This window comes from Chenopodium quinoa, unplaced genomic scaffold (assembly GCF_001683475.1).
Source record: "Chenopodium quinoa cultivar QQ74 unplaced genomic scaffold, ASM168347v1, whole genome shotgun sequence".
NCBI classification, from domain to species: domain Eukaryota; kingdom Viridiplantae; phylum Streptophyta; class Magnoliopsida; order Caryophyllales; family Amaranthaceae; genus Chenopodium; species Chenopodium quinoa.
In genome coordinates this window covers 850,225-919,301 of record NW_018743074.1, presented here as the reverse complement: position 1 = coordinate 919,301, position 69,077 = coordinate 850,225, and the positions used below count along the sequence as shown (strand labels likewise).

The 69,077-nt window shown below is 34.2% G+C and overlaps 12 protein-coding genes and 1 non-coding gene across 14 annotated transcripts in view; 4 read left to right on the top strand and 9 right to left on the bottom strand.

Annotated features, from left to right (window-relative positions):
* Positions 1–2,370, top strand: part of LOC110731595 (U11/U12 small nuclear ribonucleoprotein 59 kDa protein-like) — a 6,471-nt gene extending 4,101 nt beyond the window's left edge. The window contains exons 7-9 of one of the 2 annotated variants that reach the window (XR_002513321.1): positions 164–204; positions 781–1,190; positions 1,316–2,370. Coding sequence is in view for 1 of the 2 variants with exons in the window: in XM_021911465.1 (XP_021767157.1) it covers positions 164–204; positions 781–859 (120 nt within the window). In the remaining variant the exon portion in view is untranslated. Of the gene's footprint in view, positions 1–163; positions 205–780 lie in introns of both variants that reach the window. The other variant, XM_021911465.1, reaches the window with a different exon arrangement.
* Positions 2,371–3,846: 1,476 nt separating this feature from the next.
* Positions 3,847–12,767, top strand: LOC110731594 (golgin candidate 4-like). Its single transcript, XM_021911464.1, has 15 exons — positions 3,847–4,781; positions 4,948–5,046; positions 7,371–7,499; positions 7,961–8,140; positions 8,455–8,593; positions 8,670–8,734; positions 9,492–9,656; positions 9,779–9,856; positions 9,954–10,100; positions 10,459–10,755; positions 10,854–10,919; positions 11,407–11,609; positions 11,752–11,806; positions 11,923–12,105; positions 12,194–12,767. The coding sequence occupies exons 1-15, from the start codon at positions 4,572–4,574 to the stop codon at positions 12,503–12,505; spliced, it is 2,328 nt and encodes a 775-aa protein (XP_021767156.1). The 5' UTR covers positions 3,847–4,571; the 3' UTR covers positions 12,506–12,767.
* A 2,076-nt stretch (positions 12,768–14,843) lies between these two features.
* LOC110731596 (reticulon-like protein B4) lies at positions 14,844–16,809 on the bottom strand. Its single transcript, XM_021911466.1, has 5 exons — positions 16,476–16,809; positions 15,953–16,133; positions 15,702–15,846; positions 15,519–15,588; positions 14,844–15,411 (listed from the first exon to the last, which is right to left on the bottom strand). The coding sequence occupies exons 1-5, from the start codon at positions 16,807–16,809 to the stop codon at positions 15,242–15,244; spliced, it is 900 nt and encodes a 299-aa protein (XP_021767158.1). The 3' UTR covers positions 14,844–15,241.
* Positions 16,810–28,688: 11,879 nt separating this feature from the next.
* On the bottom strand, positions 28,689–30,078 carry LOC110731593 (RING-H2 finger protein ATL67-like). Its single transcript, XM_021911462.1, has one exon. The coding sequence runs from the start codon at positions 29,803–29,805 to the stop codon at positions 29,179–29,181; it is 627 nt and encodes a 208-aa protein (XP_021767154.1). The 5' UTR covers positions 29,806–30,078; the 3' UTR covers positions 28,689–29,178.
* A 2,510-nt stretch (positions 30,079–32,588) lies between these two features.
* Positions 32,589–34,400, bottom strand: LOC110731455. The gene has a single exon (XM_021911310.1). It carries the CDS (start codon positions 33,368–33,370, stop codon positions 32,735–32,737), a length of 636 nt encoding a protein of 211 aa, XP_021767002.1. The 5' UTR covers positions 33,371–34,400; the 3' UTR covers positions 32,589–32,734.
* On the bottom strand, positions 33,708–33,780 carry TRNAA-AGC. The gene has a single exon. It is a non-coding gene; the product is annotated as a tRNA-Ala (tRNA).
* Positions 34,401–35,070: 670 nt separating the features above from the next.
* On the bottom strand, positions 35,071–37,788 carry LOC110731591 (desiccation protectant protein Lea14 homolog). The gene is made up of 2 exons (XM_021911460.1): positions 37,369–37,788; positions 35,071–35,642 (listed from the first exon to the last, which is right to left on the bottom strand). Exons 1-2 carry the CDS (start codon positions 37,572–37,574, stop codon positions 35,357–35,359), a joined length of 492 nt encoding a protein of 163 aa, XP_021767152.1. The 5' UTR covers positions 37,575–37,788; the 3' UTR covers positions 35,071–35,356.
* A 124-nt stretch (positions 37,789–37,912) lies between these two features.
* Positions 37,913–39,635, bottom strand: LOC110731592 (late embryogenesis abundant protein Lea14-A-like). Its single transcript, XM_021911461.1, has 2 exons — positions 39,257–39,635; positions 37,913–38,380 (listed from the first exon to the last, which is right to left on the bottom strand). The coding sequence occupies exons 1-2, from the start codon at positions 39,460–39,462 to the stop codon at positions 38,107–38,109; spliced, it is 480 nt and encodes a 159-aa protein (XP_021767153.1). The 5' UTR covers positions 39,463–39,635; the 3' UTR covers positions 37,913–38,106.
* Positions 39,636–42,060: 2,425 nt separating this feature from the next.
* LOC110731590 (probable WRKY transcription factor 56) lies at positions 42,061–43,926 on the bottom strand. The gene is made up of 2 exons (XM_021911459.1): positions 42,608–43,926; positions 42,061–42,336 (listed from the first exon to the last, which is right to left on the bottom strand). Exons 1-2 carry the CDS (start codon positions 43,126–43,128, stop codon positions 42,156–42,158), a joined length of 702 nt encoding a protein of 233 aa, XP_021767151.1. The 5' UTR covers positions 43,129–43,926; the 3' UTR covers positions 42,061–42,155.
* A 73-nt stretch (positions 43,927–43,999) lies between these two features.
* On the bottom strand, positions 44,000–49,006 carry LOC110731589 (proline iminopeptidase-like). The gene is made up of 10 exons (XM_021911458.1): positions 48,404–49,006; positions 47,071–47,207; positions 46,798–46,971; positions 46,378–46,614; positions 46,165–46,271; positions 45,975–46,047; positions 45,768–45,836; positions 45,552–45,659; positions 44,776–44,901; positions 44,000–44,486 (listed from the first exon to the last, which is right to left on the bottom strand). Exons 1-10 carry the CDS (start codon positions 48,720–48,722, stop codon positions 44,292–44,294), a joined length of 1,545 nt encoding a protein of 514 aa, XP_021767150.1. The 5' UTR covers positions 48,723–49,006; the 3' UTR covers positions 44,000–44,291.
* Positions 49,007–50,765: 1,759 nt separating this feature from the next.
* Positions 50,766–55,516, top strand: LOC110731588 (3-methyl-2-oxobutanoate hydroxymethyltransferase 1, mitochondrial-like). Its single transcript, XM_021911457.1, has 5 exons — positions 50,766–51,396; positions 52,305–52,511; positions 52,595–52,741; positions 54,789–54,842; positions 54,949–55,516. The coding sequence occupies exons 1-5, from the start codon at positions 50,989–50,991 to the stop codon at positions 55,105–55,107; spliced, it is 975 nt and encodes a 324-aa protein (XP_021767149.1). The 5' UTR covers positions 50,766–50,988; the 3' UTR covers positions 55,108–55,516.
* A 918-nt stretch (positions 55,517–56,434) lies between these two features.
* LOC110731587 (pentatricopeptide repeat-containing protein At3g61520, mitochondrial-like) lies at positions 56,435–59,571 on the top strand. Its single transcript, XM_021911456.1, has one exon. The coding sequence runs from the start codon at positions 56,751–56,753 to the stop codon at positions 59,022–59,024; it is 2,274 nt and encodes a 757-aa protein (XP_021767148.1). The 5' UTR covers positions 56,435–56,750; the 3' UTR covers positions 59,025–59,571.
* A 913-nt stretch (positions 59,572–60,484) lies between these two features.
* Positions 60,485–62,986, bottom strand: LOC110731586 (WRKY transcription factor 22-like). The gene is made up of 3 exons (XM_021911454.1): positions 62,244–62,986; positions 62,022–62,132; positions 60,485–61,553 (listed from the first exon to the last, which is right to left on the bottom strand). Exons 1-3 carry the CDS (start codon positions 62,849–62,851, stop codon positions 61,082–61,084), a joined length of 1,191 nt encoding a protein of 396 aa, XP_021767146.1. The 5' UTR covers positions 62,852–62,986; the 3' UTR covers positions 60,485–61,081.
* Positions 62,987–69,077: the final 6,091 nt, after the last annotated feature.

The window sequence follows — 69,077 nt, the reverse complement described above, 5'->3', positions numbered from 1 at the left end:
TTATTCTTGCTTTTCTTACTTTAACACAACTGATTTTTTTTTTTTTTCTTTATTTTGTGTTCTTTATTTGGTAGCACACTAGCACAACTGTGGACCAAAAACTATACAAATAAGTACAGAGTTTGTGTTTTGACATATTTTTCCTCTATAACTTTTTTTGCAGGTTCGGAGAACATGGGATGCATACATAAGGCCTGGGGGAAGGTGAGAATTGTTCTGCACCTTACACTTGTGGTCCTTTTGCTCTAACTTTGTGGATTAAATTTTGTTTAAAAAGAGTTGATATAGTATGATTTGTGAATGATAGGAATAGCGCAAACCAGAGAAAATTAAAGCTGTTCTAAAACCTTTTAGACTTCTAATATATTTATAACCATTTGGGAAAGATCATAGAATACAGTTAGGATCTTAAATAATTGGAGACATTGTTGATTAAATCTACTAAAAAGAACCCATGGTTCAACTATCCTTAGTTCTTGATTTAGCTGCATCACCTATATCGAAATCGAACCAAACCCAATGCTGCCCCTTTTCCAAGTGATTGGTTGCACTTACTGCATTGTGTGTTTCTTGATCATCCTCACAATCAATCAATCAATCAAAGCCTTAATCCCATAAGTGGGGTCCGCCAATGGGTTTTCCCGCTGCCAGTCCCGAGCCTGGATAAAGGAGGAGGGTTTCGGTAGGCCAGTGACTGCCAGTGTAAAACTTTGTCACATCACATGACATGAGCAAAACTTGATCATCCTCACAATGACTAATGTTTTTTATGTGTTTCAGTCGTATTCCAAGTCACTGGGTTCAACCACCCCCTCCAGCAGACGAAGTATGGGGATCGTATCTTGTGCAGCGTAGATGACACTTCAATAACATTAATTGGTTTCCCCGCAACTTTATAGAGGAACTGCTGAAATTCAGTTGTGTGCATCCTTAATGAACAGCAAAGTGTGTTCTTGTGGCTGCTAGACTCTGTTAGGCAAAGATAATTCAGCTGTGCACATCCTTAATGAACAGCAAGGTGTTGTGACAGATATCAACCAACAACGATGGCAAAGCAAGAAATATCTTGATTCTTGTGAGAAAAGGAGATGCTCTCAAGCACATCACCTCGCTTCTGCTTCCATCCATGGCAAGTGCATGCTCCACAGCCCTCAAAGGATTTGAATTCTTGTTTATTCTATTTTGTCAAGGTGCTCATCCTAGTTGATCCACTGCCAAATTTGTTCTAACATTAGGTCTTATTCCATGAAAATTTAGAGAAACTTTTATCAGCCAGATCTGTTTCTTATCTTCTCATTATCTGGATTGTTTTCAGCTTCAATTGATCCAGGATTGTTTCAGACTTTCAGTTCTTGAGGAATATATGGCACAATGTTTGTAATTTATGTATCTGATCACACTTGGAAGTTCAGATGATGGTTTGCTTCACAGCACAAACTCATAAATAGCTTACACAATTACGAGTAGCCTAATGGATGCACAAGTTCTCGATCAGCTCCTGCGCTTCTAGGCCTCCTTGCCCGGTTGCCCCGATGATAATGTAAATGTTTAATTGCCCTTTCTAAGCAAATTTCTACACTATTATGAAGAGTGCACGTTTGTCCTTTGTTCACCGTCCGTATGATGACTTAGAATTCCAACACATTTTAAATTTACAACCGTTTGGGTATCTAGCTCAGTCACTCAGCTTACTCCAGCCTCTGTAAAATGTTCATCAAGTTACTCCACGAACAAAAAAATGTCCACATTTGATACTGTTTGTACGTCATCCTAATTTTTTTCTTTTAGTATTGTCAATTTGTCTCAAATTTTTCTTGAATGTGTTATATGCCAGGCGAGCTCTTCTCCCGCAATCTCATACTCATTGCAAAATTATTTTTGTAAATTCTGGTTTAAAAAGAGAGCCATGCGAAACTGGTAATTGGAAAATTTAGCCGAGGGTTCGAGATGATCCAAATATTAAGCACTTGGGCATCTTATATTTCGGCATTTCATGTGCGAAGGTTATAATTTGTGTTAAAGAGGTCTCAATTTTCATAGAGTTTCTCACCTCCCTGCTGGGACCTTCGCCATTATCGTTATCAAAACAAATTATTTCATTAAAAAAGAAGTTAAAATGATGATTAAATTGAGTGACCTCAGAGATCTTGGTGGATAAAAGATCATCAAATGAAATTCCCGTAGAAATCCCATCAAGAGTAGCAAATATTATCATACATCACCGGCCACCCAAATTACCAATTCGAAATTCAGAAGAACATAAAATAAATTTGCAATATTTTTTCGTAAAAGAGCATAATGTATCAGGAAAGATGTTATAATCAATTAATTCACAGAAAAATCTGTGAAAAAATCTCAGTGGGAATCCGTCTTTAAGAGTCATCATTTAACATTATGCATTCAAATTCAATTTATACTACAAAATATTTAATAGAAATGTACCTACCTTGTCACCGAAAAATCCTATGCCATCAAAAAAAATTGAATGGAAGAAAAATCGGAGCTAAAGGAAGCCCAGTATACATACATAGTAAATATACTGGGTTTTTTAATTTAGCCTATTGATAGATTCATCAAACCACATATTATAGATCGACGAACTTGCAAACGTAGGCATATCATTAATTAATAATAAAAAAAAAACATGTGTGAAAAAAATGAGACGGAACCGAAACAAAAGAAAAAGTCGGAACCGGCAATCTGTTTTCGAGAAGTTTTCGAAGGTAAACTTGGATGAAGATTGCAATTTACTTAGCAAACCCTCCTATAGGTCCTTCGTTGCAAATTAATTTCAAAATTCAAAAATAAAATTGAAAAAAGAAGAATAAAAATTGAGAGTTGAAGAAAATGAGAGAGATGCTCAGGGAATACGAACCATAGATTAGATGAGATATCATGTAAAACTAACAAGAGATTATCAAATGATTTTGTAATCTTTCTCGTCACCGCATCTTCTCATCAGATTGATTGTTGACTGAGAGTGAAAAAGAGATGAGCTACTGAGAGAGCGGCGTGTAGAAACCCTAGCGTAGTTGAAGAAGACGATTGTAGATTGGGAGGATTGGTGAGTTTGGGAGAAGGTGGTGGATGTAATATATAGTGCGGACTGCTGATAGGGAGTTCAGGTCAGATTACCCTTGGGCTTGGCCCATTTGTTTCTTCATCCAAATTTGCTTATTCACATGCTTCGGGCTTTGGATCAATATAATCAGACTTTAGTAGTAGTTATCTTCTTTAATCTTCTTTAACTAAATAAAAGCCTCTCTCAAAAAAAAAAAAAAAAAAAAAAAAAAGTTTGAAGTAGCAAACAAAATTTCCCTCAAAAAAAGTACAGAGTAGCAAACAAAATTATTTTTGAGTGATAAGTTTTTTGAAACCTGGTTTTAGGTTATGTTGGTTATACAATTTGGTTGTTTTGTTATTTACAATTGTTTATACTGCTACTTTTTTGGTTGTGGCAAGAATAATATTGTTGATGGAAAACCATGTTACCCTGCTTTCCTTCATTTCCTCAATTTTTTAAATTACGTAAATAAGTACGAATATTATGAATAAAAATAAATTTCATAAACAAAAGCATGTAAACAATGCTTCCTACGGCACCAACAACAACTTTCCTTCCCACGATCACTCACCAACCTCAACCTTGGATAGACCCTAAATTCCCCAACGATGTTAACAAAACCTAATAAATCATTAAATGTCAAATACAATTCGTTCACAAAACTTCACCTACAATGTGTTGCTCCCTTGATCAATGAAATGCCCAACAACAAATAGTTTTAACAATGATGAAATGCTTGCTTATACTAATTGAGATGTGCATACCCTCGTGTTTTTTTTGGTGAAGGAGAGGGGCAAGCCCCAAAAACAGACAAACAAAAACCAAACAAAGCACACCTAGAAACAAAACAAAGGACAAAAACAAAAACAACTAGACTACTCTCTTGACACTTATCTAGGCTAAGTCACTTCATTAAGATCCTCTAATAAAATAGCATGAGAATCCGTTGAGCTCGCCTCAATAAGCTCGAAACTTTAATCGAAAAAACACTCTCGAATATAATCAAGGTATTAGTCGTCTCAACAAGCTCGAAACTTTAATCGAAAAAACATACTCTCGAATATAATCAAGGTATTAGACCACTAGTTTCTATAGATTCATAAACTATTATTTATAAAAAATACAATTAGCAAATTGAGAAAAAAAAAGAAAAAAAAAATGAAATTTCCAATTTTTCACGTGTGCATTCCACTTGGTTAACAATTGTGACCCATGGCTTACAACGTAAGGAAAATCCGCAAAGCGAAGACCGTATCCACGTATATCAACAACACAAAAACGTGGTTTCTTAGTTGTTACCCGCATTACATTAAAACATCAAATTACTATTACTCAGTACCTTTCTCCTCCTACCAGGCTTCCACCACCAAGCCTCAACTTCTTCTCCCAGATCTATCGTTCTCTCTCCTCACTCCTTCACACCAATATTCAAACTTCCGAAATTTTCCTGCAATTTTCAAACACATTTCCATTTCAACTTCATTGATTCTTCCATTGAAGTCGAATTATGTGGAGTTCGATTGCTAATTTGAAAGAAAACCTAAATAAAATTGCTCTTGATGTCCACGATGATGACGACGATGAAGATGAACTTTCGATCCATGCTTACGATTCTCCTTACTCTGATCGAAGGCGTTCTCACAGTCTTGCTCATTCCAAATCGCCTTCTTATTCTCCGAATTTGTCAAATGGAAATGATTCTCCTTACGTTTCTGAGGTACTTGAGTTTTGTTCTTCACTTTTGTTTTCGATTGTTTGAGCTTAGTACTTAAATTTGATGTAATTTGATCATAATTTTAAGTTTTTTGAGTTGATGACTTTAATTTTTGCTGAATTTTAGTGTTATGTTTTGAATTTTGGTTATTTTGATAATGTGCATGTAGATTGAGCGGTATAAATCGGAGATTAAGAAGCTTAGGGATTCCGAGGCAGAAATTAAGGCACTATCAGTTAATTATGCAGCTTTGCTGAAAGAAAAAGAGGTCAGTTTCTTACTTGCTGAATTCAGGATCGTCAATTGCACTCACCAAATGTTGTTCTTTAATTGTCCTTTTTAATCCAAGTCCATGTCTGAATTCCAAATCTAAATGCATCTCGTGTATTTGATTTCGGCCAATATTCTCCACAGCGGACAATACAAGAGAACTAGTGTTGATGATAGAGGTTGAATATGTTCACTTGTAAGTGACTTAGCTTTAGTTGATGGATGGAACAGCGAGATTGTAGGTTTTGAACGGTTGATGATATTGAATTCACTCAGAGTGTTTCTTATTTTGTGCTAGTTATAAAGCTCTATGTTAAGAATTTCGTAATAACTGAGTAGCAGATGTTGAGTTGATGACTGGCATATATCTGGTTCTTTTTTCTGCATCATAATCAATATATGATAAATATTCAGTAGAATGTTATCCAAGAGGAAGGATATTGGTTTCGCACTTTAGTGTTTCAGAGTGGATCCTGTAAGCTTCTAATTTTGTATGTCTTGCCTAAATGGACCATCCAAATTACTATGTAACAAACAATTGCAATGTCTACCTAATATCTTTCATTCTTGCTGCTCTGTTAATGTTAACTAGCATTTTGGCCAAGAAGGAGTGACCATTGAAATACACCCATAAATGGTATTAAGTTAGGTGATACATTAAATACGTGAATTAGGTAATTAGGTAAAAATAAAGGGAGAAAGGGAAAGGGGGACACATTGCACTTGTGGTATGTGTTATTATAGACGAGGTATAGACGATGTGTTTACAATTTTCATTAAGCATACAATTAACTTTTTCATTCATACACTGATACACCACTCGATTTGGGTCATACACCCATTAGGATATTTGCTTTGGTATGGAAGGGTTATTTGGGAATAAGATGCAAGTCACCTAAACTACAATAATTGTTAATTGCAAGATAAGTTTTTTGCAGAATAATGACCGATGTTATGAGCTACAACTATTAGATATGCTAGATGCTCTATGTTTGGGGCTCTCGAAAATGGCTTAGAGTGTGCTGTGCTCAAAGGCACACAATTATTGGCATTGTATGGAATGATCCCTTACATTGAATTTTCTCACTTTTCAAAAAGGCTTTAGGCAATTGGTGCTTAATTTTGTTATTAATAGTAGTTATGCCTGGAGTTATTCTGAGTTCCTGACATGTGAAGATTGCTCCAGGTCAGCTTTTGATAGAATAAAACCTTTTTTTTTTTTTTAACTGGTTTTTGCTGTAAATTAGTGAAATAGGATCCACTAACTAAAGGTTATCTTCCACCAAAAACAAAAAAAAAAAAAAAGAAAAAAAAAACCTAAAGGTTATCTGTTAGGGTTAGGAATTTTTCATGAGTGAATATCTGATGAAACTCTGTATGTCGGGCTAGTAGTTTTGTGCTTATATAAGGATTTTTGAGTGAGAAGCTCTGTTAGTGTTGTCCATGACATATCTGACAGTTTTAAATTCAGCTAGTCTTTTTGTGCAGTTTAGAGAAGTCAACCTTTCAAAGACAAGTGGTGATTGGTGGCTCGTATGAAAACACGAGAAGTTATATTTCTTCATCATCTACTTGTGAAACCAGGCTGTCTGAACACCATATATCTAGCAACCTCAAATGTATGATAGACTGAGCTTTAGAACTAGTAAACTTTTAATTCTATATAAATAATAAGCCAGTCTAGACCTGTAAATCATAACCTTCTAGAATGATCCTTTTCTCTATTGTAGATAGTCACATGGAAAAGAGGAGGTTTTTTGGTTGCTTTTTCTTATGGATTGTTTGGAGATTAATAAACTCTTGGGAGCATCCTTACATAAGGCCCTCTGGAAATTCTCAAAAATTGGTGCTTGAATGTTTAAAGTTCTTCATGCATTTGCAAATTTTTTTGGTGCATCACTATTCTGTGTAAGAGTTGATGGAGCTAGATAGACACTGGATATGTTGTCAGATAGTTTTTGAATTTTCAGTTATTCTTTTATCAACATGATCACAATTGTTGTCTTTTTATACTAGACTACTCAAGAACCTCTTCCTTACAATTCTACCTATGACCTATGTATCTGCTGATAGCTCTACTCTGTGTGAAAGTGGCTGACAAAGATTGTACTGTAGAGTCAGAATAGCTGAACCACATAATTCCAGAATAATGCTATGGTGAATTTTTAGGCTCATTTTACTTTCTGGTTGTCATGACTTTGTTTGCCTTTACCTTTCTGCTTATTTAGGTGATATTCCCTTGTGCGGAAATATTTTTGTGTTTGCTGTGTTATCTCTTTGTCCTTATGAGCTTTTAATTGAATTTTTTAACTGAATTGACAGGATCATATAGTCAGACTGTATCAAGAAAATGGCTCGTTAAAACAAAATCTGGAAGTAACAAATGCTGCCCTGAGTACCGCCCGTAATGAAGCCTCGAGAGCATCAACAAGTAGTATGGATGTGCAGAAGGTACTGTTTGAAACATTCTTCATCGTATAAGGGTTGAATGTCTGAAGTATTCTTTATCAAATCTCCATGACTTACCTAAGAAATATTGTAAAACTAATATTGTAATCATTCTTGGATAGGAGAATCTTTTTTTAATTTGTTCTATTTGAATGGTTCTCTTTCTTCGGCTCTGCATTAGTTGCCGACCATCTTTTGCTCGTGTCCTTTCCCACCTTCTATCTTTTCTACATTGGAGGTTGGGTAGTGTGTATCTTATTAAATCATCATTTAACTCTTTAAGATTACCGTACAGAATGGTATTGTTTCTGTGTCACTGAAGTTGGTGTTATATGTCTTTCTGATATTCCATTTTGTCTATGTATAGCTTGCCCTTTTTTAAAAAAAATATTTAATATATGGCAATTTTTAGTATTCTCTTGTTATCTTTTGTAGTCATTGTACCAACTTTTTGTTTGATGTAGGGAAGTGGAGAGCAATCTCCTAGCCGGCAGAACAAGCATGGAACCTCTGCTAGAAATCGTTCTAGTGGGAATCAGTGGCAAAATGGTGTTGTTTCTAAACAGGATGGGATCAGCAATGGTTTTTTACATACAAATCAAGCTGATTCGGATTCCAAATATTCAGATTCCCGTCGTGAAAAGGTAATGCACATTCTGTTCTGCATTGTTCTTAAAATTTTTACTCATGCACAAACCGCCTTTTAAAAATGCACAAGCTAACACACAATGGGTATTGGAAGAGTGGATGAAAACAAGTTGAAACTACACTGTTTTCTGTCCTCAATTCTTTTTGTTGTTTCTGCCTTTTATTTCTTGTTAATTGACATTATCATAGAGAATATGGCACATTTTTAATGTGATTGCTGATCTTGGTTATTGCTATATGTTCTTTGGAGATTTTCTCAGTTATTGCTTGTACTTGGAAATAGCTTTAACAAAAAATAAATGACTTCTAGGAGCTTGCAGATATGTTAGAAGAGAAAAACAGACTTCTAGCTGCAATGCAGAAGGATCACGAGTTACAGGTGAAAAAATTGGAAGCAGAATTGGAAAAAGATCGTGCAGAATTGGCGAATACAAAAGTCAAATTGCAAGGTTTCTTTCGCATGTACAATCTCCTTCCTTCTCCCCTGTTGCTTAATTTGCATTAATCATTCGATGCTGTTTTCAGACGAAGTAAAGACGAGTGGTTCATTAACAGAGAAGCTCAAGTTGTTGAAATCGGGACATAATGAAGTAAGTAATGAATTCTATTTTGACTCAAATTCAAGGAAAAAATTATATTGTTTCTGTTTCTCTAAAGATAGACATGAATAGTTCTGCTGGATTAATTCCATCTTTTACGGGTGTAGCTTTAAATTTGAGCGTTATTGTGAATTACATGTTGACATGACATTGGTGCCTATTATTTTGTTTTCACTTTTGCGTCTTGCTGCTATTGATGGATCCATCTATTCTCGTGTGTGCATTCTCTTTCTTAATGGGATGATGGTGTGGAGGATCCTTTCATTGAATGTATACTGAAGTGTTGATCTGATAATCTTTAGAAATTTTTTTAATATCCTATTTCTAGAAATTTAGATTGAAAGCGAGACATGTTGGAAACAAAATTTTACTTTTCCCTTTCTTCACACTCCAAGTCTCCCCTCTGTTAACTTAATCAAAACACTGTTCTTATAGATCTTTGCTCTGTTTTATCATGACAATATCCTTTTGACATCATTCCATACATGGACTAGAATACTCTGTACATAAATAAACTCGTAAGTTCTGATAACATAAACTATGTTGCTTTGTGGCTCAATTTTTATATATATGGTAGTCACTAGTCAGAGTGGATTTTAAAATCATTTTATGCGGAAAGGTTTTAGATATTATCAAATGGCTGCATTAGTCTCTTGGCTTAATGTACCCATCTGACTTTTTATCTTGGCTACATGTACTGAAGTATATTTAAAATAACTATTGTGGAATTAATGTATGTGAATTGCAGACATCATTTGAGGTAAATAAGCTGCGTCAAGAGGTGGACGAAAAAGAATCGGAAATTAAACGATTACAAATGGAACTTCGTAGAAGACAGAGTGAAGGAGCAAATGATACAGACGACCTGAGAAGAACAATATCAAGCCTGGAGAAGGAAAATGTCGAGCTAAAGGTTGGTCATCTTTTTCCTTTTGTTGTTTGCATTTTCTCAACAGATTAAATGATAAGTAGTGAAGTACTACTTCGTATTATGTTAGTAGAAGTGTAGGAACTAAATTCTCAGATTAATTCTAGGCAGAGAAGAAAAAACTTGAATCCACACTTAGTGATACTACTGGAGCAGGGAAGCTGCAATATAGCAATTTTATTGAGGTAATGTATATGTTATGCTGATGTTATTTCTTGAAAACCATGTAGGTCTTCACTGTCAATGCTATTCCAGTTTAACTAATACATAGTCTACATGTAGGATGGACATGCATTTACGAGCTTCCCTGGTGAAGCTGAATTAGAGCATTCCTTAAAACAGATTGAGAAAGAACTTGAAGAAACACGTCGAGGAAGGGATAAAGCCAAACAAGAGCTTGCTCGCCTAAAGCAACACTTATTGGATAAGGTTGTGTGCTTCATAATCTTTACCTCTTAATATGAATTTGTTTGTTAGCAGTACATAAACCAATTTTGTGGCTGAATTAGCTCAACATTTCTTTTCTATGGACTTTGTCTCTTTTCATTCATCATATTTCATCAAGTCAGAATAAATTGTATAGTTTACATGTTCTATTAAATTTTTGTTTAAGCGTAATTGTGCTATGTTGTTTTAAAATCAGAACAAGACTTTTAGTTGGGTGTAAAAAATGGATGTTGGTGAAGTTTATAGAACTGGTAACTTGTGAATGTGTGCAACAGACCCCTTCAATTATCTGGCATTATGTCGCCAATATTCAAGCTATTTGTGTGCTACCTCCCTTTAGGAATTGGAAGAATCAGAAAAGATGGATGAGGATAGTAAAATTATTGAGGAGCTTCGACGGCATGTTGAATACCAAAAAGTAACAATCTCAAATTTGGAAAGAACTTTGGGGCAAGCTCGTGCAAGTCAGGAGGAGATCAAGATGATGAATGATCATGAACTACAACAGTCAAAGGAAATAATTGAGGACTTGAAGAAGAAGCTTGGTAGCTTCATGGGTGTCATTGATGCCAAAAATACAGAAATTTTGAACTTGCAAACTGCTCTTGGACAATACTATGCTGAAATTGAAGCAAAGGTCTTAACTTGGTCCCAAATCTTCTTTCTGTTATATGTGCTTCAGAATGCATTGTTTGCAGACCTTTCATGCCCAAATTGTGAAACTTTTATTTACAGGAGCGTTTGGAAGGTGACCTATCGCTATCCAGAGAGGAGTGTTCAAAGCTTTCACAACTTCTGCAGGTCTGTGCGCCATCCCATATTAACAGCCTTAAGTCTGTACTTTCTTTGGCGTCTTTCACGTGTAACAGTACCATGCAGAGAGCTCTAAATATGTGTTATATTTATCAACTTGTAGTGTGCATGTAGTTCAGTAGTTGATTTTCAAAACCTGATGCATTGTTGACTTCTTGTTGAAACCTGAAAATTCTTTGTGCCATAGCGCTTTCAAAGAAAGCCAAGATTCGCTTGTTGTGGACCACGTGTGAATTTTCATCTCACATATTCAAATTTCCAGTTGAAATACTAGTAAAATTAAACGTGCCAATCTATCTATCATTTGATTGCATATGGAGGAATTCCAAAGGGGGGAAAGTTTCAGATTTGTTGTACTTGCTCTCTCTATAACTTGTCAATAAATTTTCATAATTAATTCTTAGTAGCTCAGTAAAGAGAGTAGAAATGTTTCTGTGACTTTGTTTCAGAAAATAACATGCCATATATACTGCAGGAATCACAACAGCAAGTTGAAGCATCAAACAAGGAGAAGGAAGAAATTTTAGCCAAGCTTGCCCAAGCAGACAAATCAGTAGCAGAATGGAAGAATAGGGTAAATAAGCTTGAGGAGGACAATGCAAAACTCCGTCGTGCGCTAGAGCAAAGCATGACAAGGCTCAATAGGATGTCAGTGGATTCTGATTTTCTTGTCGACAGGTTTGCATTTTGGAACCGTGGACTACTTTTTTGTGCAGTATTTCATACCTGATGCTTCATCTTTCTGCTGTTGTGTAAAAGAACTGTTGGATGTGGCAACAATCTTCTTAGGGTCAACTAGTGTTTTTTGTGATATTTTCAGGCGCATTGTCATCAAGTTGCTTGTGACATACTTCCAGAGAAACCACAGCAAAGAGGTACATAGTTATTTTACCACCTCAATCTTTATTGTTGCCATGTATTGCGGATCATTTATGTGAATTAAAATTCTCATTTTGAATGTTAATAGTGGTAAACCATTGAAACTGGGCAGGTACTTGATCTAATGGTTCGCATGCTGGGATTTTCAGACGAGGATAAGCAGCGAATAGGCGCTGCTCAGCAAGGTGGAAAAGGTGTAGTTCGTGGTGTTTTGGGTTTGCCTGGCCGCTTTGTTGGTGGCTTTATGGGTGGAGGTTCTGCAGGGACACCTGCAAATATGGCTTCAGAAAATCAGGTAATTGACTAGTTGATTCTTAATTAAGTTCTTTTGACTCAGACCTGGAGCTTTTTCTTAGCATCTTGCCATATGTTTTTACCTTCAGTCTTTTGCGGATCTATGGGTTGATTATCTTCTTAAACAATCTGAAGAGAGAGAAAAGAGAGAGTCCGCAGAATCCACTGAAGTATCAAAGGGAGATGTTAGTGGTAGCAGTTCAAGCACCCCAACTGCTCCTCCAGCTTTGCCTGACCGAAGAGCAATTTCTAGTGGACGTCCTCCTATCTTTTCTACCACAAATCCATCTATTGATACATCAAGATCGTCACATTCCTATCAGAGCTCTAAACCTTATGACCTTCCTGCTGCTGAGTTTTCCACAGTTCCTCTTACACCCTCAGGCAAGCAGTTCTCATAGTTTGAGGCTCTTACTTGAATACAGTTATACAAAGGTCGTGTAATTAGCCAAAGGTAGAAGTTTTTGTTTTCTTATATTTGTGGTTTTGTTCTTGTAATGTTTTATTCATTTATATATTGATTCAATTGCAAATATGATCCTCAATATTCCATTTAGATGATAGAGCGAAACATCAAATTGTTACTTGTCATAGAATTTTATTTATTACCCCAATAAGTCGTATTGAACGGTTATCCCATGTATACAATCTGCATTCTCAGACTAGTACATTCTCCAAAAATTACCGATTTAGTTTGATAAAGCATAGCATGTAAAAAGTAAAAACTTCGTTCAATTTGGGATGATTTTCAGTGTCCAATCTTGTTTATTGCCATTGAACCATCTATGCGTTGTGTACATCATCCTTTCGGGATATATTCAATTACCTGAGAATCAAAGCCTACTTGTCATCTAATAGTCTGTTGAAATCTATAATTGTGATGATAGTTAACATGTCAAGTTAGTGGCGACACAATGTACATTCGGATAGTACAAGGACATGGCGATAAATTGGATATAAACAATTGAGAAAAATTTGGTATTGACAAGACAAGGTGTTAGAATCCAACTCCTTTTGATGTATTAGATTCCATTTAAGTGCTTTCCTAGAGTTTAGGTTATGTTTTCTTAGCTTGAGATCCCATTATTGTGTTACTGTCAGATCAGTGTTCACTAGGGAATCTCCTTGTATGTCATTTAAAGCTCTTTAGAGGGCGAATGAGTAATGAAATCTTAAAACCTTCTACCAAGTGTTGCCTGGCTTTTATGCTTGTTTGTTGTTAGACCTTTATAGATATTGTGTCTTACTTGCATATTAGCTCCCCTCCAACCCAACTTGATGCGCTAAGGACTCGTGGTTCGGACCCGCTTGTGCCCGCTTTGAGGTATCGGCCGTCACAAGCCCCGACCACCCGCACTCCGTCGCCCAGATAGACGTGAGTGCTCCTGAGATTCTATTGCCCGCTTGTGTTGCTCTGATACCAACTGTCACTGGATAAGATTCCAGAAGATAGCCGCACCAACGGCGCATCCGAAACTTGAGATAGTTTAGGGTTTTCTAATTTTGATTGTAACTTTTGTAAGTCGACGAGGTCGTCGACAGCTTAAGTAGGGGAGGATGTTAGAATCCAACTCCTTTTGATGTATTAGATTCCATTTAAGTGCTTTCCTAGAGTTTAGGTTATGTTTTCTTAGCTTGAGATCCCATTATTGTGTTACTGTCAGATCAGTGTTCACTAGGGAATCTCCTTGTATGTCATTTAAAGCTCTTTAGAGGGCGAATGAGTAATGAAATCTTAAAACCTTCTACCAAGTGTTGCCTGGCTTTTATGCTTGTTTGTTGTTAGACCTTTATAGATATTGTGTCTTACTTGCATATTAGCTCCCCTCCAACCCAACTTGATGCGCTAAGGACTCGTGGTTCGGACCCGCTTGTGCCCGCTTTGAGGTATCGGCCGTCACAAGCCCCGACCACCCGCACTCCGTCGCCCAGATAGACGTGAGTGCTCCTGAGATTCTATTGCCCGCTTGTGTTGCTTTGTGCTCACAAGCCCCTCTTCCGCTCAAGGCTAGCGTTCTTGCCGCCAAAAGGTTAGAGCGCGCTGCACGTTTCGGGGTCCAAACTCCCGGACCGTGACACAAGGACATACCCTCCGCCCCTAACGAATTGTCGTATTCCTATCACAATTATCCTTCAGAAATAACTCGGTTTCTACATTCTCTTAAATTATTTTCACAATCTTTCCCTTCCACATGAAATTATGCAAGTAACAAAATGGGGCAATTTTTTATGGACGGATTGATCAATGATAAATGAGGATGAAAGAAAAGGTTAGCCAACCATGATCAATAATAGTATCCTTAATCAAGATAGACGCAAGGTCATAAGTAGATAAACTGAACAAGTGATAATACATGAACATTAGCTAGCTTAGCTAAGAAGCTAACACATGCTGTAAAAGTTCAACCCCCAAGTGGGCAAGGGGCTCTGAGACATTGAGAGACTCAAAATACGAGGGTGAATCTGGAATTTACCTGTAAAGCTTCCTCGATTCCTGCAGTCATCAACAATAGACTGATGGAACCAGATGGAACCCTCTTTTATAAGGCTGTAAAACATTGCCAAAATGTAAAGGGGAGATAATTAAAAGTTAAGCCATTAAATTTGCTACAAGACCACCTAATCAAGTCCCTAGAGTCTATGGACAGATAAAACGGCAGCACTTTAGGGTTTAAATAAAAAAAAAATCCAAAGAAATAACCAAGCAGATTAAAATGTGATCAACAAAGGGAAAACAAATCAAAATAAGCAGGTACCAAAATCTATTGTACTGTATATAATTAGCATGGCACAAGGATAACAGATCAATGTATTGTGACTAATACATCACAACTAAACTCTAGCAAATACTATTACCTATCAAAGCCAAGAGAACCATGTCCACGAATAAACAAGATTAGGTAGCTCTACTGTGCCATAAATGTCAATAAACAAGAACAAAGCAACGCCCACAAAGCTTACAAAAACTGGCAACTCCAATCTAAACCCAGCAATACCAATTTTTAGGCACCGAAAGTCAAATGCAAATAGCCAAAATGAAAATGCCAAAGGTAGAGTAGCACAACGAACGACCTTTGGATAAGTCAAGAGTTAGGAAACCTAACACTTGTTTGTGGATTAAGGCTTGTGTAACATCTCTAATCCGCCTTCTTGTTTTTCAAAGGTCCCATTGGAATCTTGCTAATGTACCTCTCATTCACCACACCATAATGCTTCTTGGCCTCACCCATTGCTCTCTCGGCGAATGCATCAACATGGTCCTCGTATTTCTCGTACAGAACAGGGATAGTATGCAACAATACAAAATCTGTAGCAATACACAGATGACAATGGTTAATGTCACATTAGTTAAAAAACAATCACAAAATAACCTTAGAATTCAAGAGCAATGAATAACACAATATGATCACTTACTGATATAAAAGAGGGTCAAGAAATCACAGCTTTTGCCAACAATTGACAATATCCACAATCCTGCAATGACCTGCAAACAACAAATGATATAACCATTAATCAAATTATGACCAGATACACCTAGCTTATTCAATACACAAGGTTAGTGATTCATCAACATAAAACAAGGAAAGTGATTCATACAGCAAGGAACTGCTTCACATCTTTTCCAGTAGCAACATCGTGCAACAGCTTAAGTCCTCGTCTCAACTCAGACACAAAAGCGCTAACAATTTCCATTATCATGTTCTCTGGGAGTGTAACCTCAGGGATTTGAGGCGGTGACGACCTATGATTCGAATTCAAAACATTAATCATCCACAGTCAAACAATTAAATGAACTAATTCAATGCATAAATGATAATGTAGTTAACAAAAGCGAATTTGAAGATAACTTGTTGATAAAGCTGGAGGCATTGGCCCATAAAAACAACACTGATAGAGAGAAAATCAAGAGGTGGCAAACGAGAGTGAGCAGGTGGTATCCAAGCAATTCAAACAAAATCCAAATCACAGTAGCTGCTCCCAATACAGTAGCTGAGATCTTCTTGTTCCTCCACAAGAACACATCAGCAGCTGCAAACATCATTCACACTCGTTTCATCATTTCTAATTCATCAATTGTTTTTGTAGATATCGTTTTCCGATCTCCAAACAGTAATCATACATTTCAATTAAAAATTCAACACAAGCTGCTACATAAATCAATTTCTAATCGATCGATCGATTTATACATAAAATCAATCTCACTGTTTGCAAATTAAATCAAAGCAAATCGCAAATCGGAATAATTAAATTATGTAAACAAATCTGCCGTTTAATAATCAAAGACTAAAAGCTCAGATTAAAAGTAAATCGAGTTATGAAGATCAAAGAGCATCAAAATCAAATCAGAAGAGAGATAGAAAAAGTGCATACGTTTTCCACCACCGAGAACTTGGTGAACAGGTTTCTCACGGCCAAAAAGACGGCGGATCTTAGATTGAACAGAAGAAGAAGCAGCAGCAGCAGGAGCCGGAGCAGAAGGGGACGACGTCGTCTTAGGTTTCTCAGATTCAGAATCTGAGGAAGAAGAAGATGAAGAAGACGACGATGAATCATGCTTTTTCTCTTCCTCATGCTTCTTCTCTTCCTCGTGCTTCTTCTCCTGGTCGTGACTCTCATGGAAGTGAAGCTTCTCAGCGATCTTCTCCATGAACGACGATTCTCCTCCTTCGGGATGAGGAGCTTTGTTTTCTCCGATTTCCGCCATTAAAGCTTAACGAAGAAGTTTCAGAGAGGAAAAAAGGGTGAGATTGATTGGAGTTTCTAAGATTGATTGGAGTTTCTAGAAAGTGAAATGAGGGTTTTATGAGAGAGAAAGAGAGAAAAATGGGAGGTTTTATAAAGAGAATGGGGATCACGAGGAAGGAAATAAGAGGAGAAATCGTGGCCGTTGAGATTAAATCAAGGGAGTTAATCTAGTGGTTTTGTAAGAGGGAAAGAAGATTCAAATTTCAAAAGCAAAAGTTTCAGAATAAACGGCGTTACTTGAGGAATAATATTATTAAACGGCGTTTGATGACGACTCTGTCTTGTGTAGAATTGACGCTTTTTGTTTACAGATGTGATTTAAATTGACGGTCATGGAGATGGAGGTGCCGACCGTGGGATGGTGGACGCCACGTGGCTTTAATTTAGGCCTTTCCACTCTAGAATGTTTTTTATAGGGACTTTGTCATCATGAACTTCTTTTTCTTGCAAGGTGTGAGTTGTGACTTAGGTCTTTTTTTTTTTTTGTTTTTTGTTTCAAGGAAAGACTTAGTTGTTTAGTTTAACTTAATTTTACTTATTTAAGAAAAAATAAGTTCAAATCAGATCAGATTTTAAAAAATGAGTTTAAACCAGATCAGATTAGTAAAATAAGTTTAAATCAGATCATCGTTTTATGTGCAGTTTTTTATCGCTAAATATTTTTAATTTCATAATGAAAAAAATTATGAAAATTACATATTAATAAAATACACATTATTACGAATCTCACAAGACTCTACTTGATATATTTTTTCCTTATAGATTATCGTACACTTAAGATCATAGTTTGGTCAAATCCGACGACCAGACCAGATAAGTTCGAATAAGCAAGAAATAAGGTGAACTAAACAAGCCCTTAATTCTAATGTCTTTATTTTATTTATAATAGTTTGACTTTAACACGGTATAAATTATTCATACGGAGTACGAATTTTTTTATTTTTTTTTTGTACAAATAAGGGGTTAGACCTCGAAAAAAAAAAAAAAAAAAATCAATCGTGTTGAAGGGGTTAGACCTTGAAAATTCATAAACATTATCAAAATGTTGAAGGTACATAGAAGGGATTTGACAGAGATCAAGCTTAACTAATCAGAAGAGGCTTATGAGGACCTTGGCAAGGCAGTCAGGTTAGAGCCTAATAATCAGGATATCTTCCGTGAAATGGAAAAAGTAAAGGGCATAAGTTGTGAGACAAACAAGCTCGTTGATAAAAGGGGTGCTGAAAACTCCATTATGACTCAATGTAACAACAACAAAAAGGGGGAAATCACTGATTCACCTACCAGTCTAGTGCAAGGCTCGGTTTCTCATAGCAATTTTGGACCACTACAAGAAAATGTTGATTGGGTGGTGGATAAATTCGTTGCCCAAACACCCAAACTCGTCGCCCGAACCTTTGTGTAACGAAAATGAACTCGTCGTGGGCTCGTCACACAAGGGTCGACGCCCTTTCAATTTTGTGCGACGAGTTACAATATCATTGCCCAAAACATGTTTGGGCGTTGAATAATTTCGTCGCACTTTGTTCATTTTGTGCAACGAGGTAATATTTCGTTGCCCAAACAAACTTTGGGCATCAAGTATTTTCGTTGCCCAAACAGTTCTATGCAACAAATATTAAGTTATGTCGCCCAAAGATTTAGATGCTAAACTCGTTATTATGGTTTGGGCATGGCTTGATTCGTTGCCGATGTTTGATTTCAGGCAACAAACTCCATCTCCATCGCCCTAAATATATAAATGCTACATTCAATAATTGTACTGATTTCTTATTTTCACTTGTCCCACCATGTTTTGGATACAATTGTAATAACCCAATATATATCGTTGAAGGTGAAAAAAAATGACTACCAAAATATCATTCAAGGGTTTTAAATTTTTACAGCATGAATTATATTGTATAAAATAACAAATAATATTTATTTAACAAAATAGTAAGTGTGTATTTTGTATCGGTAAATCCTGAAATTTGATGACTTAAATACTAAGAAAAAAGTCTTAATTCTATATTAAAAAAAATGTCTTCATAAATGATCAAATCCTTGTCCTTGATTGTTGAGCATTTGAAGTAACAAGGCTCAATATGCAATCAAACATCAACCTATAAGACATTATGAAGCACAATTAATATCAAGAAAAACAAAATTTTCATAGTAATAAAATCAAAATAATGTCCTAGTTAAAAAGATACATATTTCTTGTTTTTATACCCAACTAATGGATTAGGTATAACTAAGAAAAAGATTAATAAACTAGAAGATGACCAATTACCTCTAGCCAATGTCAATAATATTAACTGATCCATAGAAGTATAATAACTCAATAGTAGTTATCCTGTATAAATAAGAAAGACATAATGTTAACTTTTTCATAACATTGTATCAGGCACGAAAAAATGAATAAATAGAATAAGCTAGAAATAGATCTAAAATTCACACAACTTGTAAGCACAATTATCACATATAATACATAGTTTAACTTGACGAATCTCAATAATTGGAAAATTGGAAATGCTTGAAACTAACAACTCAAACAGAAGAAAAAAGAGAGAGAGAAAACTAAGCTATTGGCCATTTATGTTTCAATTTTCAAACTAAACTTGACAAGCCTAGTGTTTGCTATGACACCCAGCATGTGAAGATCAACATCTGAAAGACAAATGACATAATAGAACTACAAGTCTACAACCACTCTTAAATGATTGACAAACATACAAATTTAATAATACATAAAAATGCAGCTCATTAATTGAAATATGAATCATATTATCAAATTGAGAAAGAAATTAGACCTTTACAGTAGGAGCAACCAGATTACCTGCAAGAGATTAGAGCAATCTCTTGCCTACTATATTTTCAACAAGCATCTTAGCATCCTCATCAATCAAGATGAATATAATCTGACATCATCATGAGCATATATCTGGCTTCTTCCAATTCTATCAGTACATCCAACATCTTTAAAATGACAATAAAATATTTGGAAAATTAACATGAAAATGCCATTTATATAATGATTTTTTATTTCATCATTTTCCCAACTATATTACCGGAAAATTTGCCAATTGCAGCCATTTAAAGTTTGTATTTTGTGAATTGCATCCATTTAAAAAAAAAATTGCAAATTGCAGCCCAAAAGTTCTTATAAATTGTAAATTGCAACTCAATTCAATTTTTTCATCGGTTTGCGTGTTGAAATATATTCTGTAAAGGTTTTAAGGGCCATTTTAGCCCTTAAGGGCCCGAATTGAGCTCGGAATTAGCAACAAAATAATGTGTGCCTCGTTTTACGTAACAAAAATGTATCGATTTGTGAGCAACTATTTTTTGATGTAAAAACGAGGCACTTACGTTAATTTATTGTCAATTCCGAGCTCAATTTGGACCCTTAAGAGCTAAAATGACCGCTAAAACCTTAACCAAACATTTTTCGATATGCAAACCGATGAAAAAATTAAATTAGGTTGCAATTTACAATTTATAACAACTTTTAAGCTGTAATTTGCAAAATACTAATTTTAAATGGCTGCAATTTGCAAATTTTCCCAATATTACCCTCTACTATTATTGCTAGCAAAAGACAACCACAAGTTCTACCTTACTTAAAACATAAATGTATCATAAATGATTAAACTATAACTCCAACATGTAATAATGGTGCTGCTAAATGCGAGGGAAAATTCTGAAGAATCAAATAACAGTATCTGATAATTTAACATAATTTTTTTTATTTTTTATTTTTTATTTTTATTTTTATTTTTTTTTATCTTAGCTTCGTTATATAAAATTCTTAAAAGCACATTTTCTAAACTCTAGTTCAAAATGACACTGATGATGAATCTACTCTTCCCTCAAAGACAACTACTGGAGAAACAAACGCATGCTAATACAATAGTTAGGATGAAGACTTAGCTTCTATCATTCATCCAACCAATAGAAAAGAGGATACTAAAGTGAAATTGGTGAGGTATTTATCAATTTATAATAGTGAGATATTTTATCTTTGACTTACTATACTTATAAAGCTTATATCTAACAAACTACTTCAACACAATACTAATATAAGATTAGTAAAAGATTTTGATACTTTAGCCTCTTTAAATAGGCAAACTAGAGTTACCCTAGGAATATACAAATAGCCGACTACATTATACAAAGAAAGATAAGGACTAACTATAACTACTCTAAAAATAAGGAAAAACAATACTATCAAGATTGACTAAGTAAATAAAAGATATTTACAAAATAACTAAAACAACAGTACTACGTTACTATATAATATGAAATGCCCACCTTACTGGTGCATAGCAACAATTGCACGTGTACTTCTCCAACTTATTAGTGGTCTTCATGATTTTTTTAATCACTTTTTTTATGTTCAAATATGAAATTAAGTGTATTGATAAGTGTCTTAGAATTGAACTATAAGAGGATACATTTCTGTATTGCCAGATATTCATAATTGTTCTTAGCAAATTTTAATAATTACATAGCATAAACCTAATGAAACCACATCAAAAGGGACAAACCCAGAAAAATCAACACAAAACACATCATAATTCATATATTCACCATCAAAATTAGTCACAAAATCAATCAATTTACAAAATTAAAATGACTGCTTCCCAAAATCTAACCAAAATAGTACGGAGTATTCACCAAATCTTATCCCATCAATACAACAAAATACAATATTGAGGGTGAAAACAAAATTTCAGCAACAAATCGGTTGTTATATTATGATAATCATTCACATAACTTCAATAATTATACACCCATTACTTCAATAGTCCATATTAGAATAACCCTAAACCGAGTATAATGACAATTTAGTTAACGAAAATTTGAAACTAAACCCTAGATTGTGAAATTTACGTTCGATAATCGATGAGTAAAAATAAAAAGGAAAGAAAATCATACATTTGAAGGTTTTAGAATGGACGAGAAAGAGTTCAAGAGTCGTTTCAATGGAGGAGTTAGACGAAGACAGAGAGGGAGTTAAGAGATAAAGATGATGAAACAAAGTTAGGGTTCTACAATGAAAGAAACTGCTAGAGCGTAGAAGAGTGTTAAGAGATATCAAAAACTGAAAAATAAAATTTTGAGATGAAATTTTAGTAGCACCAAAAAATTCCGCCATTTTTTTTTTCTTTTTTTTTTTTTTTTTTTTGTGTGTTTTGGGCGACGAATTCAGTACTTTGTAGTCTTTACCTCTACTAAGAGCAACAGATCATGAACCATGTTGCACAAGATAATATTTTGAGCAACAAACTTAGTATCTCGTTGCCCAATATGCTATATTTTTGGGCAACAACTCCGATTAACCGTCGCCCAATTTTGTTAAAGGGCAACGACTTTTCATTCGTTGCCCAAACTATTAGATAAGGGCGACAAAATTAATTTTCGTTGCCCATGCAAACCTTTGTCGTCGCCCAAAATCAATTTTCTTGTAGTGGACCAGAGTGATGTTACTAACTTGCCCACTATAGGCCATGCCAGTAAGATGGAGGTAGAGAGTCCCATTTATACCAACAATGTGTATGCTCCTTTGGAAAATGAGGAAGATGGTTCAATATGCCCCTTAAACAATCGGGAATTAAGACATGTCATGGAACCTGGAAAAATCCATTGGTTCTCTAATGGAATTAAAAGAAACAAGACCCTTAAGATGACGTCCTTATCCTATTCGAATCTCAAGAAAGGGAGGACTTTGAGTTTCTTCAACCAATCTGCTAGTTCGTGGATGACTGTACGAATGAAGGAAAAGACTCCTCAATATAGACATCAGAAATTTACAAGGATACGGACTCCAAAGGTCCAACACCCTTGTCCATGCCTATTAAGAAGATGAGTAAGGGTAAGAGGAGAAACGACAAGAAATCCAAAAAGAAAAAGGTCACGCACCCTCCTGGTCTGGTCAGCCATGTTGTTGGGTTTGGAAAACCTTACACTGTTGCGGTTGAGAAGTTAGATGATCCTATGGCTTCATGTCTAACTGATAACAACGATGAAGTTCAAGCACCGATAATGAGAGTGAAGGTCCATCGAGAGATTATCATGCCACTGACCTTATTGAGGTTGAATCCGCTGGATCAAATGAAGATGACCCCATGGCTTTTGAGCCCAACCAGGTGTAGTTCATCTCCACACCCACTACCTACAAGTTCTCTTTTACGACAAGGAAACATAGTAGGCCACACATGTCAAGGGAGAAGAACAAGAAAGGTAACCTCTATTCTAGGTATTGTTCTGCAGGTCCAAGAAGCGGAAAGGAACAAACGCTGATCTTCTAAGGGCAAGCGTCTACGATGAAACCTGTCAACCCCCATATCTGTATCGCATAGCAAGTAATGAAATTTGTACCCCCCATTCCCCGGCATAGTACCTGTGTTAGTTTGGTTAAAAGGCTAAACTCTCTCCTTGTTTTACTTGTAGTCTTGAGTCAGTTGGGAGCTAGTCTCCTTTTTAGACCATTGTCAAAAAAAAAAAAAAAAAAAACCATAAACATGTTATCTATATTAGGTAGACTAAAGACTAACCTTAATTTTGTACCTATGAATCTATGATACTTGATTCACAAATACATTGGAGTATTGGACCATGTAAGGCCAAGGGCTAACCCAAGGATATTTTTGTGATAGCTAATTTAATTACAAATCACTACGTCACAAGATGAGTCTAGGAAGTTTTTAGGTTATAAAACATGTTAAGTGGGCTCGACAATGACCTGGATAAGGAGATTTGTTCTTCTTAGGCCGGCTAAAGCTTACCGAAAGTATAGGCCTTTTTGCTGGAATGTTGATACTACATCTAGATTTAGTAGTTGTTGATACTATACCAGTCCAAAAATATGGGGAAATAAACAGATAATGCGTAGTACTTCATTGGTTTTTTAAGATATGCAACAATTTGGTCTTGCACTACTCGTAATTAATATTCATATTTGTATGTGCATTATAAAAGATCTTAACAAGTACTTTTTACGTAAAATATTGTCGACATATAAAATATTGATTCAATTTTTTTATATTTACTAAAATTTTGCATATAATTAGATGTGCTGATGATTAAAAACTTGGCATGAATAAACATTAATAGTCAAATTGTTACACATACTTCCTACTTTGTATATGAAAATTAAAATTAATACGGAATGAGGCACTCTGAACTATAACCAGGATTAATCTTGTAAATGAAGTTACGAGGATCAAAAGATATAGTGCTTCCACTTACGAGTTAATTATAAGAATCAAATGACGATGAACTCGCCGCGGTATAAAAAAATAAGAGGATACGGACATACCAATTTGTTGCCCTCTGCATAATGTAACAGAAGACTAGATCTAAGCACACACATTGAACAAAATGTTGGAAACAACACTACAACATAGACTACTGCCAAAAGATTTTAAAATGAAAAAAAGAAAAAAGAAAATGCATATATAGGAGTAATTGAGATACGTAGTACTGTAGTAATTAATTTGATGCAGACCATGCAATATTAATTAATTGGTCAACAGTTTTATTAATCAACGGTAACTTTTTTATGGGGTGCAAATCAACGGCAGTTATTCATTCCCACTTCCTCCGTTTTTTTTTGTTTGACCCGCTTTGACTTTTATACTATTCACCTCTTCTCCTTTGACCGTCTTTTGTAAATAATATATAAGGAAAAACATATTCATGTGAAATATATTTGAATTCGTCTCAATAAGTACTATTATAATATATAACTTTTTAATTTTTACTTATGGAGAATTAAAGTTATTGATCATTAAAGTTTTGTATTAGCAAGCGTAATAAAAGAAACAAATCAGGTAAAAAAGAACAAAGAAAATATAATAATTGACTATTTGACTCCTATATTAACCGTCTAATAATTATAGGTTCCTTGGTGAAGATTTGTAGTTCTCCTCATATAGAGAAAGTAGCTGGCCTGTTATAGTGTCAAGGTGTCTCATCTATTTCATGCCAATTTGTATACTTCATTAAGATTTTGTTACTTTTAAAATTTTTGGTTCGATGGAGTTGATGAAATTGATGACACCAAATGTAGTATGTAGTAATTGTGATACTAAAGTGATGATTTCTTATAATTATATATAGTCTTGGACAATTTCAAAAGGACTAATCAAAAATGAAAATTGGAGTAATTAAGGAGGCATGGAGTAAAGTTTATGGTCAACATCTAGCCAGAGACATCGAAGATGGTTATCAAGAGTCATAGAGCATATATATTAGATAAAACTGAAATTTGATCCGAAGTTTTTGTGTATACCATCCAACCATCCTCTCACAATGTTAATACGGAGTGATAAATTTTAACTAGTTTATGTGCAAATGTTAACCGATTCATCTTATAGTTGTAACTAAACTTTAGTAGATTGGTTTATTCGTCTATATTGGCCAAATAGCAGTACCTATTAAAACATAACAAAATGAACAATATAGTGTCACACACACGATGCCATATTGGTAGAGTAGCTCTTGTTGAAATTACTCCAACAACTCATATGTTATACGGCGTCTTTTACCTTTGAATCGCCAAGTGATTACAGGTTTCAAATATTCGAATACAACACTTACTATGTTAAACCCTTTTTAGAGTAATGTAAAGTTTAACAATAATAGTTACTCTATAATTAAGAGGAATTAGTCACCTAAATAATAGAAGAAAAAAAATCCCCAATTGTGACATTGTTAATGATAAAGTATATAAACCAATCATGGGTTTCAACCATCAGGTTAAACTTTTCGTTGAGTTGGTCCTTTAACATGGTATCAAGAGCCAGCGTGACATAAAGGTCACGAGTTCGAATCTCGTCCACCCCTCCTTTCAAAGTGGAATATTAAACGCTGGGTATGGTGAGGCCCATGCTACATCCACATTTCAAGTCCAACAGACTCTCATGTAAGGGGGTGTGATAGAGTACATAAACCGATCATGGGCTTCAACCATCAGGTTAAGCTTTTAGTTGAGTTAGTCCTTTAACAGTTAACGATTGTTTTTCATGGGGTGATTAATTTAAGAGCTGCATGAGTGCATTTTTTTTTTTTTTTTTGATGGGGAGTAAAAACCTTCATAAATCAAATGGCTACAGCGTCCATCAATACATACGGGGTTATACATGGATTAATGTAAGAGCTGCATGAGTGCATGACTGTATGAGTATATGACAATTAATTTCAGAGAGGAAAATAAAGGTGTAAGACAATTGTGCAGGCAGAAGTCAAATACCGAGATATGCCATTAATCCATAAACAGTTAAACTGAGTTGAACAAATTGGATTCATTCTGTCTAACGGGTGATAAGCTGAAGCTAAAACCGGATTATGGGCTGGAAACTTCTAATTTCTGGATAATTGGGCTTTACATCAATTTCAATTGGGCTGAAATTCTAGATCAAGTTTCGCATTTTATGTGCTTCATATTCCCTGTGTTGCTGTGCATTCCTTATTTTTTTTTTATTTTTACAGTATTTTTTTTTACGGGAGTGCATTCCTTAAAATTGAAAACATGCTAGCCGTAATAAAATCTTCTCATAAAGGATACCAACTACTTTAAATGGTACGACTCTGAACTTCAGAAGTCAAACCAATAAAAGTCTTCTATCGAATAAATAAAATCTTGTTCTAAGCTACTCGTACTCCGTAATTACTTCTCGAAAATAATCAGTTGTGAAAAAACTTAACAAGCTCTCCCCTTTTGCTCCCTTCTTAATTATGCCTCATCTCTTCATAAGTTTACTTCAACTTGAACCATGACTAGAAACCCACTACGTTTTCACTTGGCCTACTATGTGTTAGGCTTAGGCATGTAAGCCAACATCTTGATCAATTTTCAAAAAACTTATGTAAGCAATGACTAAAAATTAAAATCAAGATAAATTCATTATAAAGTACACTTACATTTATCTCAGAAGGTATCAAAATCATATTAGACTAGAAAAAATTGTTTTGGTCAAACAATATTGTAAAAAAATGAAACAATATATAAAAGTCAAATCAGACTAGAACATACTACGTATAAAATATTAGATTAGATCAAAACTTTAAAATAGTTTTAGATCAAAATACATTGAATAAGATGAAAGTAACAAAACCTTATTCTTAATTAAAATAATACCAAATCAAACTAGATTTTGAAAATTCATATCATACCACATCCAACAAGACAAAAGTATAATATCTAAAGGTAAAAATTCATTTAGACCAAACCAAATCTTAAATAATTTTTTTTTTTTTTTGAGGGAAATCTTAAATAATTTAGATCAAACACCTTAAAGATGATGAAGAGAGCATAGCAATGGGTACAAAACTACTCCGTATGTAGTTGGGTTTTGATATCGAAAGTTGAAAGTTTTGCCTAAGATCGATTGAAAAGATAGAGGAAAAGTGAGTTTAGAAAGCTTAATTAGTAGGTTCTACAATTAGTTTAGTATAGTTCAAGAGTACATTAATTAATAAAGAAATAAAAGATAATCGAGATGGGAAATCTTGAGATTAGTTTTTAGAGCTCCTATACCATTTCCTCTGTCATCAGTTTCCTGAACCAGATTTATAAACATAATTTTTGGAGCTCAAGTGGTGTGTGTTGTCACACTAATTACTCAACTTCTTTCCAAAGTCAACTCTTTTTCCCGTAACAATGTAACCATGTCTCTAATAACTTAATTAAATAATACATTAATTCTTAATCTCTGGATCTTCTTTGACTATAGCAGAAGCATCCATAAGACCTTGATTATATAGGATTATAAAAAAAAGGTTCAAATGTTAATAATAAATAAAAATAACTACTATTTTCGTTAAATATTAGTTGCAACTTTGGGGTATTATTTGTGAGACATAAAATATTTTAAAGTTGCAACTAATATTTAACGGAGGTAGTAAAAAATTATATGCTCATCAAGAGAAAACAAAGGATATAAAACACGTAAACATCACAATCGCTTATAGTTCCAAACTTCCAACCAAAAAATAAACAAAAATAAGTCAATTATTGAATAAAAGAATCAGAATACCACAATTGCACATGATTTGATGATTTCAATTTTTTTTTATTTTTAATTTTTTTTTTAAATGAAAGATTCTATGTTCTTATATCACTTGCATTCTCATGCATGTGCCAAACAGTCCATTGATAAAGCAACATTTTATTTCTATATGAAATTCTGTTTTCAAAAATATTGATTCATACTCCATGCATGTCATTGTAGTTGGGATTTGCTTACTCTTTACGTTTATGTCACTGGCATAGCATAGGAGTGATTGAACAAACTTGACTTTGCCATGGCATACAACATTCATGTGAAATGAAGAAGAGTAATTCATACAAATTCGCTTTGGTTTTGGTAATTTTGCACATGTATTATTATTCAGTGATCATTGTATCTCTTAGATTGATTGAGAACATTTTGTAGGTAAAACTTTAAATATTAAAACTACTCGCACTAAAACTTGACTTTAAATTGACAATAAATACTTATCAATTTAACTAAAATGTGATTGAGCATGCTTCAGACTTAAAAGAGATTGTCAATCTGTCACTATATTTCAATTATGTATATACAAAGCATACACCTATCACTCGGAATAATTTTAAAGAAGATACGTATACATTGTGCTTAAGAAATCATCCAATAACTTTCAACTTAAGATTATGACACATTCTCTTTAGCTAATGGTTGGAAGATGAATGAGTTAAGAGTACGTGAAACTCACAATAATCCAATTGGAGAATAAAGGAGGAATTAAGCCAAAAGAATGGACTTTTTCATAAGCATAAATTCCATTTCAATCATCTCAACAAAATGTACGGTACAACACAAAATGTTCTGATTCTCATACACAAAAATTCTCATTGATTAGATGGTCATATGACCTACTTGAACATCAAAGGCATGTAACATGAATTTTGCTGCTAAAGGGAACAACCAGATACAAACTCCTTTTTTTTCAATTTTCTCTTTTTCTTCCTTTCTCTTCTTTTTTTTTCATCTCACTTTTTCTTTTACTTTTTGTTAGGGAGTAACAGAACATAGCATCTCAATAATCTCATCTCACACTTAAAAAAACAATAAACATCGAAAATCGGTACTACTCGTACTCATGAGTTAACATTATGCGTTAACTAACCATTAATAACACCGATCGCTCATCATAATCAATATTTGCATGAATTAGGCCAAAAACAAAACCTAGCAAATTCGTTCAATTTGTGTTTACATCTGGCCTTCATAATCATAATATCAAATCAATCACAAAAAAAGCTAAAAAAGAAAAAAAAAATCCAAACTAATTAAAATATAGTACAAGTAGAATTAAATTAAGAGGAAGAAATGACAGTAGACCTGCGACGATTATCAGGGTACTGTGAAAGGGGGACAACCTCGGCTAACGGCGTAGAAATCGGCGTAGGTAACGGAGAATTCCGACAAACAGGACAAGAACCGTTAAGTTTAAGCCAAGCATCAAGACAACACAAGTGAAAAAAATGGTTACAATCCGGCATCATTCTCAGCATCTCACCTTCTTTGTAATCACACAAACAAATCGAACACATTAAATTATCACCGTTACTAGTTTCCAGATTCTTCTTATAGAATTGGAATTTCGGGTAAGAGTTTATGACAGCACGATCGAGTCCAACGACGCCGTTTGATGCTCTGTTTTGGTTTTCCTCGTCGTCGTCGTTGTCGTCTTCAGCGACAAAGATGATACGAGGTACGATAATTCCGTTGTCGGAGGAGTTAGGGAGTGGTGGAGCGTGGAGGCGGCGGCGGCGGCGGTGGTTGGCCCGACAACAGATGTAGGAAGACAGGAGAAGAGCGGAGAAGAGTACGAGGAAACCGAAAGCGATGGCTATGGCGTAACCGAGTCCGAGGTTTTGGAGTGAGAGAGGGGAGTGAGAGTGAGGGGGAGAGGAGGAAGGTGGAGGAATAATGGCGGACATTGAAAAAGGGGGAGTTTCATTTTTTAGGAGAGAGAACGAAAGGGAAAAGGGGTTGGGTTGAAGTTGAAGTGGGGTGAAGAGGAGTTAATTTTGGGAAGAAGGTGTTTAATTTTATTTGGAGAGAGAAAGAGAGAGGTGGGTGGAGAGTCCAGCTGCTGCATTTAATTCTTGGTTTGGGAACAGCGATGCTCATTTATTGGGGAGGTTGAAGAAATAGAGGGTTTATAGAGACTCTTTCGAGCCAAGGAGGGAGACGGGAGAGCGTATATACAATTATTCAAGATCATTATTGATCCGATTTCAAGATTAAATAGGAAATTTAAGATTTTAAGCGTATTATTGTTGTGTTTTTGTGAGTATGCTCACACATAATTTGTGCAGGTGCTCATGTATTAGACATCTGGAACGTGTGATATATCATATATGTCTTAAACGTAATTTCAATTTGATTGGAGATTTTGAAATACTCCTTTTGTTGGAGAAAAAAAAATGTATACTTGTTTAATTTTCAATAACTTATAAAAAATGGATTATTCAAGTAACAACCTATAATTAGATTTGTTTACTTATCTTGTTTATTAATAATAAGCCTTTTGCCAACTTTTTGATTACAACCATTGCAGGTGTTTTCTTATTGTCAAACATTCAAATAAACATGTTTGACAACGTTGGCGTGATTCAGTTTGAGTTACATAAATGGTTTTCTAATGGCTAGAAAAAAGGTGGATTATAGGCAAAAAATGATTTTGTTTTGTTTTGTTTTTTTTTTTTTTTTTTTTAATAATAAATTTTGGCTATTTTAAATTGCTTCTAAAGTTGGTTATATTGCATATAGACAACTAGCCAACAATTAATTTTTCCTAGACATATTTCTAGCTAATATTACCATCTTTACTCAAGCTGAAATGAAGGAAAGTCTTCCTTTGTTGGGTTGTTGTAAGTGGGAAAAAATGGTCTTTATTAATCATGATGATGAGTTTGATTACTGGATTGTAATGCTACCAACCGTGCATCACTAAAACAAAATTAATACTAATACACTTCAAATTGACTAAATTGGTTTGTTATTATTGGCAAAATATGGTTTTTTCAGGATATTTAGAGACAGGGAGATACAATAGTCCCTTAAATTATATCAAAAGCAAGCTAGGTTGTAATGAGTAGAAAATAAAATTATAATCTGCCGTTAGTTACACATTTAACACCCGACACACTAGAGTTTCTATAGTTTTGTTTTGGACTTGGTCAGTTAGAAGGATGATCAGCAAACTATTCTGAATGTACTTGAAATTATTGGTCCCCCAATGTTAATTTTAAAAGGCTCTAATAATTCTAGCAATCAAATAATGACAAAAGGTACTGATATTGCAAAAGAAAAACTCTCACACAATAGACAAGAAGAAAAAAAAACGTAGGCAATAATCCACTTCAATTTTGATATCGAATAACTTTTTGTTACTACATATATTACGGTGTATATATCATATTCAATAGAGGATTAGATCATTGAATATTTGAATTTGATTGACCAAATTAGAATATATTTTTTTCAATTTTTTCATCATGTGTAAGCTAGTTATGTAGATACTGTGTAAATCCTAAAAGAAGTCCTCTACCATAATATTATATGACAAATTAAACATAAATTTACAAATATAAATTATCTACTAACAGAGTTTTTTAAAGGAAAATTTACTAACGGACTTTATAATGTAGTGAAAGATAACCACTCTAATACAAAGTATAAATATTCATTATCGACCAATATAAAAAATGTAATTAATTCAAATAGTATACTTTATACGAGTATATACTAAAAATTTATAGTCATAAATTTGAGATCTTTAGTTTGATTAGTCATTTCAAATTTATTGGATGATAATTTTTATTGCTCCATATTATTTTACCCCATTTACGCTACAATGTTACATGAGTTCATATGCAAATATTAGATTGTAATATAGATAAAATGTACTATTAGGTTGTTTGTACTCCGTATTAACTATTAACTTATTAACCAACCCAAAGAGAAATAGAAAATGGAAAAAAGAAGTCAAGCTTCTCATTTTTCAATACTACTACAACCTTTTAGAGTTTTAGATGATGATAATTTGGTGAAAGTGGTAAAAGCAGTACGTTCACATTGTAATATGAAAGCATGGAGTCATGCTCACACAATCACTGAAGGGGACAAAAAATCCCAATATTTTAATTGACTTTTGAAGTTTGAACTCGTCATCTTACTACAGTTCCTGGTCAAGTTATCAAGTATCCTCCTTGTCCATTCCATTACTACAGACGACCCGTCACTTTCTTCTAATATAGTCTTCCACTAATTGGGCCTTGATTTTAACATTTGTGGTCATTTTTTTGGGTTCTTTTGGATCACCTAATTGCCTATAGAGTGAAGTATATCTCACACATCTAAATGTACAATTGGTGGATAACAAATTTAGACCAACTTGTAGTTTTGTACAACATTATAAGGGATGTCAATGTTAATTTGTCAAATAGATTAGCGGATAAAATATTTATGAAAGATATAATAAACGCAATTGAAATTTTATATCAGCTTTTTTTTATGTTTAATTGAAAATATCATAATTGAAACCAATGATCATCACTATGTAAAAAATAATTTATGCAACATTATGTACGTGACTATGCATATTAGGCTATAATTATGAGCTTACAACATTGGAGATGCATGTGTTGAAAGGTCTTCCAAACCCTATCACATATTTCCACATAAATTGACAACAATCATTCTTTTTTAAGACCTGGTGACCACAATGTAAACCATTGTAACATTACAGTTCTATATGCTCTACTTACTGCCAAAATCATTTTCCAAATATCATTATTATCCTGAAAGTTTTGGACAATATATCAACATATTTTCATTCATATTGAAACAGTCATACTATTTCTAAAACTTCAATTCGACATGCCTCTTACAACTTTGACCTTGAATTTCTAGGCTAGAAATATTAAAACTAACTGTACAATTCATCTCTACAACAACATTTTTAAAGTCAATAATCAACACTTTTGTTCTTCCAGGAACTCTGCTGTAGGTATCCATAATAAGCATGCCAGAACTTAGATCACGAGCTAGGCTCGAAGCCTTAAACATCCGTTCTGTAATAATTTCCACAGTTATGTTCATCCTCAAGGTATGCCGTCCCCGGGCCCGGCCGGGTGGTCCATGAGCCTCTCCCACCATGATCCCCTTGTAGTAAATGCTTGTGGTGGTGTTACTGAACCTGAAGGTATCCCGGTTCAAGTTCTTGACCGACACGTCAGCAGTCATTGAGATGTTGGACCCTGGCTGGATAGCCAGGTTGCTACCGTTGTTGGTGAGGGATATTTTGTTGAGTGTCATGATTGGATCCTTAACCTTGAAAACTGTTAAATATAGGACTATGATGGTTATGATCATTAGGATTAATGTCCCTAGGGAGCATAATATGTAACGGGTGCAAGTGCAACCCCTTTTTTTGGTGGTTCGGATCGGATTTGGATCGGTGATCAGACTCGCTAGTGGGCGAGTCTGATCCTCCATCAGGCCAGGGAATTTGAGGGGTGTAATTAGTGGGGAATTGATGACAAGTTTAGTGCTAAATAAGAAGGTGATGAAGGGTTGAAACTTTGATTTAATTAGATGAAGTAATAAAGCATTGAAACTTTGGGTTCGTTTGGCACTTTGGCGTGAGAAATGGGGGTGAATTATGGAAGTCAAACCACTTTGGCGTGAGAAATGGGGGTGAATTATGGAAGTCAAACCACGTTGTTAGAACGTTTATTTTATTTTTTTAAAAAAAAAATAAAAAAAATGGACAAAATACATAAGGCTATATGAAAATAATGTTGAAGTACTGCAGAATGATAAAATAAAATTTTGGAGATGCGGGGTATCGATCCCCGTACCTCTCGCATGCTAAGCGAGCGCTCTACCATCTGAGCTACATCCCCATTGTAGGAGCTAAGCAAAATATATTCGACCATTTGTTTGACTTCCATAATTCACCCCCATTTCTCAACTTTGGGTTCTTATATAATTCATTAGTTCTTATATTCGACCATTTGTTTGACTTCCATAATTCACCCCATTCCATAATCCTACGATTAAGATTTGTTTTAATCGTGGCCGGTCATATCAATCTAAACTTTGGGTTCGTTTGGCACTTTGGCGTAAGATATCACAATTCAGGTATGATTATATTCGACCATTTGTTTGTTTTTTCACGAATTTTCAGCGATTTTTGTGATTTGATATTTGTGTTTTTTTCTTTTTTGATTTTCATGAATTTTGCATGAGTTCGATTTTTCTGATTTGAATTTAATGAATTTCGCATGGAGTTTGATTTTTTTGAGTTCGATTTTTGCAAATTTAGGGTTTGAATTTTGAGGATTTACGATTCGAATTTAGGGTTCGATTTTTGCTTATTTTTGCGGATTTACTTCTTTCTTCTCATTTATAACTTCTGTTTTACTAAATAATAAAAGGATGAAAACTCTTCTAATTCACAACCTTTCACTAATTTATCAAATGTTATTTATTAAACTACTAATTTTATCAGATGCTTAAAATAGTTTTCTAAATTAAAGTTTGAATTTCAACACCCATGTTGTTAAATTGCATTTGAGATTAAAATAATCACTAATTTTACAATAGATTCCGTAACTCGTTCATACTTGGTTGGTAAATGGTAATGTATGCATACTACAAGAGCTCCATGATTAAAACAATAGGCAATTTCAAAGAAAAATTCACATCGATCATCAGATCATACAAGATGATATGACAAAGAAACCAACTAGGGAACCGACTAAGTTAACCGTTAACTAGTTCCCTGCTCATCTGTTATAAATCCTTGCGCAATTAACATAAAGTTGAACTCTCTATTTATATACGTAGTAACCATTATCCAACATACTTAGGCTTTTGATAATGATATGAGGGATTCATGAAGTAATAAAACCATTAGCTATAACTTGAGGCGATTAAGCAATATACTTTCAGTCTAAGACATAAGAACTTAAGGCCCTCAATTTTGTGGGCCTTGCCAATGCCTAATTTAAGAAATGATCCTGATTTCTGATCTAAGCCATCTGCCCAATGTTCCTAATTAACTCTTCGCCAATAGACAGTTCCTCACGCCTACGGATACAGTAAAATCAATCAAGGTATATGATGATAGACTTGAATACTTCAATACGCGAATTCCTACTATGTATAGATCCTAGATACACGCACAATGACTAGCTAAAAGGTCAACTTTGATGATCTCAATTTTATAGAGCAAACGGTTTATAGGGACAGCCCACTGAAATGCGTATATAGTTACAACAACTCTAGCACCAAAACAAGCAAAATTCTGGTGTTAACACGAATTATTCCTGTAAGATACTATTACAAGGGAGACCCCAAGAGTGAGTCAGTGAGTTTCCTAAATACAACCAAAGGTGCCCAACATGAAACTATGAAATGAGGTATTAAATAAAAAACAAGTAACTGTGTATTTTTTTCTTTCAAACATCACGAAGTTTATTCCTTCTTTTCCTCCTCTTCTTCTCCTCCTCCACCAAAGAAGTCTCTGATGGACGGAAGCTTGATCTCTCCCTTGGAAGAAAGAGGAATGGTAAAGTTGCCAATGATAGGGAGGTCGATAACAAGACCCAATTGAAGCTCATAATCAATGTCCCAGTCCCTAAAAATATCCCTTGCCAAGCTCACAATGATGCTATGTGGCACCTTCATCGGCACTTCCAGCATTGTGGTCTCCTTTCCTCTTATTGACCCAGGGTCAGCAATAGTCCCTGACAATATCTCCCTGTAAAATTTGACTCCATTTCATTAGTTCAACATCGGAAACACGGAGTGAATCTCAATAATCGTTCCTCAACTTATGACACCAATACTAATAAAAAGAACTGTGAAATTATGTGAGACTAGGGTAAAATTTGCTTCATTTCGGAATGACTAATAGCTTTGTGATGGATAACCTTTAACGTCTCATACAAATTAATGCAGGACAGTATCAACCTAAGACTTGCTCGTACAAGAAGAGTATCAATAAAGACGTGGAAAAGGACTTAGCATGAGATCTCACATAGTTTATTCATTCTTCTTTTCCCTGAATCCTGACTTTTTTAAGAATATGTTATCTCTGGCTCTCTACTAGTTACGTAGAAGATTGAAAGTGGAATATGCCAAATCATGGAGCCCATATAGCCATATTCAAATTGACTTTTCATTGTTTCCCTCCATTTTATAAGAAAATGGCATCTTTATAATATAATATCTCCACTATACTGGAGTACATAATAGAAGTCTTTGGTAGTATTAATTCCCTCCATGATTACGCGTTAAACAAGTTTATGCACACTTTGTTAGTGACTTTATATACTCTGCATAATAATTAAAGTGCAAGAGAAAAACAGAAACAGATCTCAAAATCTAGTAGCAAGCTAGCGGCCTAACTAGTGTTAGAGATCGAATGCATAACATTCATAATCACAAGGATGATACAAATATTAGAGTGTTAATCACTGGTAAATTAGGAACATATCTAAAATTTTCTGCGCATATATAATACTCATTGATGTGCAGCAGCTAGTTTTTCTACAAATCATCAAAATGTTAGGATACTGGACTATATGAAATTGATAAGTTTGATACATCAAACAAAAATTACTGACAAGCCAAAAATAATACAATGAGCACCTAAGCTACATTATCATTACCAGTGATTGCTTTGTTTTCCTAATCTTCCCCTGAATTAAAGGCTTTGGCAAATTAAAGTCATGAAAGTAAAAAGAAATATGCCCTTTCTACCTTCTAATATAATCTTCCTCAACAACTTTCCAATATTTTCTTAGTAATTCAAATAACTTTAGTGCTTTACTAATGAGAATGTTGACATTATAAACATTAGAGAAATAAAAAGAGCATCATACTTTCAAAAAAGAGGGGAAAAAAAAAAAGGAAATGAGCATCATTAATCCATAATAAATAAAATGAGGTAAAGGGTATGGACTATGGCGAGTATTTAATTTCCTAATATATCCCGACCCATAATTATATCTTCTAATGTCCTCGATATACCCTCAATATCATTCCTAAATTACCAAAAATACCCTTAGTCATTTACGAAGTTGAATTTAGATGCATATCTTGGAGATTAACCGGACGCACCTCAGTGTAACATTAAAAAAGAAAGTCTATAATTAGGTAAGTAAAGGGCATAAAAGATTAATAAAAGGCATCAAGATTAAACTTTCGTCAAACCATATAAGAAAACATGAAATCTATTAACCACTTTGACTAGCAAGATCAAATAGTTCATATTCAAACAAATCATCAGAAACAATTACACTTCAAACAGGGGAAATCAAATCAAAAAATAAAACAGGGGAAATCAATCAAACCTCCCCAAAAATCCAAGAAATAACACCAATACATTTATCTCACATTGATCAAACAATTAACAAAATAAAATTTAAAATTTTGACAAAAATATTAAAAAGAAAAAAAAGGGTGTAAAGAAAAAAACAAACCTGCCATCACATTTAAGGAGGTAAGTGATCTCACAAATAGGAATTGATTGAGAATAAGGGTTCATAACACCAACTTTAGCGCTGTAAGTAACACCCTCTTTGTTAACTCCTTTCAGATCAAAATCTTCTATGTTTGCTTCTGGTTTTGGCATATCTGCGATCTTCTCTGCTACAAAGTTTTTTGCTTTGTCTATTAATCCTGCCATTTTTCTTTTAATTTCTAATTTCACTCTTCAAATCAATAATATGATCGAGATTAAGGAAGACGATTTGCGATTGATCTTGTTTTAGCGATGGCTCTTGTTTGGGATTGGTCAGGCGTTTATATAAATAGAGGTTGAGAGGGCTCTCTTGCCTTGAGATGTAAAAAGGTGTCACACGTATACCACTTTTATTGCATTCTGATGTGATTTTTTTACAATAATATTACTCGTAAAATGTTTCCTTTAAAGACGATTATTGTAATATTTTATTTATCTCGACCCTTTATTTTGGATATTTTTTTTTTCAAATAAGGAATAACTTTAAACATTTAAAAAATAAATAGCACTAAACATTACGTATTATTTAATTACTCAATTAACTTTTTTTGCTCCATAAACAATTTTATCAGAAATTCAATATATTTGCGTTCTAGTACTTTAAAAAAAAGTTAAGGTTGGTGCATAGACCACACACATTAGGAAATGGGTATAAATAAAAGACAATTGTGAGTATATCACAAATCACAAGGGAGGTTTATTCCTCGTTATCTTCTCCTTTGCGAAAGAAGTCTTTGATGGAGGGAAGCCTGATCTCTCCCTTTTTCCGAAGAGGAATAGTAAAGTTTCCAATGATAGGGATGTCAATAACGAGACCTATCTCAAGCTCATAATCAATGTCCCAATCTTTAAAAATGTCCCTTGCCAAGCTAACAATCACACTATGTGGTACCTTCATTAGCACTTCTAGATTTGTCTTATCATTTCCTTTAATTGACCCGGGGTCTGGAATAGTTCCGGATATTATTTGCCTGTAAATATCAACTTCATGTGCCATTAGTTTACATCAAACTCGAAGAACTAAATATTGACAATCTCAAACTAATCTTTATCTAAAATTGCCTAAAAATGTAAAAGAATATACATTGCTATTTTTTGTCCTTAAAATACCCCATAAATTTAAATTACCAGAATACCTTTCATATTAGTCTTTCAGATACATTTAGGAAATGTGACATCATATCAATTTAACCATCTTGACTATCAAATGCAAAAGGCCAGGTTCATAATTAACAAACCATCATAAAACCAATTCAAACAGGGGAAATCATTTCTATTTAATAAAATCAAATCTCCATTTATATGTACTTCCTTAACAGTTGACCTACATTTTTTAGTTGTACCCCCATGAAAATCTTAATTGTTAATATGAGTACATCAACACGAGTACATGAACTAAATTTTATCTAGTGACGGCCTAAAGGGTATATCATAGCACATATCTTAACAGTTCCCTCTATTAAATGTTATCCTTAAAACACCATTTAAAGCTCCTAATTACCTAAAAAAGCACTTGATCCGTCCTAAAAATGCCCGATAAGTATTAAGTCGGGTAAAGGCCAGAGGCAGCAAGATCTAACTTTCATTCTAAGCAAAATGTGAAGTCAACTAACTTGTTTAACCATCTGGACTAGCAATATTTTTTCTTTTAAAGAAAAGGCCAACATTTCAAGTACTCCATTTTTCATTAAATCATCCTAATTCATAAACATTTGCACTAATAACGAGTAAAATTAAATCAAACAATAAAAAAATAAAACAAACAGAGGAATCAATCAGTATTTCCCAAGATCCAAGATTTACAAATTGAAAATTAATTTTATTGTTTGAAAACAAAAATTACAAACCTGCCATCACATTTAAGATGAAAAGTGATCTCACAAATAGGAATGGAATGAGAATAAGGATTGGTAACACCAACATTAGCACAATATGTAACACCTTCTCTGTTGACTCCTTTTAGATCAACATCATCTATGCTTGCTTCTGGCTTTCTCATATTTGCAATTTTCTCTGTTACAAAGTTCTTTGCTTTGTCTCTTAATCTTGACATTATTTTGCTAATCTCTCTGCTTTATTTAAACTAATTGTATGAGATAAGGAAGATGATTAGCCCTTAATCATGTTGGTCATTGCCTATTATTTAATATTAATACTTTTAAAGTGGTTGAGGCCATGAGGGGTTTTAATATTGTCTTATTGGTGCTACACATATATGACTTTTATTACATTGTGATTTTCTTACCTAAGTATTAGAATTGTTTCCTTTTAAAACAGATTTTTGCAATGTTTTTAAAGATTTTGGGCATTTATTTTTTCTCAAGAACAAATTATTAATATTACCTAAGAATTATAGCTTTTATTTTCAAAAATAAATAAATTATTGTATCTTTTTATGTCATTGGATAATTTTATTGACTTTTTTTTTCCCCAAAATTGCATTTATTTAAAACTTCAATTCACTATCACTAGTACTAGTTTGTTTAAAATTATAACTAATGCGTAAGTTTTAGCATCATTTACGATCCATGGAGGAGGGTGAACAAACCGCACATATTCATGTACATAGCTTTGGCATATGTGAAGGTTTTCTTTTCTTTTTTTTTTGGGTTTTAAAGCTTTGATAAAATTGTTATACGTTGCCATTGGAATACTTCGTAATTTGTAAGCTTAACGAGTGGAAGGATTAGTTATCAAAGTAGGATAGACGTGTATGATTTGACTTTTCATATGGAGGGGTAGTCATCAAAGTGTAACTCATTTTTTTGAAAATAAAAAAATAAAATTAAATCGGCAATTCTAGTCGATTCTTTACAATTGTTGCCGTACCAAAAAGCAAACCATATTCCCGTGGAACAGACGAGGAAACTTTCAAAAACACAATAAATAGAGTATACTTTATCCTTATTTCAAGGTTGTTTACACCTTGAGTATACTTTAGAATTTTGATAATGATTTTTTTTTGTTTTTCTTTTTTGCAATCATCTTTAAGTACTGTATATATTTTACTATTCATGCATGTTGAATTTGAATTGTAGTATTGTTACAATGGTACGTATATATTGTAAAAAAAAAAAAGTATTGACTCACTCAATAAACCCTTATATTTTACTCTTTAGCGTTAACCTGCTAACTAGACTGGCTTAACTTATAAGAAATGTCGGTTTAATAAGGTCCTTCATTTTACCATTTAGAAAAATAAATATAAAACCTTTTTATTTGGAGATTTTGGTTCGAGTTCTACCAAATTGACTATACCTTTATAAAAAATAAAAATAAAACTTCATAAATAATAATAAATTTTTTTTTTTTAAAAAAAAGGGAAGTATAGGCGGTGAGACACGTGAAAAAACGTGTATACCCGCCGACCCGCGTATAAGCCGTAATGTAAGATCTCACCTGGAGGACCCATCTCCGTACTATTTATAAGATGGTCAGGTCAGCTATACACGTATACTATAAGAATGCCGGATCCATCCGTAAACGTGGGCCTATTAGTTTTGGATCAGAATGATGGGGCAGTCAACAAGTATATCGTGTCAATTAAATGAGGTTTTCAACTCCTTTAGGTATCTATCATAATACAGTATTGAAGCTAAGTAGTGATGTGTTTTATTGGATCTTGGCCCAATTCTAGACTAGCTTCACTTAGTCACCCCAAATTTGAAGTCATGATTCATGAACAAGTGTGTTGGCTATGGTCTTCAGTCTTGACCAACGAGTCATTATTTAGGAACGAAGAGAATAATATCTATGTAATCTATCTCAAACTTTTTGTCACATTGTGTCTTGATGGCTGGTTTCACTCTCATATCATCGTTGGTCATGGTACATGGTTTCCATAAATGAGTGGGCATGAAAACCTTATTGAATGTTGAATGGGTGTAGGACCCCTATTTTGATTGAATGAAGTCGGGAACAATAACATTGGTTAGCAAATGCATTCAATGTTAACTTTTGGATAGAATAGAACCTATGAAAAATTGAAAATGCCATGTATTGGTCCCATACTCACTCCCATAAAGTAGAAAAAAAGTTGGATCATTTATAAATTCAAGTGAAATTTGATAGAGTATGGATGGACTTCAACCATTAGGTTTAACTTTTGGTTCAAAATTATCATTCCGAATTCAATCAAATGCAAAATACATAATAATTAGTAATTCTTGGTGATTTATTAAATTAAACAAAGACAATTTACTAGATCTCATTTTAATTAGCATTCTTAGACTATTTAGTTGTTTGAAACATATTATCCGGGAGTCATCACTACTTCACATCTTCACTAGAGCACACATCCAAATAATTCAGATTGATGATCCAAATCAAGTTCACACGTAGCATCACAATGTGAGATTCATTTGAAGTAAATTTTTTTATTAAGAAAAAATTACAAATTTAAACTCTAATCAAAGATGTTACAATTTAGTTTCATAAAATTGGCCTAACAATAGTTAAATTGACCTAATGTAAAATAAAATTTTGACAATATTACGTATACAATGAGGAAATATTCGACCTAATTTTTGAGAAAGAATTAGCTATAAGCTTACAAATATATATATATATATATATATATATATATATATATATATATATATATATATATATATATATATATATATATATATATATATATATATATGTCCATTGATACATGTATATGTGCATTTACATTTTATAATTAGATTTTCTTTGAGAAAGCTTAGCATAATATGTGGTTAAATAATTCATGATGAGGGTTATTTAGGTTAAACTAGAAAGAAATTGCATTTGGTTAAGGAGAGGAGAAAGGGCTTCCATCAACTTCTCGCAAGGATGATTGTGAACTCCTTCATATGTTGTAACGACAATGCTAGAGTCCTTGGATAGCCTTTGCACTTGTTTCTTCACATTACATGTCAAATGTGTGCACCGATAATAGCTTCTGTATGATAAACATAATTTGTTTAGTCTCCGATCATTATACCAACAATCGATCATGAAATTAGATATATGAAGGGTAACTAGTCAAAGTTCATTCATGAACACCACAAGGAAAAATAGGAAGAATAAAAATGACCATAGACCCTATCAATTTCAAATTTTCGCATCAACAAATATTGATTTTTTGAAATGTTATTAGCATTAATTATCATTCCTCCAAAAAGAGAAAATTGGTTGTTTGTACACCAAGAACGAACTAGACATGCACATACCTTGGATAGATGTTATTCTTGACGGATTTCTGCCCATATTTTCTCCAACGATATCCATCATCAAGAATGTCCTCAGAGCTCTTCGTTTGGAATGCAAATCGAGGAACCACCTTCGCCTTCCTCGATCTTGTACTGCCACTACTACTAATACTACAGCTACTTATTCTTTTGCTGCTTTCCAACCTATGATCAATACTTCCTCTATTTTCTTCCTCATTATTGATTCTAGTACTATTGTTTCCACCACTTAAAAAGTCTGAACCATTGCTCTGACGATCATTATCATACTCAAGGCAATCAAGTCGTTTATCATTATGACTATATTCATTATTACTATCAGCCTTAACAGTTGGTGAATCGATCAAAAAGCTAGACCAATCAACGTTGTCTGAGACAGTCGCAGCCTCAAAATCATTTGCTTGGTTACACTGCTGAAGATCATACTGTGTTGAAAACAATAATGGCGGTGAAAATTCCTTCTGTTGAACCTCAACGCGTGGGACCTTTTGCTGGACTTCCATCCGTAATGAGATCGAGTATAGATGAAGAGGCTCGAGGCGAATATAAAAACGTGTATGTATGTGTATATATGATGAGATGGATGGAAGGTAAGAACGTTGGCCAGATATATGAAAAAAAATAGTTAGAGAAATAGAGGTGTATGTGAAAAGGGAGGGAAAAAGGAGAGGATGTTACGTTTGAAGGAGTTTAGAGAGAAATAAAAGAAAATAAAGGCCAACAAAATTGCACCTACTTTGTTGGTTCAACTACTGGTGCTACATTACGTTTGTGAAAGGTTTTTCCTACAAATATCCAATACATATGTTTGCATTTTATGTTAGTTGTGTAGTATTTATTCTGTCGTTTTCTCTAATATGTGTACATTATCAATGGTGAAAGGCGAATACGTCGACGCAATGACGCATATATACAGATATATAGCAAGGTAGCTTCTTGCAGGAATTTTAAGTGTGTTAATTTGTTAAGTCACCAACCCACATAGTCAATTACTACAAGGTTTTCTACGAATAAGGTGATTTCTAATATGAGAAGGAATATATTATCTGTCTCTCAATAAAGTCACTATGTGATTATAGCCTTTATAGGTTGTTAATCATAAAGGTCACCTTTAAAATATTTGCAACATTCAATCTTGTATTACCATATACTTGTCTCACACAATAATTACTCGAGAACCATTGATAATGAAAGCATAAAGCTAAGGATAGTCTTTGTGTCCAGGACCCCTGCTGATTAAAACTTTAATCACGCCTTCAATGTTAACCCATGCAAACATCTTTATGAATGCAGATACAAACTTGCCTTTATTATTCGACATACTTGGACTTGAAAGGTGGAATCGGGTAAGTTTTACACAAAAACAATTTCGACTAGATTTTGCAAAAACATGTCATGTTAATTCTTATTTCTGAGTATCATAAACTTATACTACGCATCATATTACATTCTATGAACATCATCAGAATTCAGACTTAATTCTTTCTCTAATAGCAAGATCACTCTATCATGGTCCTGCGCTTATGAACTCAATGAAACATGTTACAATCCGCCAATCTATATATTGATAAAAAAAAAAAAAGAAAAAAAAAAAAAAAAAAAAAAAAAAAAAGAAAAGACTAGCAGTATTTATTAGGTAAAGACATATCTCGAGACTGGAAAATATTTAGAACAAGGGCCTCTTCCCATTCAACATCTCCATCAGATGATCGAAGACATGACTTCCCCCATCCTGTAAACCAGAATGCATGTATTCATTAGTTATCCACAGCCTTATTCCGGAAATATGTTCAGCAGTTTTCATGGCCAGATTGAAGTTCACAAACATGTCCTCATAGTAGAGCGCAGCTGCTACAGGAACCTATAAGCATTGTCATGCAATATGCAATGTTAGATGAAAAGGCACAGCATTATCTAACCCGAGGGAGCACAACAAGACAGAAACATGTATTCACATGAAACTAGCGACACCGACACAAAAAGAAGTATAAAATATCTGCAGTTTAAGCAAAGAAACAAGCCCCAAATTATGAATCCTGGTTTTCTGCCATTAAAACATCAACAATACATATCACCAAGGAAGGCTAAGAATCCAGGGAAGACAAAGAAACATTCAGGATCAATCACATGTACAAGGCAGGAAATCAGACCTTGTTGTTCTCCAGTGCTGCTACATCATATAATGGAGGCCAATCTTTTTTCTCTGAAAGTATGTGGGCAACCTCCTTGAGATGTTTTAAGGAAGAAATTTCATCAAACATCCATGGGAATACCATCTGTACAAGTAGAGTGTCAAGTCAGATAAGATTACATGAGCAGACGTTCACTGTTGCCTGCTGCAGATTCCAAAATGCAAGAAACACAATGAAAAACACATATTGTGGATCAGTCGTTAAATTATTTCTATTGTCAATGACAAACAAAGAAATAAAGCAAATCCTTTACTAAGGAAAGCAAGTACTCTTCGGCCGTACGTAACCAAATAAAACTTAGTTACAGACTTACAGGTACAAATTTTTTTACATTTCGCAGTTTAACTCTAGATACAGCAAAATTCACTGACTTCACTCAGAATTACTGTATGAGTAACTTCTGTGTGAGAAGGTTGTAAGGCAAGGCAAGGGTTACAAGGTGAGCTTTATAATTAAGTAATTAACTTGGGTGTAATGGGGCGAATTTTATAATTAAGTAATTTATTGTAATATTAATGAGAACTTCATAGCAAGGGACTCGCTGACCAAAAGGAGAAGAAAAAGAAAGATTCTAGAATAGGAGGGTTTTTCACTTGAAAAGAAGGTTAAAACACTTAACAGCTTAGGCTGCTTAGCACTATCATATGTTGTAGCATAAGCAGGAATTTAGCCCATTACACCAATGAAAAAAATAACTAGATGATTACTAAGAAAATAATATCAAGGAAAGATACCTCTCCTGTGAAGTATACAGGACGCCCTTCTTTTGCTGCCTTGATTGCGTCAAACTTGCTTCCATTGGCCTCCCTTACTCTATGAGCAGCCCACTGTGATGGAGCACCCTGCAAATTTAACACAACTTACCATTATTTTCATGGAAAACTTGCTAGACAAACAGCAGCAAGTTTTTCTGCCCTAACACATGAAAAGAAAAGAGAGACTAAACGTACTTCGCAGTAAATCAACTCATGAAGTATCACATATAGCGGGTTCGTATTGAAAGCCCCCCAATTATCAAACTGCCATCCAGAAAAGTTTCAAGCAATTAATTGTCATACCAAGTAAAAAAAAAAAAAAAAAAAAAAGGGGACTCAATTTTAATAAAAAAATATAAATCTGTAGTGCAAAAAATAATAGTTGTATATTGAATTACTTACGGCATTCAAAAAGCAATAACTGAGTTGCTTTTGTGCACCTGGAGTTATAACAGGATCCCAGGCTCTCTCAAGCCTGTGGAGAACAGAGGATAAGAAGGAAAAGGTAAAAAGAAAGGAAGAGATAGAATGACCAAAAGAGTAATATTTTAATCTCATATTAAGTAAAGCGAGATATTGACTAACTACTTACATGTAATGCAACCTCTCAAAACCAGCACCAGCCCCAGCCCCTAGACCAGAAAGACCAAGAGTTTGAAGTCCCCTTGGGGTTAACATTCCACCAGATGGTAGAGGCACCTTCATTCAAGGAAACAAGAAAAGATACAATGATGCATAACTAAGCTTTCGACAAAAAGCAATTCAAAAATTAAAAAATAAACTTATATGGTGTAGAATGTCACACCCCGCCTCCTTCAGAATTTGCCAAGAATTTAACAATATCTTGGACAACTTCAACATCCTGAGGAAACCTTTCATAGTATTTCTCTGTTTGACGCGAAATCTTTTCAAAGCATGCATGATACACGGCATCTGCAGTACAACCATCTGCAACAGGAGGAATTCCGCCTGTTACAAGGACTTGCTTTAACCCTTGAGGGGCAAAACTTAGATATGTAACAGCACAAAAACCACCGTAGCTCTAGAAAACAAAGGGAAAGAAAAAGTGGTGAATTATAAGAGCTATATGAGTTCACTTTTGGGGAAATAAATACTTAGTGAAGATGATCACTTGAGCACTAAATAAAAAACACTATACACATGTCTGTGAACTCACAACCTATAAATGCAAAAAAATCAAGAAAGCACTAAAATCAACTTATACCTGTCCCAAGATAGTCCAAGGACCAGCTTCAGGAACAATGCGTTTTCTAATGAATTCAGCATCGTTTACAATATTGTCTGCACGGAAGTGTTTCAAGTATTCAGCCAGATCTTCTGCAGATTTCATTTGCCGCATAGAAGATGTGGTCAAGGGAGTTGACAAGCCTGTTCCACGCTGTATAAATACTGCATTAGGTAACTCCAAGAAGAAGCTAAGAACCATAACCTAACCATAATAACAGGATTTGCTAATGAAACTTCCAATAAAACATGCCTGATCCAACAACACAACACGATAGCCTTCACATGCTTTACCAATCCAACCTTTCGATTCTGTAGGACGTGGAGACTCAAAGCCAGGTCCACCTTGCAGATATAGAAGATATGGCAGTGGTTGATCCTCCTTACCAGCTGAGAGAAATAGGAGAAATATGTATTTGTGAACCTCAAATTGGCAAAAGATAATAAAGCCATTAAGGCATTAACAGCCATAACTGAGCAATACATATCACATTTTCAAAAATAAAAAGAGTATTGATTTTGCCAAAGTTTGTTAGTTTCACTTTGTACACTTGTACGTTATAATCCCTTTAATTGTTTTCCTGTTCTAAGAAGGATCAAAATGAGTGAACATGCCAAAAGTATGGAACTCCAATCTGTATAGTTGTGCACCCAGTGCATCCAAATTCCGAACAAACCGCTGAATTTAACATCACTCATCTCAACTTACAAGCCCTTATTCCTATAGACAATTATCTTAACTTATAAGCCCTTACTTAAATTAAATATACACTCTACTCGACTTGAAACTTCTTTTTCAATACGAAAAGAACAGGGCTTTAATAGGTTTTAAAATCCTGCACCTAGAACTACACCACCATGTAGCTTCAAGTCGAAAACTCAAAACATGCACACATGCAATAGTTGATTGTATGAGAGGTTATGATCAGTGTGCATACGTCACATGCCGGGTACCGGCCACGTGCACCATAAACACATTGACATAGACCCGTGGTAGTGGACAGTGGTACCAAGATATAGGGTGCAGGGCATCGTTTTCCAACTTGTTTAAGTCAATATTCTTTCTACAGACTACTATTTAGTAAAGCAAAGGATATAAAAACACTACTTCTAGTCAATCGAATGTCTTTTTAATAAACAATTGTAATGGGAACTACTATCCCACCACCAAAACGAATAATCAAAATTCCCTCGTACAATTCCAGAATCTTGAGTGAAATCAAAAGCTAACAACGACAATCAACTAGCATATAATCCAACAAATTAAACTGTTGATAACACTAATTTATGCATTTTACGACAATAGTGGAATCCAACCAAGCAAGCAGGCAATCACACTTATTACATACACAATTTACACACCCAGAAAAAACAATATTAGAATAAAGCTTAAAGTTCATCCCCTTTTTATGCCCTTTTTCGTTTTATATAAACCTCTTTCCATCAAAAGCTAGATCCATTTTTCATATAATACAAATTTGTTCAAAATAACGTCAATTGATTAAGATACGACAAATTCACAATCAAAGTCGACAATCCAATGAAGAATATGTAAAATAGCAAAAATGGATTGAAATAAAATGTACCGGCAACAACTTCGCGAGCAAAAACGCTGATTTTAGGGCAAGATGAATCAGAAACACTAGAATAATCAAGAGGAACAGTGAAATAATGATCACGAAGTCGGAGTTCCGGCACCGAGATCCAGTTTCCGGCGAAATGGTCAGCCGGAGAATTGCCGTTGGAGGATGTCATGGCGGCGGAGAAAGTCGTGAGTTTACGGCGGCGAGGAGAGGGAAAGTACGAAGATGAAGATGAAGATGAAGCGAAGCGATAAAGAAGTAGAAATGGAGGTGTCAACAAAGAACAAGTAGTGAATGTAAATGGTATTCGTGTTGACCACATTATTCGTGACGCCGAAAAAAAGGCAGTTTTTTAATGTTGTGATTGGTTCATAATATTTGTCAAATACTTCCATGGTTTGAAGCTAACCACTTCAACCTTTCTTTTTTAAGTATTAACTTTGTTTTGTTTTGTTTATTAACTCACATGATGACATGAGACCGCACTCTATTCTTATTCGTTTAGGTTAGGTGTTAAAGTCTTAACGGGGCGTTTGATTGGAGGGATGAAAATTAGAGGGATAAGAATGGAGGATAAAGATAGGGGATTAATAGGTGGGATAACGATAATAATTTTTATCCCATGTTTAGTAAGTTTAGAAAACAAATTAAGAATAAGTAATAAATTAATAAAAATACTCTTACTAACTTCTACCCTTTCTCCTTACCTTTTCAATTTCATTGAGGGTAATTTGGTCTTTTAATATTTATTTCTTATCCCTTCCCCGTATACCACCCCCTTAGTTATAGAAATGGAGGGATAAGTGGGTGTTTTTATTCCTATCCCTAACCTCTTCTAATCCTCATTCCTCTAAACAAACACTACATTTCTTCTATCCCTATTTTTTATCCTTATCCCACCCCTTTTATCCCCCTAAACAAACACCCTCTAAAAGGATGATGCTCAAAATCTCGGATCAAATTAAATTGTGTATAAGGCCCTTTTTGGTAATTAACGGTTAGTTGATTGGTAAGAATTGATTATATTAGCTAGCTGCATTAGCAGTTTTGACTAGTTGATTGGTAAGTGCTAATTCTGTAGAGTTGTTTGGTAAAATTAGCTTATTATTTGTAGTTGTTTGTTAGTTTTGAACACATGAAATGACAATTTAGGACATTGACATTTTTTTTAACAAGGGTAAGAAAAGTGGGAGGGCAAGAATGTAAATTAGAGTAACTTTTTAGAATAAAATTGTCATTTGACATCCATTACTCAATCAGCTAATCTAAAAAGCTCTATTGTTTAGCTTTTTACAAATTAGTTGATTTGCTTTAATCAGCTCATTTAAAAATCTCTTTAACAAATAACCAAATTAGATTATTTATGTAGTCAAACCTCAACTTGGTCAAATAAGCTCATTTTTTTGTCAAAACTCTATTTACCAAACATGGCCATATGTGTAGTGTATTGATTAGGTGTCACTTTATAGTGTTAACACAAAATATAAAGAATTAAAATGTTATGTGTCAACTACCAAGTCTTATGCAATTCAAAATTAGTGTCTTATGATGTAATATTAAATTTTTCTATAGCTATATCACTCCTGGCAATTGTCCTAATTGAACTTGTTTATAAATGGTTGTTTAAGAAAATTGAAGGTTGAAAAAAAAAATATTGTAATTTGTAAATACAAGTGGTTTTCTAGACGAAGTAGATATCCAAATTTGACAATTCACTTACCTACTTAACACAAGAACTTCTAGATTGTTTGCTTTAGGAAAGTCAGCAGTGAAATTAAGATTTTTTTTTTATTTTTTTTTTAATGTTACCAATAAGATAATGAAAAGTATGTTTGGTACAACTTGAATATTTTTAACAATATAAAAATAGTTCGTTTCTCGAATAACACCTTAGACTTCAATATTAATTTCGAAGATGTAAAAGGTGGTAAATGTTAAAACTTATAAATAACGCATTTGATGCAACTATGTAAAGCATCGTAGGGTAAAGTTAGGTTTCAAGCCATATAGATGGCTTCTTGGTTTGGGCATCAAGTTGAAGACTAAATAAATTTTATTGTTAAGTGACTAAGGTGAGGACTTGAGGTAGTTATGTAATGAGTACATTGTCTTTGATTAGAAAATAAAATGTGACTTTTAAACTGTGATAAATCAAGTATTTAAAATAAAATTAAGTGGAAAAATCGAATTAATATATATAACTAAAATTAGAGAAAATCAAAACTCCATCTCTTAATCTACATTACATTTCTTAGAAGTAATTTACATTACCAAATAAAAAATTCTTTCAACTATTTCCACCAAAAAAAGGAGAGTATGTTGAATTATCATCCATATACAGAGTTGACTCGTGTTATGCACAAGTTTAGATTCCTTAGAACTCCGATCATATTCTATAGGTAAATAATGTAGAACCGAGTGATGGAGAGAGTAACATTCGTGACATAGTTCCTCTTTCAAAAGAATGAATTTTATTTCTTTAAGAGCAAAAAATAACGAAGAATATTATTGACTTGGTACTTTAGTAGGCCAACAACCCCATCACGATCCAAGCACGCACTCTCTTCCACTCTTCCTGGTCTTTTTCAATGGCGGTCTTCAGCAATGTCCTTCAACGCGCCGCCGTCCTCCGCCACCGCTTCCACCTCCGCAACATGAGCAACATCCCGGAAAACACCGTATACGGCGGTCCAAAACCCCAAAATACAGAACAAAGGGTAACATTAGCTCACCTAAAGCAGAAACACAAGAAGGGAATTCCCATAACAATGGTGACAGCCTATGATTACCCTTCCGCCGTACACCTTGACACCGCCGGAATTGACATTTGCCTCGTCGGAGACTCCGCCGCCATGGTTGTTCACGGCTATGATACTACTTTGCCGATTACTCTTGATGAAATGCTTGTTCATTGTCGCGCGGTGGCGCGTGGTGCCAATCGACCCCTTCTTGTTGGGGACCTCCCTTTTGGTACTTATGAGTCCAGCTCTCAGCAGGTATAAAAATTATATTTTTGGATGTTTTAAGGATGAATTGTGAATTGGGTGATTGTTTTGTGGTTTTTTGCTTGATGGGTTGTTCTTGTTGAATAATTAGGGAATGGAATTACAATTGGATAATTGATGTAATAATTAGATGATAATTGTGGTGGTTTTAGATTAAGTGGGGTTGTTCTTGTTGGGTAAGCAGGGAATGTTTATTGCAATTGGATAATTGATGTAATATTAAATACTGTAATAAAATTAATAATCATGTTGTTTAATTAAGTACAATTAAGTTTGTTTAATTTCCTTGCTTCTAATATTAGACCTGGTGGCTAAAAGCTCAAGAGGATAAAGTGGTGGTTAATCAAAGAAAAAAAAAAAAGCTTTAATTGGTGAGAAGAATGTATTAGATAAGATTAGACATTTGGGAAAATGGGGCTGAAGTATGTTATTAACAACTCCTTTAATTTGTTCTGCAAGCACTTTATTGTATCATAATCGAAAGTTTAAGCCCTAAGGTGAGTGTATTTGATTGTTATCCTGAGTATTTGGCCAATGGAAAGGAAGATTACTGCTCTCTTCAGCAAGTGATTTTTCATTGTGCTTTTGAAAAAATCCAATGCTTGCATACCCCTATTTCCGAGTGGCCCAGTAATCCCAGTTCCTTATAACTCATGTGGTTGGCTTGGGATCTCCTTACAGCGAGGCATAAAATAAGCTCTAAGAAACAAAATGCCTATAAGCTTTAGAGGGTATAAACTGATTTATCTCATTGGTGTACAAGTGTATAATCAATACCTCAATATAATTTAGAGTGAGTATATACTCATTGTAATAAGATGCCTTGATTGATACAAGTATTATGTTTGTGAATGTATTAGTGTGATGATTCATGATATGGCATTTTAATATTAAAACAGGCAGTTGATTCTGCTGTCAGAATTTTGAAAGAGGGAGGAATGGATGCAATAAAATTGGAGGGAGCATCACCTTCTAGAATTACAGCAGCAAAAGCTATTGTTGAAGCCGGAATTGCAGTGATTGGGCATGTAGGATTGACACCGCAGGCCATTAGTGTTCTTGGAGGATTTAGGCCTCAGGGGAGAAACATTTCCAGTGCTGTTAAGGTATCTTCTGATAGATTCCTCAGTCCTCACCCCATGTGACCATACACTTGATATATGTTAGCGCTGAATGTGGTACTGTGAAGGTTGTAGAGACTGCACTTGCTTTGCAAGAAGCTGGGTGTTTTGCTGTTGTTTTGGAATGTGTTCCTGCACCAGTGGCTGCAGCAGCAACATCCATTTTAGGAATTCCTACTATCGGTATTGGAGCTGGACCATATTGCAGTGGGCAGGTTTGTTTTCTTATAATTGAAAGGTCAATGAGTTGACATTTTATCTTTATGCATTGTGTTTTAGTTTGAAGAAGTTTAGAGTTTATCATCTTGCTTTTTGCTTTGTATATTTTGAAAATACATGCATTTGTTACTCGACATCTTTTCACATGCCATTGCCTACTATTACCATAAAATGTACACTCTTGTGCTAATTACAAACCTGGTTTTAGCCGACCTATGGTTCTTTCCAGTTAGTTTGTCTTCCACACTGCACATAACTCTTTTCATCCCTCAACTCTCTTAATTCAACCGCAGTGTCCCTTCAATAAAGAATAGTAGTGTATTCCTTTTTTGTCGACTTTATGCTCCTTTCCTCCCCTTGAATTTAAATCAGACTCGTTTACTCACCAATTGTTTAAGAAGGCATGAGCCTGCACTGAGGGCCTTAGGCAATGGGTTTCCTGGTGACCTGGTGTGTATGCGTAAGGTGCACAAAGTATTAGGGTTCTTGAAGTGCTGGCATAAGACAAGCCTGTGCTCGAACCTAGGTGGAGTCAAGCACACATGTCACGATTAGAAAGGTGGTCATTCATGTAATAATTTAGAATCATTTTTTTATATTTTCTTGTGTAAGATTACTGTAAATTCCTTTTTCACACGAGACTGACCTAAATTATTGAAACAATGGAATTTTCAGCACAATTTCTACTGTTGTGATTTTAGGTTGCCGTTTTTTTTTAACACAATTGTAATTAGCTGATTTTCCCAGCATGCATCATTATTACCTTACTTATAAATTGAATGAGATATTCATGACATTCGTTTAACATATCAAAGCCTCTATAAATTACTTCAACTGAATTTGGCACCTAAAAGTAGGCCACTAGGCCTTGTGCGCTGCAAGTGCCTTGAGCGCGTTGCAATGCCTCAACTCCACTTCAGCAAAATCCTCATCATCCTGTGTTGCCTTCCATGCTCAGATCTTACCAAAGAACAGAAATGAAAAAAAATATAGTTGCCATGTCAATAAAATTCTGGAATTGTTCCTTGCTTAATTTGAACACTACCTGCTCTTTAATTGAATTCCTTGCTGCACTGCAGATGACTAGGCTCTTTTTATTTTTGTTTTATATAAACGTACCAGTTATTCAATGAAACTCTTATTCTGAGTGCTTTAAATTCCATTCTGACCTTTCTCACATGAAAGGCTACCCAAACTTTTCTCTTCAACTTGGAAGTAAAGATAAAGAAGTTGTGAGTTGAAAATTGTTTGAAAACTTGTACATCATCTTTTCAAGGAGAATTAATTTTAGAAATTGAGAGAGATAAAGATAGGAAAATGTTTTCTGTGATTTCATGCACCTCTTTTATTAGCTTAATAAATCGGCTCAGTTGCTTCACCTCTCTTACAGACTGCAAAAGTAAGTGGTTCCTCTTAAAGCACTGATGTGGACTTATGGATGCCCTTATGTTAATTATGGTCCCTCTGATTTGCATCACAATTTAGAAAACTATACAATCAATTCTTGGCTACTTGTAGGAAGCCTACCATTCTGTAATGCAGAATGCTGTTTTCCTTCTTCATTCTCCCCATGCTTCAAATAATTTCATCATAAAGATGCAGAATTCTGCAGCCAAGTTTGTTTAGTATGATGCACTCTTTCTGCGGTCCCATAAAATTTACCGCTGTTTCAGACTAATATCAGATAAACTTACTCAATTGCCTATGCTCTTATTTTTACACCAGGAATTTTTTTATGTCCAATTGATTCACTTGATATTATCCTAATATTGTCATGCTCAATCATTAAAAAGCCTAAATGATTCTGTAAGAAATTTATTACAATCTTGGACCTCATTTCTAAGATTCGACTAAAAAAAGGAACTGTGGCATTGACTCCTCTTCACCACCCCCGCCCTCCAAACTATTTGCCCTGTCTGTCATTCAAAGGGGGAGAAAAAAAGGTTAATTGAGATTTCATTATATTTATTGTAGAACCTAACTCCATGAGATATGCATCCAATCATATATGATCTCTTTTACCAAATGCTTCTTAAATTTCAGGTGTTAGTGTATCATGATCTTCTGGGAATGCTGCGACACCCTCACCATGCAAAGGTTAGACAGTGCTACTCGAACTTTCTGCCACCGCCACCCCCACCCCTAAAATGAAATAGAAGTAGAATAGATGGTTTATTGGTTTTTTTTTAATCAATAATTGCAGGTTACTCCTAAATTCTGCAAGCAATATGCACACGTCGGAGATGTGATCAACAAAGCCCTTGTGGAGTACAAGGATGAAGTGACAAGTGGTTCATTCCCTGGACCTGACCACAGCCCATATAAAATCAGTGCTTCAGAAGTTTGGTGGTTTCTTGGATGAGCTAAAACAGATGGGCTTGGATAAAGCTGCCTCTGCTGCAGCCGAAGCTGTTGAAAAGATGGAGAAAAACAAAATCACCTCATAGATTGCTATGACTAACAAAATGCATTCGACAATCCAAAAAAAAAAAAATTATAATGGCTCCTCATATTGACAAGAGTTTTCCCCTAATTTCTATTGACAGTAGAATTTGGATGTTATATAAGTTTGCTCTGGCTAGTAAAAGTGAGCATGTTTCAGCTATGACACTGAAGCGCCATGCCAGAAACAGAGGATAGTGTTTTCTTTAAGCTTGAAGTCTGTAACTTCTTGTTGGGTGCTGTAATTTTGCTAAGAGGCATAACAGAAACTGTATGTCGGCTGAAGAAACCTTATGAGAATAAGAGATTTGATCATGGAGATTCTTATATAGTATTCGACTTTTATTTCAGTCTTCTAAATAGGCTCATGCTCTTTATGAATATATTAGAAGCATCAAATTAGCCAATCAGGAGTTTCTTAAATTTTTTTATTTTTTTTCTACATGTAATATCCGCAGTTTCTCTCCGTAAGATGAGGTCTAAGCTCCGATACATTACGGAGTATCATTTAAAGGTAGGCTAAATCAATATTGATGATTGACATACAAGTTTATTTTACTATTTGAATGTTTATTTGAAAGTTTCCTGTAATCTCTAAAGAATCTGATGAAAATGACTTGTTAACAATAACAAAGGACAGTGCAATCATGGGCGACCTTGAAGCTATTTGGCACTTTGAGAAATTTCACTTCAATTTTAATCAAAATTTGAGATTCCTCCAGAAAAAGTGTCATGGACATGACTTTTGACCTTTGCTATGACAACATTTGACAAGGGTCGGGTGTGATTTTGACATTGGTACTGTTGGCACAATGACATTTATAGAGTCTTAGAATTGACAATTCTGATGTCCAATAATAATAATACGATTTTGTATGATGTATTTTTAATGAATTATTATGATGGCCAAAGTCAAAATGAATGTCTTAATGATTTTTTTTTTTTTATCTGCTTCTGTTAGGAACTTTTCTCTGATTTGTATCAAGAATTACTTCCAATCTCCAACAAAGTTCACACAAATATTAATTTAACACCTTTGTTAAGGTTTAAGCAATTATGGTTCAAATTGCTTGGTGTTACTCGTACAGTTGGCTATCTCAAGTTCTCAATCACTAGAAAGAACTTATCATTCTTTAAATCAATTTTAGTATGGTGTACCCGAGTTTATATTATTGTGCCGTTATATATGGGAAATAATTGGTATATTAATCTTTGACATGACAAATTTCAATATATATTTTTCTTTGTATTTCATAATAGTTACTAGTGAATTTTAACAAAAAAAAAATATAATGAGTGCAATCCAACTCAGCTACATTCATACATGAAAATTTAATTAGAGAATAACAATAAATCAATAGCATTCCTCAATACAGATTACAGAGTATGTAATTATGTATTGCCCTTAGCTATCAACCGTATGGTATACCCGACCATAACCGCGCCGCAACCTCTTAGCAACCATTGTGGGTGTAAGCAACCCGTTTTATGTACTGCCTTCAAATTTGACTCCCTTCCCCCCAAAATTGATTCCCTTCTTCCCCAGAGAAAAAACAGAGTAAGATGAGCATCGCATCAAGAGTACCAATCTGCTCAAAACTCCTTCGTTTACTCAAACATCAAAACCCTCAAAATCACGCCTATTTCCTTCACTCATCCATCGAAAACCCCTCAAATGCTGAATCGCCTAAAATAGACCTTTCATCATCATCTTCAATTGTAACCCAAATCGTCGAAATCCTCAAATCCAACGATAATGAAAGCTGGAAGACAAACCAAGAGCTTTCTAATCTTCTCTTCTCAGATTCTAATTCTCTCTCCTCCAATCACATCCTCCAAATCACTCGTCGTTTGGGCGATTCTTCAACAGCCCTCAATTTCGTCGAACACCTTCGCTCCAATTCTCCTTGCCCAGATGATAATCTGCTTTCTTCTGCATTTCAAGCTGTTTTTGAGCTTGCTTCTCGAAAACCCAGTTGGAAAGAGAAGCTCTTCGACCTCCTTAACACTTCCATAGAGATGGGTGTTCCTTTGAAGGTTAATTCTGTTATTCTTTTCATTCAATGTTTAGGGCGGGTTGGAATGACTGAGAAACTAATGATGATGTATAATGAATTAGAATCCCAGTTGAAGATTACCCATGTTCGGAATGCGTTGATTGATCAGCTTCTTAGAAATGGGTGTTTTGTTGATGCACTCCAGGTGCTCGACGATATGCTCCAACCAAATGTGGATTTCCCGCCAAATTCAAACACTGCTGCAATTGTTTTTTCGGTGATGTTGGAAGCTAGGAAGCACGGAAAGGGGTTATCTTGGGAGGAACTTGTGGAGCTAGCGTTGAAGTTTGGCAGACACCGCGTGTTTCCTGATACTGTTCTGTTGACGCAATGGATTACTGAACTCTGTAGGGCTAGAAAGATTGACATGGCTTGGAAGCTTTTGATAGCTTTCATGGAATTGGATGGACCTGTTGAAGTTGCACCATATAATGCCTTGCTGGCAGGTTTGGCAAAAGACCGCCAATTTAAAAGAATGGAAGAATTATTGGAAGAGATGCTGGCGAAAGGCATAAGTGCTAATGTTGTGACTCTTGGGATTAGTATCAATCACCTTTGCAAGTCTTTTAAGATTGATGAAGCGATCAATTTGTTTGAGAAAATGAGGAACGGTAAGATAAGTGCACACATTGAGCCGGATGTAATAATCTATAATACTCTCATCAACGGGCTATGTAAAGTTGGTCGTGCAGAAGAAGTTTTAGCTATGATGAGAAAGATGATATCAGAAGGTAAATGCTCCCCAATTAGTAGCACTTATAATTGTCTGATTGATGGATTTTGTAAAGTTGATGAGGTTGAGAGATCTCTTGAATTGTTTGATGAGATGGAGAAGCAAGGAGTTCAACCAAATGTTGTTACTATTAATACTTTAGTGGGTGGTATGTGCAGAGATGGTAAAGCTGGTAATGCGCTCAAGTTCTACCGTCAGATGGAAGGAAAGGGGCTAAAAGGAAACAAAGTAACTTATACTACGTTGATTAGTGGTTTCTGTGGTGTAAATAATATCAATAAAGCAATGGAGTTGTTCAAAGAAATAAGACAAACATGTGCATTAGATGCCATTGTGTACTATAGCCTGATCTCTGGCTTGTCCCAAGCAGAGCTTATGGCTGATGTTGAGTCAGTTTTATTCGAGATGAAAAGTGCTGGATTTCTCCCTGACATTCGGTGTTATAATGTGATGATCAACGGCTTTTGCAAGAAGAATAAGTTGGATAAAGCTCATCAGTTGTTGGAGGAAATGAAAGAGGTTGGACTTGAACCTGATAGTATTACCTACAATACTTTGATCTCATATTTCAGCAGAACCGGGGACCTGAAACCAGCTCGTAGACTGCTTATACAGATGGTTGAAAACAAGATTGCTCCTACAGTTGTCACATTTGGAGCACTAATTTATGCATGTTGCAGGGCGGGAGAGCTTGATGAAGCCATGAAAATTTTTAAGAAAATGAGTTCATCCAGCAGGACTCCTCCCAATACTGTAGTATACAATGTCTTAATAGATGCTCTTTGCCAGAAGAATGAGTTGGGGAAAGCACTCTCTCTTTTTGAAGACATGATAGCCAAGGGCGTGGGACCAGATTCGAGTACCTTCAATGCCTTATTCAAAGGCCTACGAGACGAGAATAAGCTTGATAAAGCTTTAGAGCTTATGGGGAAAATGACTGAATTGGATTGTCATCCTGACTATATAACCATGGAGATACTCACAGAGTGGCTTCCTGCAGTAGGCGAAGATGATAAACTTAAACAGTTTGTAGAAGTATACAGGTGACTCTGTATGAAGAGTGGCTTTCTGGCAATGAGAGGTTCTACTTCGCATCTTGTAGAGGAAGATGCTTTAATTTGTCGCTCTTTAAATAAGTGGAACTTCAAATTTTCTAATCACGTCTAACCAAAAGACCACTCCGGATTACAATTCAGTGTTAGTAAGCTGTATGAAGCCAAGGTACATGGTACGCAGAGAAAAGATGCTGCAACATCGCTATTAGCTGCCCGTTCAACCCACCACATTTAACTGAAAGTTGCGTTTTAGGCTCAGCTGATTTAGGGAGCTGAAAGCCAGAGCTCAAAGTCCCCTTTTTCTGAGAGGATAAAGTGATGTTGTACCAACATTTCCGTTGGGTTGATTTTCAGTCATTCAGCAAAGATGCAGACACAGTAAGGGAAACCCTTGTCTGCAATAAGCACGATGTAGATGTATCGGTTTTTATTTTCTATGAAAAGGACTATTTTTGTGCTGCAATCCAATAACCGTAGTCTTAATTCTTAATTACTTTCTTCAACATAATACTCGTATTAAGTTGGGAATTTTGTTCAGTTTTGTTACATGGTACTCTTTATGTATCTTTACTTTTAACTTCTTATTCATTTCCCTTACCTTTACATATAGCACATTCCATTCTGATCCTCCTCAAACGAATCTACATTCAAAAGCTATTAGACAAAAGATTATGGTAGTTTCAAAAGAGGAATGTGGAATGTTCACATCAAGTTGAAGGTAGGCAATTTCAGAAATTAAAACCCTATTGAAATGCAGAACTGGTATACTGTATTTGAAAAGTTACTGCTTGTTTATAGTTTCATTCACCAAAATTGGTACTGTTATGTCTGTAAATGGTCTCTGCTCTACTCTAAAAATAAGGCCTACTAAATTTAAACAATGTGCAGAGTTTTCAGTTAAAATTAGGCAGTAATTAGGGTTGTCCTACCAATTTATCCCCCAAAACTAAAGAGGAAAAAGATGGTGACTTTCATTGGAGATTGAGAACCGACAGCTGTGAACCATGTGTTTCCACAGATTCCATTCGATGGTCCCAAAACTAGCAATTTTTACATTAAACTATCACCATCCTTCTTAAAGCATTTGATAAATTAATAAATTTGTTTACAGTAGAATAGAAAATGCCCGTTTGACAATGTTCTCCAAAGATAAAAAGCAACTTATCTTTAATTCTCACTCCGTTCACAAATAATAATCCTCTATGATGTATCCCTTGACTCACAATCTTTTAATGTGTTTACATAACTCTAAAAGTCAATATTCTATAGCAAAAATCAAGTTATTAGCAAAATTTCTAACTAGTTGTATATAAGTCAAACACTAATCCAATATTAATAAGGGAAGAGGACAAAGCGTAAGAATATATTTGGTGAATGAACACAGGACGAAACAAATAATTATAGTCAATCTAAAATATAAACGCACCATAACAAGAAGTAAGACAATCATCATAAAATGAAAGAAGTATATATACCGAATAATTAACTTTATGAGTTTTATTGCTGAATACTACAACTATACTAATATTTTTTTCCTTTCCTTCCTTCACAAAAACAAAAGAATAACTATAAGCATATGCACCTCAACCCCATCCCTCTTTTTTCCTCTACAAGGTTCTTGCTAACTTTCAATGGACCATTCCCAATTTCCCATTACATTCACTTACAAATCAAAAAAAAAAAAAGTTCACTTTAGTTGAGAATAGAGATTCTACCAACTAAAAGTGTTTTCTAAAATTTCTCTCTCCTCCTTATCTCTCTAACTTTTGGTTTACTGTTAAATCTCCACTACCTTACAAATCCACAATGCCATTGTGACCTTACATAGATTCTGACAAATAGTGAGAGCATTTTTCCCACCTCCCCTCTCCTAAAAAGCACAAATAAAGTAAATATAATAAATTTAAAATAAAATAAAATTAAAGTTGACCAAATTAAAGTGGGAAGGCATCATGTCAATGAACCAAAAGTCAATCCCACCATCATCAACAACCACTAGAATTCCTCCCACCGGAAAATTAAAAAAAAGTCAACGTCTGCCGGAAAAAGTCAACTCCCTCCGGCAGCTGCTGCCGTACTACTACTATTACTTAACCAAGGAAACTCCGCCGACGACGGCGAAAAATGATCTGAAAAACAATCACTACCATCTGAGCCACCGTCGATTTGCTCAAACCCCACGTAGAAATCATCATTAAGCATTAAATCAGATAGAGCCATTTCGCTTGTATCATCTTCCTCTTTGATTAATTCATCTCCTTCAGTCTTTGACTCTGACTTCTCGGTCAAAGGAGAGAGACTTGCGGCGGAGGGTGACGAGCAAGTGGGCTGCTCCGGCGGTGTTCCGGTGGTGGTAAGTGGTTTTTGGCGAGTACTTCCGGCGAGAGAGTTTCTGTGAGTTGGCATAGGGTGATTGTGTTCGGAAGTGTAGGTGACTATGAACATTTTAGGGTCTGATCTGTTGCGCTCTACTTGTTTTCTGGCTAAACATCCCTTTGAGCTGCTACATCTGTAGTATCCCCTGTTGTATTTATTTTTGGAAATAAAATTCATTAGCGAAAAATAAGACAAGATTGTAGCAAAAAAAAAAATGAAAATCAGAAAAAAGATTTTAGGTTGGTAAATTTCTATTAATGGTTGGTATCATTGAACAAGGACTACTTTTCTGGTTTCGCCTTTAAAAGTAAAGTTTTTTGGAAATGAGCTGAGATTTGATGAGATTCTTGGTGTTGTGTGTTCAGGAATTTGCTTTGCTTTTAAAAGCAAATAAAGAGTTTGAACACAAATTCTTTTGCTTATCACAACATGTTATCATTATAGGTGCTTTAGCATATGCTTAACGGAACACTTTGTAAATTAATGGAATGAAAACGGAAAGTGTGTAAAACTCGAGCTACCCGAGGGGGGGAGTACTGACCTTTTTTTTTTTTTTTTTTTTTTGGGAAAAAATCAAGCAATATAGATAGAAAGAAACAAAAAGAAAAACCACCTTGGATATGGAGAGCCTTTGATGGGTTTCTGACCATATTTTCTCCAAGCCCACATATCAGAGGAAAGACCTTCTGCTGGAACATGACACACCTTCTTCATCAAATTCTTCCTGTATTACAAAAATCAAAACAAAACCCATTAAAATTGACACCAATCTACAAAATGGGTACTCCTCAAAATCATATTTTTCTCATGAAAAATTAATCCAAACAAAACCAACCTTTTCTTAGTTCTCTGAGTTTGAGAAGCATTATTTCCAGCATTAGAAGGAGAAGAGGTTCCAAAAATGACATGAGAAGGCTTAATTAATCCTCGAAGCTGCGTTTGTTGTTGATGTTGTTGTTGTTCAACAATTCCAAAAGATCTTCCAGTGATGACTGAAGAAGGCGAAGATACCGGAGACGCCAAAGAAGCCGAGGAGAGAGACTGAAAACTATTAGTGTTATGAATAGTGACGGAACTATTTGCAGTAGTTGCAGTGGAGCAAATCAACGGTTTACATATATCCTGCAACTCAAACGACGTCGTTGAGGTGCAAGGCTCAAAGGGGTTTGAAAATTGAAACAGAATACCACCACTTCCACCACCACCCCCACTCGTTGTTGAACAAGGCGATGTAGAAAAATACGGCTCTTGCTTAGGCGGTTGTTGTTGCTGCTGAGGTAGTTGAGGAAGAAGGGTAAATTGCGAAGACGACGACGACGGAGGTGGCGGCGGAATTGATGGAGAAGGTTCTAGATCCGCTGTGGTGGTGGTTGTAGTGGTGGTGGTGGTGGAGCAGCAGCTTCTGACAACGGCGAGTAGATCCCAATCTGGAGGGGTTTCCATGGATGTTACGAGGAGAGAGAAAAACAGGGGAGGAGAGAGAAAGTGAGAATAAAGAAGGAATGAGAGAATGGAGACAAGAGAAGGCGCTGACTTTTGGAAGGGGTGGGGGGATAAGAAATCAGAAAGATAATTAAAAAGAATGGAGGGTAGTGGGATGGGATTTATATATATAAATGAAATTTTTAGAAAAGGACATTTTCAGTTTGAGTACTCCATTTTTTATTTTATTTTTTTAGTTGCATATTTTGACGTTTTTGGGTTGAATTCTTTAATTAATTTATTTTTATATTATACTTGTATAAATTTTTTAGTGTATTTTATCAATTAATTTTGATTTATTTCAAATAACATAAGTTTATATAAGCTCAATTCAAAAACAAAAAACAAATTAAGTAAGAATGTTTCTATAAAAAAAAACAACAAATTAAGTAAGAAATTGTATTATTATATACTAGTACTAGGTTTTGTGTTTAAATAAAATTTGTAAATGAAAATTAATTTTTTTTTCCAAGAATATTGGCACTGGTATATAATAAATGAAAATTATTCTCCTTTAGACTACATTCATGTCCTAAAATGTACTTTGTACTCTGTATTAAAGATTATCATTATACACGTCTAGTAATATTGTATTTTTATTTTTGAAAGATAATATTGTATTATTGTATAGTATGGAGTATATACTAACTTGTAACAAGTAGACAAATTTTTTAAAAAAATATGAATAAAAAAAAACTTATTTTTTGTGCCCTTGATATGTTATTATTTGTATTGATATTCATACAAAAAGACAAAATAATAAATAGGGAGTATGTATTTTTATTTTCAATACTTTTGATGTATCGTCAATTTTATAAGAAGGAAAGAATACTTGTAATAAATACGGATTAATTAACATAAAATTGGAGGTATAAATATATAAATACAAATTAATATAAAAATAAAAAATAAAAGGAAAATTGAACAAGTGGTAATGTGGAGTGAAATTCTCTTTCATCTGAAAAACCAGGGTGGTAATGGGGGGTTGACTTAAGAAAATGTCAAAGGGGGGGCTGGATTTGCGGGTAGAAAAAGGAGAAACGCGGCTCAATGTTATGTTAAATTTTGGGGTTTTAAACATTTGGTGGGTCCTGCTGCTGCTCGTGACTAAGGGGCGTACCGACAAAAAGAAAGTGAGCTGGGTCCCGCTAGGGTGCTCTTGTGAGAGCTCTCTTTTTATGACCCGAGGGAGGAACAGGGCGCCCGTAACAAACAGATGGATGCCAATTTTTGAGACTCATAGTGATAGTGGGAGTGGGACACGCGCACTATTGTTTTTTTTGGGAGTTTTGGTCCCATTTTAATTCAATTCAATTCTTAACTAAACTTAATAGTGTACTCGTACAAACCAAACCACCAATTGTTTCACCACATGGCCCAACAGTCCAACACACACAAATACACAATGTTGTTCATTTCAATAATGAAGATGACAAGTATTTCTATGTCTAAAATATGTGTATTCAATGGTCGATCTTGACCTTAAAAACCCTTTGTATATGGATTCGAGATATGTTTGACACAAATAATTTAAACAAATTTACACGTATTTTATAAATGATTATGAAAACTTCGTATTCGAAAAGTACTCATTCATTTAAAACTAATGATATCTCATTCGTTACTTTTTTTAGTACATTTTATGAATTTGGAATAATCTGGATACAACTCATACAAGTAATAGAGTTTAGCTAAATATGGAAATTAGATCATATCATAATTTTTCATATATATAATCAAGTGAATTGAACTTAACTCTCAAGTGCATTTTTACTTGATTTTAACTAATTTGATGTAATTAAATATAATTTAATTATACATTCATCTGGAGGATATCACTATTAAAAACAAAAAATTATATATATATATAAAATAAAATTAAAAAATAAATAAATAAGTAGGAAAGGATTGATATCTTGGTGTGTATTAATGAGGTTGGGCTTATTGTCTCTTTGAAGACCGAATGAGATTGTGAAGATTCGGAATGAATGAGCTGAGTTGTCTGTGAATGTCATTCATGAGTATGTGCATCATACAATAGCGTTGTACTGCAAGATATTAAACTGTTAGATTATTATTTGCCTTCATTTGTTGTAAAAGTTATTCTTATTTTGACATGCGTGATTGATTTGTTGTAGCATGATGCTCGTACATACATACTTAAATTGTATTAGTACATTTTATACAAAGTATATCTTTAGGTTATTTATATTAAGTCAAAGAAAACTCAACTTTCAACTCGTGCCAATAACTTTGACTACTCAAAAAGTCAAAATACATGGCAAAGAACCAAATATAACCCCATACGTTCTATACTTCTAACAATCAGATTTTAAAAGCAAAAATCACGAAAGATTATAATATCAAAGTATCTTGACATAGCTTGACGACGTGCCAATCGTTTTTTATCTATTTCTTTTAGAATTATTACATTACAAACCTAACGGAGTATAATAAAAAGTATAGATATTTTTGGATAAGCCCAATATTTAAAAACTACCCAAAGTATCTGAAGTGGCATTTTCCGTGACACTTGGAGTTCAATAAAAGCCAAAGGACATTATACATCTTAATAATTTATGTATGTTTTATATTTTATTATTGTGTAGCCAATCCCCTCCACCTACCAAAACACGTAAACTTGTAAAATATGGTATCATCGGCCCCTTTTCTATGCGATCCATATATATTAATGTGAAATGTGCTACCCTGGCAATTGTTGCCATGGCCAATGTTTTTAAACTAATTTTCCAATCTTTTATATTACCATAATGAGAAAGTTTTATTAATAAAAGGATTAATAGTTTTTCCCATTCTTTAAAAAAAAAAAAAAAAGGTTTTCCATTAAAATGAAGCATTATTAACAGCCTTACATTTTAAGTTATTGTACTATGTAAGCAACTAGCATCACAATGAGAGTATAAATTTTTTTCTTAAAAAATAATTTATAGGAGTATATATTATGAAATTAGTAGTTATTATTGCGGCATATATAATATTCACAACCATTTGACATGCTTATAATTTTCCTAACTTGATCCGAATTACTTAAGTTATTATCCTTGCTCTACTTGTCGCCAGTAAGATTTGTTATGATTGTGACTCGAATACGAGCTTTTACATGAACTGGATTGATGACTAGCTAATTTAACACACTAGCCAATAATGAAAACATGAAATTTCTCTTTTTTCTAACTTAAACTTTAATTTTAATTTCATCGTATAAATTTTAAATCTATCGTTCCTCATATTCACTTTAAACTATTTAAAACCCATAAACTTCGTATATATGTAGTGGTGCAAACTAAAAATGTACAATAAATAACATATAAGGAGTAATTCTATAAGACTTGGTTTTATTATATATTTCTACTTCGTATTACACTATAGCATGTACTCAGTGTGTAAATATTGTATTATCCTAGTTTTAATAATTAGGTTAGTAAATTTGTGTTGTATACTTGTATAGCTATATACGAAAGTATTTATATTTTGAAAAGAAAATGAATGAGGACCAAATTTCCTTAATATTACTTCGAATTTCATAGAATAAAGTTTGGTTTGTCACAAGTTGCTTGACTTTTCGGAATAATCTAGTCACAATCGAGTATCACGTGCATGATCAGCTCATCCATCTTCTCTTATTGGCCCTTGATAGAATGCTTTTTTTTTTTTTTTTTTTTGTTGGGGCAAACTAGCTGGCAATAAGCCAATAACAAAGTAGGAAATTAAACTTTTTTCGCAATGCGTTCAAATTTATCACAAAAAATACCCTCCAAAATTCCATTTTATCTTCACTAAAATTGCCAGCAATAAATAACTATATTAGTCTATTTATGCTAATGTTGACAATTTTTTTGTGTGTATATGTAGGGAGGTACTAGTCTTTAACCAATTACTTAATTCAAGTAATTTTCATACGACTTGATTTGTCTAGTTGATTTAATTTAGGTCAATTTATGTACGCTTTAGCATTTTGCTATTTTTTCGATCACCAAGTTAATATGGTGGCTTATATACATGATAATATACCTTACCCCTACTGAATAAAATACAAGAAGCTAAGTTGGATTGATAATTGGTTAAATGAGTTTTATGATATAGTAAGCGTTGACATTTGCGATTGTATTGTCTATACTATAGGCCTTATTCAACAACAAATTTTCAAGTAAAAGCATTTAGATAAAAGTGAAAGAGTTGCTTGAGGATATAAATTGTGTAATATTTTTATAAGTTTCTTATTTTAACCTCTAGCAATAGGTATTGTCCTCTTAGCTTCCACTCACATTGACTCGTCATAGCATTTTGCCTAAATTATAAACTTAGCTTATTTTGTTTGAAACGAGCCAAATAAGTTGTGGAGATTATAACCCAAATCTTAAAGTGAAAGCAAATGATCAAAACTAATGAATTACGAAGTATAACTTAAACTTTTAATTTATTTTTTTTATTAGGGTGAACACTAGAATATCTGAAATTGGAAATGATCAACTTTTTTTATTCAAAAATTTATAAAAGGACATACATCATATACTAGCTAGTTACAATACCAGATATCCAATATCCAATGTTATAAGCTATTTCCCTCAAAAAAAAAAACAAAAAAAAAAAGTAATTAATATATAATAATATACAAATAGTATAATTTTATAAAGCTTTTTTTTCTATTAATTTTATAAAAATCCACGGATATTTGGATTTTAAAAATCCATTTTTTGATAAATGAACATTCAGGATAATTGATCAAAAATCCAAAAAATAATACAAAATATATTTATACTTGTACTATAATTGGTATCATGTTATTTAAAAATCTAATTCAAATACGGATTAGAATATTTTGGAATTTTCAAACATTCTTGCTTAGCCATACAACTTGATACAACCATGCAACAACAACCACAATATAAAACTTAGCCGAACACGTACAATTGTACAACTATAACTAAAGCATAAGTTAAGCCTCTATCGTTGTATGCCTGTATCGCATTTTTATTAAACAAACACATCTTTCTGCAATTCTGCCACAGAGTTGTAGTATTAGTGAATAGTGAGTTTATTTATGGGATAAACATGAAAAAATGTTGGTTCACTGAAAAGAAATGCGCGTGGTGTAAGTGAGTTGGTGGGAACTAATGTTAGGGTGTGCCCCCCAAAAAATGAGGGATGCATGAAATTAAAACTGACGGCCTGACACATGGCGTTGCAGATGTTTATGGCCCCACGCGCCTTGCGTTTGAGGCGTGCACTGTGCACTACAGTAAATAAACTATATGGAGGAGGATCCTAAATTCCTTCCTATTCTTTCTTTCTTCTCATTTCTAGAATCCTATGATAAGCTTTTTGCGGTTCTAAATGCTACTGGAACTTTATTTTTTGTAGTATCATACTGCCTTCGGTTTTTTTTGAAGTGTTTCATTGGGGATTTTGAAACTATTTATTAAGCATATTTAAACCAAAATTTGTGAATTATAAATAAGAAAAAATATAGTCTTGTGGGTACTTGTTGGAATCGTCTCAATTGATAGATTATTAATATTTAATGGTTATAATTTATAGTTGATGATAATTAAAGATATTATTGGTTAAAATTTTACATCAGCATGAGTGAAATGTCATTATGGGGCACTTTAAAAAAAAGGGGTACTCGTTTAGTCTTTTTACTTTCAATAAAGTTCGTTGTATTGTACTCCTTATGTTCCTATTTATTGGTTACATTTTGATTGTGCTTATTTGCCAATGCACTTGTTTGACCATTAATATCTTTCGTTGCATATTTGTAAAAATTATAACGATTGAATATTAATAAAGTACTCGTTGAGGCAAATCAAACAAGACCCTCACATGACTATATTATGTCTTTTATATTATGATTAAACTAGAAGATTCTTTTAGCTTATGAATAGTGTCAAAAATCAAACGTAACCCATAAAAAGGAACAGGGGAAGTATTTGATACACAATCATTAATGACTTTAATTATGTATGCATTAGGTATGTAAGTAAAAATTACAAATAATAATATATATGAAGTATTTCTTGATAAAAATACATACAGTACAATATCACAAAGTTTTTTTTTTTTTTTTTTTCTTGGACACCAACAATATTACAAAGTATTTGAAAAATATATGAGTACACAACATTCAATATCCTACGTAATTATGTATCTTACAAGTTGATGGGGA

Excerpts from the sequence above, each read along its gene's own strand:
- LOC110731592 (XM_021911461.1), bottom strand. The coding sequence starts at position 39,462 with ATGTCAAGATTAAGAGACAAAGCAAAGAACTTTGTAACAGAGAAAATT. Across the intron at positions 38,381-39,256 it reads CATCTTAAATGTGATGGCAG|GCAAATAATATCCGGAACTA; the intron begins GTTTGTAATTTT and ends TGATATTTACAG.
- LOC110731593 (XM_021911462.1), bottom strand. The coding sequence starts at position 29,805 with ATGTCCGCCATTATTCCTCCACCTTCCTCCTCTCCCCCTCACTCTCAC.
- LOC110731586 (XM_021911454.1), bottom strand. The coding sequence starts at position 62,851 with ATGGAAACCCCTCCAGATTGGGATCTACTCGCCGTTGTCAGAAGCTGC. Across the intron at positions 62,133-62,243 it reads ACTCAGAGAACTAAGAAAAG|GAAGAATTTGATGAAGAAGG; the intron begins GTTGGTTTTGTT and ends TTTGTAATACAG. Across the intron at positions 61,554-62,021 it reads AAAGGCTCTCCATATCCAAG|GGGATACTACAGATGTAGCA; the intron begins GTGGTTTTTCTT and ends TAAATACAACAG.
- LOC110731594 (XM_021911464.1), top strand. The coding sequence starts at position 4,572 with ATGTGGAGTTCGATTGCTAATTTGAAAGAAAACCTAAATAAAATTGCT. Across the intron at positions 10,920-11,406 it reads AGCTTTCACAACTTCTGCAG|GAATCACAACAGCAAGTTGA; the intron begins GTCTGTGCGCCA and ends TATATACTGCAG. Across the intron at positions 11,610-11,751 it reads TCTGATTTTCTTGTCGACAG|GCGCATTGTCATCAAGTTGC; the intron begins GTTTGCATTTTG and ends TGATATTTTCAG.
- LOC110731590 (XM_021911459.1), bottom strand. The coding sequence starts at position 43,128 with ATGGAAGTCCAGCAAAAGGTCCCACGCGTTGAGGTTCAACAGAAGGAA. Across the intron at positions 42,337-42,607 it reads AAGAATAACATCTATCCAAG|AAGCTATTATCGGTGCACAC; the intron begins GTATGTGCATGT and ends TTTATCATACAG.
- LOC110731588 (XM_021911457.1), top strand. The coding sequence starts at position 50,989 with ATGGCGGTCTTCAGCAATGTCCTTCAACGCGCCGCCGTCCTCCGCCAC. Across the intron at positions 51,397-52,304 it reads ATGAGTCCAGCTCTCAGCAG|GCAGTTGATTCTGCTGTCAG; the intron begins GTATAAAAATTA and ends ATATTAAAACAG. Across the intron at positions 54,843-54,948 it reads GACACCCTCACCATGCAAAG|GTTACTCCTAAATTCTGCAA; the intron begins GTTAGACAGTGC and ends CAATAATTGCAG.
- LOC110731589 (XM_021911458.1), bottom strand. The coding sequence starts at position 48,722 with ATGTGGTCAACACGAATACCATTTACATTCACTACTTGTTCTTTGTTG. Across the intron at positions 46,272-46,377 it reads CAAATTCTGAAGGAGGCGGG|GTGCCTCTACCATCTGGTGG; the intron begins GTGTGACATTCT and ends CCTTGAATGAAG. Across the intron at positions 44,487-44,775 it reads CAGCACTGGAGAACAACAAG|GTTCCTGTAGCAGCTGCGCT; the intron begins GTCTGATTTCCT and ends CAATGCTTATAG.
- LOC110731455 (XM_021911310.1), bottom strand. The coding sequence starts at position 33,370 with ATGGAGGATCAGACTCGCCCACTAGCGAGTCTGATCACCGATCCAAAT.
- LOC110731596 (XM_021911466.1), bottom strand. The coding sequence starts at position 16,809 with ATGGCGGAAATCGGAGAAAACAAAGCTCCTCATCCCGAAGGAGGAGAA. Across the intron at positions 16,134-16,475 it reads AGTTCTCGGTGGTGGAAAAC|CTGCTGATGTGTTCTTGTGG; the intron begins GTATGCACTTTT and ends TGATGTTTGCAG. Across the intron at positions 15,847-15,952 it reads GCCTCCAGCTTTATCAACAA|GTCGTCACCGCCTCAAATCC; the intron begins GTTATCTTCAAA and ends TTCGAATCATAG.
- LOC110731587 (XM_021911456.1), top strand. The coding sequence starts at position 56,751 with ATGAGCATCGCATCAAGAGTACCAATCTGCTCAAAACTCCTTCGTTTA.
- LOC110731591 (XM_021911460.1), bottom strand. The coding sequence starts at position 37,574 with ATGGCAGGATTAATAGACAAAGCAAAAAACTTTGTAGCAGAGAAGATC. Across the intron at positions 35,643-37,368 it reads CTCCTTAAATGTGATGGCAG|GGAGATATTGTCAGGGACTA; the intron begins GTTTGTTTTTTT and ends CAAATTTTACAG.